Genomic DNA, 72,089 nt, shown 5'->3' with positions numbered 1-72,089 from the left:
GTATGTGTGTAAATGTGTTTGCATGTGTGTGTTTGCATGCATGTGTGGATTATGTGTACATATGTGTATGTGTGTGCAAACAAAGACATGAGTGGAAAGAAAGATAACCTCCAGGCTCCATCCTCCACACATCCCTACTCGTCACTAACAATGAGGTCCCTACTGTCGGAATTCATTTTGTTTCCCAAGGACAAGCTAATGTGGAGGACAGCACTTAATATAGCTATTCATCAGTGTGTTTAGCCCCATTTTAGGCTCACCTGACTCAGACAGTGAGGACATCAGATGTGCTCAGCCAATGTCCACTGTGATGAGAGGTTGGATCAGCGAAGCCCAAAGGAGCCCAGTTGTGCCACATGCACCATCCCAGGTATCTGTCTTTTGTTGGGCTGAAGGGTACGTATGAGAGACCCTCCCACTAAAGAGGTGGGGGTTCTCATTGTATCTCTGCAGTCTGTGGTAACTCAACATTCTTGAGGATCCTAATGGCTCAGGGCCTCCATTCAGGAACACAAGCACTGAGAAATACAGGGCAATGCCCTCAACTGTCTAGGGTAGAGGAAGTGAGATCATTGAATCTGAATCCCCCTTAAGGCTGGGGGACAAGGATAGACAGAAAATCTTGAAGGTAGAGTCACTCAATTGTGAAAGATACTCATGAAAGTTTTGGCAATCCTATGCACCTCACTCAAATCTGCCTCTCTCAGGAAGAACCCAGGAAACCAAGCTAGAATGAGATAATTCAGGTGCTTATAACCATGATGAAACAGTATTGGGCATAACAAGGAAAAACAAAAGCTGACCTTCATAGCAAATGGTACATGAATAATGAAGAGATCTACATAGTCCAGTCCAAGTTTCTCCAGTGACCTTTCTAAGGCCGGTCGAACCAATTCTGGCCGAAAGAAAGTAGCCCAAAGCTGCAGTGACCAAAAGAAACAGAAATGGATTATAATTTCACACATTTGAGGACCAAAATTAAACTTTATGGTCAGACATTGAGATGTGCATCTTAAAACACTGTGGTCCAAAGCTAAAAGAGCTGGGACTAAATATATGCTACTTAGTGTAAATCAGGTCCTTGATGGGGTACTGAGATTTCCTTGAATGACTGCAATGTAAGAAAACTGTGAGTAAAACTAATAAGGGGCAGGAAAATCAACTTCAAAGTATCAAGGATTAGAGGATTCATCCACTGAAATGAGTCAAGAAATGGCAGGACAGGGAGAACAGAATCTCTTGTCCTGTATAATAAATTCCTAGAAATAATTATTCTGAGAGACCTACATTCTAAAAATAAGTTGTTATCGATGTAAACACACACAGGGTGCATCCCTGGAGACCTCAGCTCTGTTTACATATGAAGCCTGGATTTCCATCTAGGATAATTTTAAAGAGTTCAGAAAACTCAATGCTGATCTGAGAAAAAAGTGTTATCTTGTCTGGATCACTTTTCTGATTAATATCTGACCTTACTTACTACATCCTAAGAGCTCCTACTGAAGAACTGAAGGAGTGGACCCACAGTGGCTTGGTTAATCCGTACAACAGTTAAAGGAGATAAGTATTATTATTTCCATTTTATATATGAATACTGTCTGATGCTCAGAGACACTGAAGAATTGTGTTCTACCAGTAAAATATTTCAGAGTAAGCAAGTCATTTCTGTTTCTATAATATGCCTTCATAATATTAGGAGGTAAATAAAGAATTCAACTTAGACCATATTTTCATTTCAAAATAATATATCTGAACTTATAGTGGCCTCTGGCCACTGTACACACAGAACTTTTCACCTTGGTGGTGTAGAATATTTCCTCTCTCTTGACGGTACCATCAGCAATCTTCTCCCAAATGGCCTGTCCAACCTCCTCCTCATTTTGGTATAAGTATGCTGAATCAATATGGCGGAAGCCTACATCAATAGCCACTTTGGTGGCCTCGGCAGCCTGGCTTTTGGGAGTCTATAAGACAGGAGTAAAGAGTTGTTGATCTGCCCAACTCAGAGAAAATCAATGCATTTCCCCCAATAGCATTTTCACTGGCGGTTTCTGCTGGCCGCCTCCTCCAATTTTGATGACACGGATTTCAGTGATAGACCTGTACTCTGAGGACATTGATTTAACTCCAGTATAACTTCTATTCCCAAATAAATTAGAGAAATCGGCTTCACCCTGGAGCATGGAAAAAATCACGTCTCATTCCATATCAATCAACTGTAGAAATTGAATATAACATATGTTAGACACGCCTTATACTTACTGGATAAAATGGATAATTATGCCATTGAAAGCAACTGGCTCTGTCTGACAGCTGTTGTAAATTGACTTCTCATGTTATAGTTCTACCAAGATTAAGCACATTGTTCTGTCATTTTTAGAGCAATTCTTGCAAAGCAACCCTAAAGCTACCCCTACCTCACTGTGACCAATGTGACACTTTAAATTCCCTTCAGTAAACTGAGTGGATGGCTGAATAGTGTATTTAATGAGAAGAACAATCTAGTCCCCATTATGACATTATGCCTCGTAAGTCTTCCCTTCTCATTTCCTAATGTGTGGAATTGAGATAAAAAAGTCAGTTAGGGTGGGTTCTTGGTAAAACTCCTTTAAACAGAGAAATGGCCTGAAAAATCAGGCTGCAGACACAGATAAGGAAACTTACACAAATCTCTGGCGCATTCGGATAAAAGGCAAAGGCCCAACATAAAAACACATTTGTCCTTTATGCCTAAGACATACCAACAACCACACTAATAAGAGAACAAGACTCACCGTAGATATGCCTTTGTCCCAACATAAAAACGCCTTTGTCCTTTAAGCCTAAGACATGCTCACGACTACACTAATAAGAGAACAAGACCCAACATAGAAATGCCTCTGTCCTTTGTATAACCAACAGACTTCTAGAAAGTAGTCTCTTCTCCTTTCGTGGACATGTACACTGTGGGCTACAGTGGCTTCCAGTGGACACTTTGCTTTTTTGGACATACTTTTGACTGTGAGCCGAGCCTCTAAGAATCATCACTACAGTCTCTGATTGCTCCTGGGCCAAAGTCCTTGGTCAAGCTTTTACTTCAACTCTCTATTAGTCTTGGACCAAGGTCCTGGACAAAACTTTCACTTCGGTCTCTGATTGGTCCTGGGCCTAGGTCCAAGGCAAAGCTGAGTAACACTTTCTCCAAGTCCACTCAACATATTGCTTCCTTCCCAGTTCAGAACACCCCAAACCCAGCCTCACAGATGACAACCCATTCAGGCCCCCCTCTACTACAGAAAGCTTTCTTCTTTCATTTATTAAACTTTCCTTCTAACCTTACCCTTTGTGTCCACAATTTTCTTGGTGGTAAGTCAAAAAACTTTGGGTGATACCTCACGAGAGACTACTACATTTTTGATACATTGATGAGACTGTAACATATTTTTGGTACATGGGTTGGGAATGGGATTCATGGGAAGGGTGAGCAGGAGCCAACCTCCAAACTCTTTACTTTCATTTTAGATATTTTTTTTCTCTCAAGGGCAAACAAAACACTGGGCCCCTGTCAGTGAATAGGGCAGCTGCCAGCCTTACAAGACTCAGGGGACAGGCTTCCTGGAGAGGACCTTGTCAATCTCCATCATCCTCAGGTGTTGGGAATGTTGATTCTGTTCCACTCCAGTTTTCTTTCATGGAGGACCTAGCTGTCGCATGCAGCTGAAAAGAGGTCCTAAGACAACTGAAAGTTTCTGGCCAAGACTACATCTCAGTATTATCTGAAGGCTCCTGCACTAACTCCAGTTCCCAACAGCCTGTCAGGGCTTTGGCACCAGAACTTCTAGCCTTTCCTACTGCATTTTCTTTCTCTCTTTTCATGGCTATCATGTCTTCTGTTCCTTCTTTGTATACAATGTTATAGCATTTTTACAAGCTGTGGATATATTCTTATTGGGTAAACTCAGCCAGTGTTGTAGTAATCAGGAATGTAATTCAAATAGGTACTGATTCCGTAGAAACAAGGGGAATTCAACATTTCTGTCTAAATTTTCACCTAATAAGGGCCTTTTTGTCCCTACTGATAGACATTCATGACACTCTATAGGGGGTTATTTCACCACAAGTGAATACCCTCCTCCCTCTCCATTTGGGTTGTCTTTCCTCCATCTAAAAATACACCACTGCCCAGTGAATTTTAACAGTTGCTTTATGAAACAAATTAGTTTTTTTTTCCACTGTGGGGCATATTATAGGAACAGCCTACTAAGCCTCAAACCTCTAACTTCTGCCTAGAAAAAATCTGGAGTCAGTTTTTACCTAACATTTCAGACCCTACAACACCACCTAGGGGGATAGGATTTTTTCTCCATGGGGAGCCTTGTCAGCCCTTGGCTCAAAACCTCTGGTTTCCCAATTCCTCCCCCTCCTATGTCCCTCTAACAGTGATCAAACTTCATACCCCATCTGCGAACAGAAAAATGCCACTTTCAACAATCAGAAAGAAACTTCTCTTGAGAAACAAATTCTGGCCTCAGTGCTGTCCCCATCAGAGGGAGGACAGCCATTCAATCCTCAGATTCTTTTGAACTGTTCTACATCCAGTTACACTGACATTTAAACAAAAAAGAGTATTTTATGTTTAATAGTCAATCAGTCTCATTTCTCTAGAAATGCAATGCTTTACCAGGGCCATAGCTAGAAAAGACAGAGATGAGGTTAGAACAGTCCCTTCATTAAAGGATCTTACCCAAATCTGACTACTGTACAATGTCTCCCGGACACCTAGGGTACTTCCAGGGAGGCTTATGATCTAAGAACCCTAGAAAAACACAGAACTAGTACCTTACACAGGTGAACATGACTACTACTAACAACTAACTTGTTCAGATCTATGGGTGAAGGTGACACTTGCATCCATGGGTGACTCCTATAACAGTCACTGGGACCAGGAGGATGAGAGAAAAGAGGAAAAGGGGGACACCCTTTCTATCTTTCTCTCCACCCTGGGTCACTCTAAAAGGAAGAAAGAGACTAAGGGACATCTTTTCTCCTCCCTTTTCTAGATGAGTAACAAACCATCTTCAGCATGCACTCTTCTCAAGTGCATTCTGAAGCATTGAGATTCCTTTGACCCCAAGACTCTGAACAAAAAAAATGGCCATAGTGCCCAAGGTAATTTATAGATTCAACGCCATCCCCATCAAGCTACCAATGACTTTCTTCACAGAATTGGAAAAAATTACTTTAAAGTTCATATGGAACCAAAAAAGAGCCCGCATTGCCAAGTCAATGCTAAGCCAAAAGAACAAAGCTGGAGGCATCACGCTACCTGACTTCAAACTATACTACAAGGCTACAGTAACCAAAACAGCATGGTACTGGTACCAAAACAGAGATACAGACCAATGGAACAGAACAGAGCCCTCAGAAATAATGCCGCATATCTACCACCATCTGATCTTTGACAAACCTGACAAAAACAAGAAATGGGGAAACGATTCCCTATTCAATAAATGGTGCTGGGAAAACCAGCTAGCCATATGTAGAAAGCTGAAACTGGATCCATTCCTTATACCTTATACAAAAATTAATTCAAGATGGATTAAAGACTTAAATGTTAGACCTAAAACCATAAATACTGTAGAAGAAAACCCAGGCAATACCATTCAGGACATAGAGAGATATTATGTTACTCTTAAACAAAACCCTAACTACTACTGAGAAACAGAGAGCTCTGCAGACAACAAAGAGATTCAGAGATGAAAACATGTTTCCTGTAACCAGCTGAAAAAGAAAACCAGTAAAAAGGGGAAAGAGAATGAAAAAGAGACAAGATCTCCATTCCCAATAACAGGAGAGACAATATCCCTTGAAAACCCTAATGAGAGTTCTAATGATCCCACAGAGATGTGAAAAAGAAAGCACTTTCTGATGTACATATTAAAAGACTGACAAAAAAATCAGTTTTTCCATAAATTGAACATTGAAATAAAAACACAACAAGGTTTTCTTAAGAAGCTAATCTACTCTAACAAAATGTATAGAGAATTATTAAAGGTTTATAAAAATCTCATCTCATGGTCAAATTGGTTGAGATTAAATAGAATTATCTATAAAGTTTCATTAAAAATTGAGATTGACATTAATAAAAAACTAATAAAAGGGTGAAATTCGACTTTCTTTTGAACAAGATTTTCATGTCATAATAAAGACTAATAAAAAGTTTTTACTTTCTCAAATTTTTGAATCATTTTAACAAAACAAATGACTTATGGTAATCTGAAATTCTGTATCGTAATATCAAGTGGCTTTAAACTTCTAACATATTTGACAGGCTTCCCAAAATCAAACTTGAGTTTCAAGATTGTCTTCCCTGACCCCTAATGTTTAAATACTACAGAAGGCCCCTAAAACAACCCCAAAAAAGTAAACAGGATCACTAGACATATTTAAATATGTGAGACTGCCAAAATGATATTTAATCTTCCTCAAGTTATATTTCAGTCAATAACATTAATATCTGTTCCAAAATCATATAAGATGTCTAAGATTCTAATGTCTAAATATATACTGTCAATCATAATTAAGGTTATTGTGTTAAACTATTGTAAACCACAGAAATAACCAAATTACTTTGTCAATCATATTCTTAACTACAGCTACCCTGGACATTTTGTCATTCACAGGCAATTGTTATCTTGTTTTAATCCACTTCAAAAGATGATTTATAATCAACTATAAGACTTTAACAAATACTCTCAAATACAAGTTTCTAATAACAAAAAAATGGAAGACTCACAAAAAACTAAAATGTTTATAAATATCAAACAGAACAAGAGTTAACAAAATAAACTAATAGAAAACTGAAGTAATCCTTTTTAACTTTTTACTTAAAAATTACTGATCATCATTTTGTTTTTTTCAGAGTCAAAAAAACTTTTGAAAGAACTACAACTTTTAATGATTGAATAACATACACTTCAGTGAACAAAATTTAAAACATATTTATTTATCTCTACCTGGTTCCTCTGAAATTCGGAAATTATAAACATCCAAGACTTATAACAATATAATTGCTTACATCAGTATAATAAAAATCCATTTTCTTTTACAAGACACAATTTTAAAAAATGATTATTTTACCAAGACTTTGACTGGAAGGATATATTTCCCTTTGAATAATAAAACTTAACTTCCGAAACCAATAAAAGCCTCTTAGAAAAACTGGCCTCATACCTTGTCTATGCAGTTCCCAAACAGAGTTCCTAACCTATAGTAAATAAAGAATGTCACTTTCTAACAGGCCCAAGAACCCCATATTCTTGGGACCTCAAAAAGAGAAAAATTGACCCAACTCATAAATATTTGAGAGTACAAACCCACGACTAGACTCAACTTTAAACTGAGGTATTATCTGAGGTTACTTATGGAATAGAATTCCATCAAAACCAATTTAAAAACCCTATATAAAATAATTATTGTAAGGCCAGGTGTGGTGGCTTATGCCTGTAATCCTAGCACTTTGGGAGGCCAAGGCCAGCAGATTGCCTGAGCTCAGGAGTTCGAGACCAGCCTGAGCAACATAATGAAACCGTGTCTCTACTAAAATACAAAAAACTAGCCGGGTGTGGCAGCATGCACCTGTAGTCCCAGCTACTCAAGAGGCTGAAGTAGGAGAATTGCTGGAACTCGGGAGGCGGAGGTTGTAGTGAGCCGAGATCATGCCATTGCACTCCAGCCTGGGCAACACAGTGAGACTCTGTCTCAAAAAAAAAAAAATTATTCTTACTACTCTTTATACAAATAATCAGACCAAATATGAAACTAAAATGTATTTTACAAACAACTCAGTCCTATACTATCATGATTTGTTTTTGACAAAAATAAGAACTAGAGAGAAAAATAGTGTGTCAAACTTGCCATATATTTGTCATTAAATTCTAGTCTCACTAATTACTTTTAAATGTTTACCTACGTTTTAGACTAACCCTACTTATTCTTATGAACTAACCAACAATCTCTGATGACAACAAAAAATACAAACAGTAAAAGATAAATAATATAAAATTTAGAACAATATTCTAGTTCTGAACAATTATCCCACAGATCCTACCAGGGCATAAGAATATATAGAATACCCATAATCCAGAGATTGCTTTATTTGAGAAAAGATGACCAAAAACACTAACCAAAACCAAGCTCCATACACCGAAATCTTAACAGACATAATTATAACTACCAATTATCAGCACATATCAACGACTTCAGAATTTTTAAACTGTCCTTATCCCCCTTGTTTAATTTTAATACATGTACTCTAATAGCCCAAATTATTTCTTCTCACCTAAAAACTATCAAACTCTAAATGATAATACTAATAACACCACACATAAACATATCTTTCTTCCAAAGATCATAAACCAACCCCAGGAAGAACTCTCTACTGTTCCCCACATGACACCACCATCCCACAAAAAACTAGCCAGAAAAGTCAACACCCAATCTCCCTAACAACAATTAGGGACTCCACTCTTGAGGGTAAAAATGAGAGAAAAAACTTAAACAGTTAGAGGGAGTTCTTCGTAAAATTCCTTTAAACAGAGAAACAGTGTAAAAAAAAATCACACTACACACACAGATAAGGAAACTTACACAAACCTCCAGCTCACTCAGATAAAAAAAACAAGGCCCAACGTAAAAATGCCTTTGTCCTTTATGCCTAAGACACGGCAACAACTGCAGTAATATGAGAACGAGAACCAACAGAGAAACACATTTGTCTTTTGTATAACCAACAGACTTCTAGGCAAGTCTCTTTTTCTTTTGTGGGCACATATATGGTGGGCTCCAGTGGGTTCTGGTGGGCACTTTCCTTTCCTTTTGTGGATATGTGGACTGTGAGATGAGTCTTTATGAATTATCATTCAGCATCTGACTGCTCCTGGGCCAAGGTCCTGGGCCAAGCTATTACTTCAACTCCTGATTAGTCCTGGACCAAGGTCCTAGACCAAACTTTCACTTTAGTCTCTGACTGGTCCCAGACCAAGGTCCCAGGACAAGCTGAGTTACACTTTCCTTACACAATCCTTAATTTTCTCAGTCATAAGACAAAAAACTTCAGATAATCCCTCTAAATGAAAGACTACTATATTTTTAATACATTGATGAGACTGTAACAGAATCACAGTGGCTTCTTATATGGCAAAAAGTTTGGATGGTTGAAACTCTCTGGCAAATACTTCCAGCCCCAATAACCTCACAGCAAAGCTGCCACTAAGTATTCATTTTGGCTTTTGATTCCTCCTGGGCCCTTGGCCCTTCACGTGTCTAACCAAGAGTAGAGTGGCTCTGACCAGAGCAAAAGATGAGAACAGCCTGAGCTTGCATTTTTTAAATGTAACAAATTTTAATGAGTACTTACCTAGGCCAGTTGTTAAGCAATTAAATAAGATAATGCATGTAAAACACCTAAAATACATGGAAAGCATTTGATATATTAGGTAACATTGATACTTTTAATAAAGATAATATACCCACAAAATTATCAATCTCAGAATCCCCACAATCAATAACTTGCCATGCCACTTAATGCAAAAAAGATCTCTGTGACCTTGAGAGGGGCAAGTTAGAGACAGTTAAATGGAATCCCAGATGAGTCCTTCCAAGCATCCACTGTCTACCAAGTGCAGGGCTCTTGCCTGATGACGGCCCTGCAAGTACAGCTGACCTAAGAAACTTCAGCCTCTAGGCCGGGCGCGGTGGCTCACGCCTGTAATCCCAGCACTTTGGGAGGCCGAGGTGGGCGGATCACGAGGTCAGGAGATCGAGACCATCCTGGCTAACACAGTGAAACCCCGTCTCTACTAAAAATACAAAAAATTAGCCGGGCGTGGTGGCGGGTGCCTGTAGTCCCAGCTACTCAGGAGGCTGAGGCAGGAGAATAGCGTGAACCCAGGAAGTGGAGCTTGCAGTGAGCTGAGATCACGCCACTGTACTCCAGCCTGGGCGAAAGAGCGAGACTCCATCTCAGAAAAAAAAAAAAAAAAAGAAACTTCAGCCTCCTGGGGTCCACTTACGTGATCAGGAGCATAAGTGCCAAATCCCAGCACTGGCATGAAGTGTCCATCATTCAGCCTCACTGAATGACTTTGCTTCAGATCCGTCATCATCCCCAGCTAATCTGTCTTTCCTCCTTTTCCTCACTGACAGCCCAGTAGGAGACAAGGCTCCTGCGTTCTTTATTTGCACCAAATACAGGATGGGCGGGTTGGAGATGACAGCTGCCAATGATTTCAAAATGAAGCTGGAATCAGTCCAGTGCCTTTTCTCTGATTCTTGTGTCTCTGTGGGAGTATTTTACAGAAAACTCATTCAGAAGTGCTGTGAATGCCAGAGGACTTTGATTTTCTCCTCCATGTTGTTCACGCTTGATTCCTTAGTTGAAAGATGAACCATGCCAATTTGTCCTTGATAAGAACACTAGACTTCCTTTACAAGATGCAAAGTTATCATTAGGGTGCTCACTTCAAAACACTAATTCTACTACAGAACTGAAGTTAACTTTCTCACTTATATTTGATTGTTAATCCCTTTAAAAACAGCTTATTAGAATTCTTTGAATAAAACTTGAGGCCTGGTGCCAGCCACGCATGTAATGAAATTCCTTAGGAACATCCACCCCTACTCCCAGTGTATTTCCCTTCTGTGTCAAGCCCCACTCCATTTTCTCTGACTTGTTTCCTTGAATGTTTTGCAGAAAAAGCTTGTCTGAGATCATGGATAAATTTCTATGCTCTTGCCTTTGTTCCAGCCATTGCCTCTTTCTAGAACAGCCTGCTCAACTCCCTCCTGGTCTCCAGCGGGTTTCTGATCTTTTACTTATCCTAAAAGCACCTCCTACAGTCTAACATCCTTTACGACTCCTTCTTTTTGTTGTTTTTTGTTTGTTTGTTTTGAACAAAGATAGGAGACAGCAAAGCAGCCTGGGTCTTAACAGAACAGCTTGGAATTCCAGGGCCTAAATTGCTTTTGCAAACATAAACACACACACAGCAACCATGAGAAAAATGAAAATTAAAAATGGCATCCAATTCAGATGCCAAGAGGCTCAGCCTAAATGGACTTCTGCATAATTCACTTTGGATACTTTCATCCTCTATAGGTGAGGGCAACAGGTCTGGACCAAGGTTAATACCTTAAATGGTTCAAAATAACTGACTTTGGGCCGGGTGCAGTGGCTCATGGCTGTAATCCCAGCACTTTGGGAGGCCGAGGTGGGTGGATCATGAGGTCAGGAGATCGAAACCATCCTGGCTAACACGATGAAAGTCCGTCTCCACTAAAAATACAAAAAATTAGCCGGGCATGGTGGCAGGCGCCTGTAATCACAGCTACTCGGGAGGCTGAGGCAGGAGAATCACGTGAACTCGGGAGGCGGAGCGTGCAGTGAGCCAAGATTGCACCACTGCACTCCAGCCTGGGCGACAGAGCAAGACACCTTCTCGAAAAAATAAAATAAAATAAAATAAAATAAAATAAAATAAAATAAAATAAAATAAAATAACAGACTTTGAAATAATCAGCAGGGTCACCAGTTATTGCTAAAAACACCTCTTCATCTTTTTTTTTATTTTTTTCAAATTTTAAGTAATAGATTTAATTACCACATTATGAAATATTATAAAAAGAGAAGATAACTTCTTCTATAACCTCCCTGGGTGAGGTTGACCAACCTTCTCTGTGTGCCCTTTATTCTCTTAGCTTCTATGAAACAGGTCAAAAAAATCTCATCATTGAAATCACACTCTCCACTAATAAGGAGCTTCAGCTAGATAAGATGCCTAAGTGGTATTTTCTTTGGTGTTTTTATTATGTGGTGCTTTCTCCAACATGTATTTGTGCCATTGGTATTTTAGAGGCAATCCTGAAACATGACATTGTCATTTATCTTATTTTGAACCCATAGCTCTGGCTAGGCAAGGTCCGAATTCAGCCTGATTCTGATTCCCTGTAGTTTATAATTATCACAACATTGTATCAGCCATAAATCTGGTAAGTATACTATTTATATTACACTGGTAAAACTGTAGAACCCTACAGAGATGGGGCTAAGTTCTGTGTCAAGTCACAAGAAAAGCATGTCTATTAATGGTTATAGCCTGAAGCTCATCATTCACTAGATTAAAAATTTGTCTAACATGTTTGCAATATTAACCTGTATTTTGCACTAAATGGTTTACCCAAGTAAGAGACATTTCTCTCTCACTTCCCTAATTTAGCAGTCTAGGAAATTTGTTAGTGAAAGAGAGTGGGCCAATTTTATTCTTAGTAAATCCAAAGCAGGGCTTCATGCTCCATTAAACTTGCCTTAAGCATTATCCTAAAACATTTATAGATTTGACGTCATGCTTTGTAGCAAGCACTTTTCAGAATCCATCTTCCCTAACTGGAAAGGTGTTCGTCCGTGGCTTCCTGGCACTATTTTTACTTCCTCAGGTTTTCAAAAGCTACCAAGGATATAAGATGCTCTCAGGGAGTTCATGGTTTATTGGATAAGAGGTGGGCAGATGGCAAATTGTTCCCCTGTGATCCCTGCCTCCTGGTATTTATGGCCCTGTATAATGTGTGTAACACCCTCTCATCAACTGTGACTAGTACTCGTGTCTTTATTCTAAACAATTGGCTATTGTAAAGAAGAGTGATATTATTTCCATCATTAGGAAATACAAAATTGTAATTTCCATTGTGCTAGGAAACTCTACTGTTTTCTCAGTTTTCAAACTTTGATAAAATTGGTGGCAACATAGGAGAGGCTCACATGGAGAGGAGCTGAGTGGGGCCTCTGGCCACCAGCCAGCTCGAAAATGAGGCTTTCATTCAGACAGTCCAGAAGAAACCAAACCCTGCCAGTTCCCCCCGACCTTGGAAGCAGGTTATTCCCCTCTAAGCCTTCAGGAGACCCTGCTTTAGACTTATGCCTTTACTGCAGCCCATTGAGGATCTAAGCAGAGGTACTAGATCAACTCTGCATGGCTGCACACAAGTCACTACAACCTTAGCAGCTTAAAACCTACACAAGGTGACAGAGTGCAAATGGCAATTATAATACAGCACAGCACCCAAGGAAACAGAAGGACACGTGCAATTCTGGAAAAAGGGGTGGAAGGAGTGCCAGAAAATATGTTGCAATGGCCTCCATGGAACACATTCAAGAATTATATGAAAGTGTATTTCATTCAAAAGTAAATAGTGAGTAGCTATAATGTGCAAGATACTGTTGTAGGCATTAAAAACAGACAAAAATCTAAGCTTGCATTGAACTCACTTTCAAGGAGACAGAAATGGACAAAAAACTAATAATTACATAGAATGAAAACCACGTTGTATGATAGGAAGCACTGTGAAGGGAAAAAAGCAGGGAAAGAGGTAGAGTACGGAAAGAGTGCAGGGACAATTGAAATTACAAATAGCTTAATAGCTTAAGCAGGGAATCCTCACTGAGACAGAGATATTTGAGAAAAGACCTGAAGGAGGAAAGGAAGCCAGCCTTGCTGACAGCTGAGGGAAGAGGGCTTTAGGCAGAGGGATCCTGAAGGGCATAGTCCCTGCAGCCAGGGAAGGCCACATGTGATCTGGGAACAGCAGGATTAGGAGGGAGGTCAGAAAGGAAGGGAAGGCCATGTTTAGGCAGAGCCATGTAGGCCACTGCAAGCATTTGGCTTTCACTCTAGGACAGATCAGGAGACACTGGATGAAACTGAGCTGCTGTGTAGACAGTAGAATGTAGGTTGGTAAGGGATAAAAGTGGAAAACTAGTTAGAAGGCTATTTAATAACCAATGTAAGAAATTGAGTAATTTGGAACAGGATGGTTGTAAAGCAGGTGAGGAGAGGTGATCAGATTCTGGGTAATTTTTAAGGTGAACATCAGAGGCCTTCTCACAGATTTTATATTGGTTATGAGAGAATTTTAGAAGGCAAGAATCACTCCCCAAATTTGGTTCTTTATGATGGAAAGAAAGGAATCATTGAGACTGTGAAAATTTAAGGTGGAGCTGAATTGCATGGAGATTAAAGAAATTTTTTTCTGGGGCATCCTGAGCTTGAAATGCGCATTAGACCCTCAGGAGGAGGTGCTGAACAGACAATTTGTCATTCCAGTCTGAATTATTGGGAAAAGGTCTGAACTGGAGTTCAGATTACAGCCTGCTGAAGGTTCAGATGATTGTTAGCATTTTGTAACAAAATTTTTTTTAAATTAAGGTATGTACATTGTTTCTTTAGATACTATTGCTCACCTAATGTATTACAGAATAGTGTAAACATATTTTTTTTTTGCTTTGTGACAAACATCATCAATAAGTGTTTTATTAGAAATATATTTGCATTAGTAATGCTTCTTTTTTTTGTTTTTATTATTATACTTTAGGTTTTAGGGTACATGTGCACAATGTGCAAGTTTGTTACATATGTATCCATGTGCCATGTTGATTTCCTGCACCCATTAACTCGTCATTTAGCATTAGGTATATCTCCTAATGATATGCAGTTGAAATAAAAAAATTATGTAATTCATTTTTGTGCTTTTTTTATGTTGGTGGTCTGGAACCCAACATTTAATATCTATAACGTATGCCTGTGTACTATGTCTTGACTATCTCTTGTCAGAGTTTTTGACTAAATTGTATTGTGTCTGGTCCTAGTATAGCTATCACAGCTCTTTTTTGGTTACTACTTTCATACAATACCTATTTCTGTCTTTCATGTTCACATTATTTATGTCCTCACCTAAAGTGAGTTTCTAGTTCAGAACATATAGTTGGGTCCTAGATTTTTTAAAATCCATTCTGCAAATCTTCCTTTTAATGTGAAAATTTAAGCCAATTTCATTTAATGTACAGTTATGAGACACACAACAACATTCTGATAAAGGATGAAACACAGAAACAATGGTGGCTTCCCCCAATTAAGTAGGTGTTATCCCTGGGATTCAAGGTTGACTCAACATATACAGATTAAAAATGTGATTCATCACATTAACATAACTAAAGACAAAAACCACATAGTCATCTTCATAGATGCAGAAAAGGCTTTTGATAAAATTCAACACTACTTCATGTTAAAAACTCAATAAACCAGATATTGAAGGAACATGCCTCAAAATAATAAGACCCATATATGACAAACCCACAGTCAATATCATACTGAATGGGCAAAATATAAAAGCATGCCCTTTGAAAAGTGGCACAAGACAAGGATGCCCTCCGTCACCATGCCTATTCAACGTAGTATTGGCAATCGTGGTTAAGAAATCAGGCAAGACAAAGAAATAAAGGGCATCCGAATAAGAAGAGAGAAAGTAAAACTACCCCTGTTTGCAGATGACATGATTCCATATCTAGAAAACCCCCTAGTCTCATTCCAAAAGCTCTTTAACAAACTGATAAACAACTTCAGTGAAGTCTCAGAATACAAAATCAATGTACAAAAATCACTAGCATTTCTATACACCAACAACTGTCAAGACAACAGCCAAGTCAGAAACACAATCCCATTCACAACTGCCATAAAAAGAATAAAATGCCTATGAATACATTTAATCAGGAAGGGGAAAGATCTCTACAATGAGAACTACAAAACATAGCTCAAAGAAATCAGAGATAAAACAAACAAATGCAAAAAACATTCTATGCTCATGAATAGAAAAAATTAATGTCATTAAAATGGCCATACTTCCCAAAGCAATTAATAGAGTCAATGCTGTTCCTATTAAACTACCAATGGCATTCTTCACAGAACTAGAAAAGAACTATTTTAAAATTCATATGGTACCAAAAAAGAGCCCAAATAACCAAGGTAATCAAAGGAAAAAGAACAAAGCAGGAGGCATCAGACTTCAAACTATACTACAGGGCTACAGTAACCAAAACAGCATGGTACTGGTACAAAAACAGACACATAGACCAATAGAACAGAATAAAGAGCCCAGAGGTAAGGCCACACACCTACAACCATCTGATCTTCAATGAAGCTAAGAAAAACAAGCAATTGGAAAAAGACTTCCTATTTCACAAGTGGTGCTGTGATAACTGGCTAGCCATATTCATATGATTTAAATCAGACCCCTTCCTTACACCATATTCAAAAATGAACTGAAGGTGGATTAAAGACATAAATGTAAAGCCCCAAATTATAAAAACTCTAGAAGACAAGCTAGGCAATACCATTCTGGACACAGGAATGAGCAAAGATTTCATTACAAACACACCAAAATCAATTTTTATAGTATATATGTTTTAATATATAATAATGGAAAACAAAAGTGAACAGGAGTAGCCATTCTTATATAAGTTGAAAGTGACTTTGAACTTAAAAGCAGTAGAAAAACACAATCTATCCTAAATATATATGCATTCAACTCTGAAGCATCCAGATTCATGAAACAAATACCACTAGACATATGAGAAAACATTTGCTGCTATACTTCCACACACATAGATAACACCTGACAGGTCATCAAGGCAGAAAGTTAAAAAGAAACTTCAGATATAAACTAGCCTCTAGACTAAATGGATCTAATGAGTATTTACAGTACATTATACACAACAACCACAGAGTATACATTTTTCTTATCTCTGCGTGGAACATTCTGCAAAATCAAACATATGCCTGACCACAAAGCAAGTCTCAATAAATTCAAAAAATTGATGTTATATCAAGTATCTTCTCAGTCTACAAGAGAATAAATTTAGAAATCAATACCAAGAGGAATTGCCAAAATTATACAACTACGTGGAGGCTAAAAACTTGTCTTCAATGACTTTTGGGTAAACATTAAACAAAGGCATAAGTCAAAAATACATTTTTGAAAACAATGAAAATAGAGACACAACTTACCAAAACTTCTAACATACAGCAAAAGCAGTGCTAAGAGGTAAGTTTATAGTGTTAAATGTCTACATCAAAAAGACAGAAACAGGCCAGGCACAGTGTCTCATGCCTGTAATCCCAGCACTTTGGGAGGCCAGGGTGGGTGGATCACAAGGTCAGGAGTTCAAGACCAGCCTGGACAAGATGGGTGAAACCCCATCTCTACTAAAAATACAAAAATTAGCTGGGCGTGGTGGTGGGTGCCTGTAATCCCAGCTACTTGGGAGGCTGAGAAACGAGAATCACTTGAACCCAGGAGGCAGAGTGTGCAGTGAGCTGAGATCGTGCCACTGCACTGTAGCCTGGGCAATAGAGCAAGACTCCATTTAAAAAAAAAAATAGAAACATCTCAAATTAACCACGTAATGTCACACCTCTAAGAACTAGAAAAACAAGAACAAATCAAACCCAAAGCTAGCAGAAGAAAAAAATGAGAAACATTAGAGGAGAACCAAATGAGATTGAGACTAAAACAATGATGCCAGGATCAAAGATATTAAAAATTTGTTATTTGAAAGGTTAAACAAAATTATAGACTGCTAGTTATACTAACCAAGAAAGACAGAGAAAATTCAAATGAGCAAAATCAGAAATGACAAAGGCAACATTGAAACTGTTAGAACAGAACACAAAAACTAACAAATATTACTGTGAACATCTCCGTGCACACAAAACAGAAAACCTAAAGAAAATGATTGAATTTTTGGAAATACACAAGTTCTCAAAATTGAACCAGAAATAAATAGACATTCTAAACCCACCAATAATAAGCAAGCACATTTAATCAGTAAAAGAGCAAGAACAAAAAAATCCCAGGACGAGATGAATTCACAGCCAAATTTTATGAGATGTACAAAGAAGATCTGAAACAAACCTTCCTGAAGCTATTTCATAATATCCCTCAATACAGGAAACAAGTGTCACCTTGATACCAAAATCAGGCAACAACACGACTAAAAATGAAATCTAAAGGCCGATATCCCTGATGAACATGGACGCAAAAATTCTCAACAAAATACTACCAAACTGAAACAAAGAGCACGTCAAAGAGATAATTTATCATGATCAAGTGGGTTTTGTTGCAGGAATAAAGGATGTTTCAACATTCACAAATTAATAAATTTGATTCACCATATAACCAAAATTTAAAACAAAAAGCATATGATCATCTCAAAAGAGACACAAAAGCATTTCATAAAATCCAACATTTCTTTCTCATAAAACCCTTAAACTATGTATTGAAGACATATCTCAAAATAATAAGTCATACATAACAAACCTGCAGCCAACGTCTTCCTGAATAGGAAAATGTTGAAAGCATTCACCCTACGAACTGGCAAAAGACAAGAATGTCCACTGTCACCACTCTTATTTAACATAGAACTGGAAGTCCTCACCAGAAAACCCAGGCAATAGAAAAAAAAAAAAGCCATCCAAGTTGGAAAAGAGAAATTCAAATTATCAATTTTTTTCTGATGACATGATTTTATACCTATCAAACTATAATGACTCCTTCAAAGGACTCCTAGATTTGATTGAAAAAAAAAACTTCAATAAAATTTGCAGATACAAAATCAATGTAGAAAAATCAGTAGCTAATAATGTTGTAGCTAAAACTCAATTAATAATTCAGTCCCATTTGCAATAGACAAAAACAGAATAAAATATCTAGATATAAATTAAATTAAGCAGGTGAAAGATCTCTACAAGGAGAAATACAAAATACTGATGAAAAAAATCATGGATGAAACAAACAAATAAAAAGATTACCATGCTTATGGATTGGGAAAATCAATATCATGAAAATGATCATACTGCCCAAAGCAAACTACTGATTCAATGCAGTTCCTAAAAAAGTACCAACATTATTCTTCATATAATTACAAAAAAATCTAAATTTCATAAAAAGACAATCCTAAGCAAAAGAACAAAGTCACAGGTATCACTTTACCTGACTTCAAATTATACTAACAGGCTATAGTAACTAAAATAACATGGTACTGATACAACAGTAGACACGTGGATAAATAAGAATAGAGAACCTAGAAATAAAGCTACATACATACAACAAACTGATCTTTGACAAAGTTAAAGAAAAGCAAACAATGAGAAAAGGACACTGTAATCATTAAATGGTATTGAGAAAATTGGCTAGCCAAAGCAGAATAATGAAACTAAACCCCTATCTCTTACCATTGGCAAAGTTAAGTCAACGTGGATTAAGGACCTGCAAGGAAGATCTGAAACTATGAATGTCCTAGGAGAAAACCTTGGAAAAACTCTTCTGGACATTGAGCTAGGCCAAGATATAATGATGAAGATGCCAAAAAGGAAATGTAACAAAGACAGATAAATGGGAATTAAACTAAAAAACTTATGGGCAGCAAGAGAAATAATCGACAGAAAATCTACAGAATGGGAAAAATATTTTCAAATTTAGGCTCCAACAAAGGACTTTTATTTAGATTCTAAAAGGAACTCAAACCAACTCAACAAGTAAAAAACAAACAATCCCATTAAAAACTAGGCAAAAGACATGAACAGACATTCATCAAATGAAAACATACAAGCAGCTGACAAATATACAGGAAACTGTTTTTAATAATCATCAGAAAAATGCAAATTAAAAGCACATTGAGATATCATCAGGCCGGGCGCGGTGGCTCACGCTTGTAATCCCAGCACTTTGGGAGGCCGAGGCGGGCGGATTACGAGGTCAGGAGATCGAGATCACGGTGAAACCCCGGTCTCTACTAAAAATACAAACAATTAGCCGGGCGTGGTGGCGGGCGCCTGTAGTCCCAGCTACTCGGAGAGGCTGAGGCAGGAGAATGGCGTGAACCCGGGAGGCGGAGCTTGCAGTGAGCAGAGATCGCGCCACTGCACTCCAGCCTGGGTGACAGAGCGAGACTCTGTCCCCCAAAAAAAAAAAAAAAAAAAAAAAAGAGGTATCATCTTGCACCAGTTAGAATGACTATTATTAAAATGTCAAAAAACAACAAATATCAGTGTGGATGCGGAAAGAAGGCAAAATGGGCACATACATACTAATATGCATATATATATATATACATATATACTAAAGGTACATACATATACTAAGCATATATGCTTATGGAATACTAAGCATCCACTAAGAAGAGTGAAATTATGTCCTTTTCAGCAACATGGATGGAACTAGAGGATATTATTCTAAGTTAACTAACTTAGAAGCACAACAAAATACCACGTATTCTCATTTATAAGGGGAAGCTAAACAATGGGTACACATGGACATAAACATGGAAATAATAGACATCAAGTACTTCAAAAGGGAGAAAGGTGGAGACAGGGGCAAAGATTACAAAACTTCCTATTGGGTACAATGTTCACTATTTGAGTGATGTGTACACTAGAGGCCCAAACCTCACCGGTATGTAATGTGTCTACATAACAAACCTATACATGTGCTTATTTAATCTAAAATAATTTTTAAGATTTTAATAAGAAATAAAAATATAGTCTTTCCTTACTAATATCAATGCCTATAATTCTTCACAGTTTCTGTCAGTTTATTTTCTTCCTCATAATGAACCCTGTTTTCCGGTTTCTTTGTAGCTTTGTTATTGTTTTTATCGCACATTTGAAAAACAGCCACATTTCATAATCTATATATATTCTGTGTCATGACAATGATCAGCTAATATGCTTGGCATATTCTTAGTCTCGACATCAGCTTTACATGAAAACTTAAGGTCTTCTCAGTTCTTTTGTGAACGTGCACCTGCCTAGACTCTATGTGCCCTATTTGATTTCTCCAAATACCCAATGGCTTTTGAATACCTTATCATGTCAAAAATTCACAGCTCAGCTTCTCCTAAGTGCCATAGATGGCCTATTGTATGTCTCTTCCCCCTAATCTCTTGCCAGTGGCATCTGTGCATCTATAGTCACCCTGCATCTCTACCGAGCCACTCTATAAATAAATGAGTTTATTTTAGTTCATTTCAGATTGTTTTTTGATAATTCCATGGGAGATTTGAGAGCTTTCTAATCTACCATCCTGCTGATGACACTCTGTGTGAAAATTTTTAAATGACTCTATTATATTCCATTGCTTTAATGTGTAGTAATTTACCTAATTATTTTCTTTTATTGTTTCTTTTAGGAAGAAGTGAATAGAAGAAAAGAGGGTGTTGCAAATCAAAAGCACATAGAGATATCATCTTACACCAGTCCACCAGTCAGAATGGCTATTCTTAAAATGTCAGACAACAACAGATATTGGTATAGATTCTTCAGAGATGTTAATCATTTTCCTTTTTTTTTTTTTTTTTTTGAGACAGTCTTGCTCTGTCACCCAGGCTGGAGTGCAGTGGCCCAATCTTGGCTCACTGCAACCTCTGCCTCCTGAGTTTAAGCAATTCTCTTGCCTCAGCCTCCTGAGTAACTGGGATTACAGGCATCCACTACCACGCCAGACTAATTTTTGTATTTTTTTCATAGAGACAAGATTTCACCATGTTGACCTTGATTGGTCTCAAACTCCTGACCTCAAGTAATCACACTGCCTTGGCCTTCCAAAGTGCTGAGGTTACAGGCGAGAGCCACTGCTCCCAGACTAATCATCGTGTTCTAATCTGCCCTCCAATGGGAGAAACAAGTAAAATTATGCCATGTGAGGATTAGTCACCAATTTATTTTAATTACTTTTTTCTTCATAACATTTAATAAGATCACAAATTATATAAAATAGTTATCAGTTTTTTGGGAAGTTACTTTTGCTGGTTTCTTATAAAACTGATGGAAGATACAAACACTATTAAAGAACTGTTTGCATGTTGCAAATGATGTCCAAAGTCCAAACATTGTTAATAATTAATACTGCAATAAACATCATGTCAGAATTTCTGTTTTCTTTTCCCTTTGAAACTTTGCAGGATTGCCACATCATCAGGACCGCACCTTCGTCAGGAATGAATATTCCTACTACAATTAAAGAAGACACAAAATTAATTTGCTGGTGAAAAATGTAAAAAGAGAAATTTTCTTTGGTTTTGTTTAATTTCTTTATTGAGGGTCACCATTAAAAAAAATGCTTACTGGTCATTCTTTTGAAAAGTGTCTGAGAGAAAGATGTAAGATGGTTGATTATTTCAAATGACAGAAGATAAAGATGGGGTATCATCATGGCATGAACAAAAACGAGATTCGTAGCTGGAGGTATTTTATAGTCTAACATGATCACCAATCATTCTATAAATCTGTTGGATGAGTTTATTAGATAGATAAGTAGAGAGAGAGACTGATTGATTCTGAATAGAAAATTTCACTTTAAAAATATATTTTGACTATATAATAATGTACGTAAAAATTCTCTTTGATAAGAAACAAGTGAACCGGATTCAATTTTCTTCACAGCCTGTGTAATACACCATCACTTGCTTCCTCCTACATGCCATTGATTAGCCCCAGGGAGCAGTGCAGCATTGCCTGCCCATTTTTTACATAACCCCTGAATATAAATGCCAGATTTTGCTGAAGGAAACAGGATCTTCTCAGTGAAAGAAGTGGCATGCAATGGATCCCAAATATCAGCGTGTGGAGCTAAATGATGGTCATTTCATGCCTGTATTGGGATTTGGCACCTATGCACCTCCAGAGGTAATAATCACATTTTCAGCATTGAGCATTTAAAAGAGCAAAGCTAGAATAAGTGGACGATGACCTGGGTTGTTCAGCTTTGTGTTTCTGTTACCCTGAGTGACTCACCTGGTCTGTCTTACTGGGCTAGAGCTATTCTATGTTCAAAGAGAAAAGGTAGTCAATGTTTGTTTCGCACCGAGCTCTGTCATATGGTAATTTACTGCTTATTTTTATTTTGTACACTGTTTTTATATGCTGTTTCTGTGCATTGCCCAGCTTGGCAGAATATATAAAACTCAACGGTGAAGAACACTGCCTGGCAGTTCCTTTTCTAGGAGATGACTGCAGTGAGAATGGTTTCTTCATTTATTTCTGTGGTTGAAGAAATCTTTTCTTCTTCTACTAGATGTGATCAAAAGAAACATTTGTGGTAACAGCACCTAAAGATGGGGTGTATGAAAACGGTTGGGAGAGTACTGCTGAGCTGCCGTGTGGCCTTGAGCATGACAGAGTAATACTGGTCCTGGACTTAATACAATACCTTGTACAACTCTCACCTCTAGGAAAATTGCCTGAAAGGAAAAATAACTTTATTCTAAGAAAAACCTAGAACCTCACAAGAAAAATTTTAAATTTTTGGTCCGTGTTAATATGCATCAGATTTGTATCAAAATGATAGGGGTGGTCCTCTGAAACGGAAGTGGGCAAAATGGAGACTTTTTTTCTAGACTGAGCTATTTCTACACTGGAAGAAAACTTGTATTCCAAGACTACTAAGTGTGTTAATAAGGAGTAGTCACATAAAATTTGGGTCTAAATTTGATCAACTATACGTTGTAAGAATTTACAGAGAAACACCTTGAAGACCACCGACAGGAGCAGTTTACTTTGTAATGCAAATTGGCATGAAGGGGATGTAAGGAAAAGCACAACACAGAAGCTCTAGCCTTGGTAAACCTTGAGTGCCTGCACAGCAAAGAGAGGATCAGGGTTGGTATCAGGGGAAGGCAGTGAGATCTGGCATCTAGTTCCTTTTAATTTCACTAGAAAAAGAAAGCTTCCAAAATGCTTATATTAAAATAGAAAATTGTTTCATTTACGGTTTTGTCATTTAAAAAATATACCTCTCAAATCTTTATCCAAATTTGGTAGATAAATCAATAATTTTAAATTTCACTGAAATCATATCGTTCCTAAAAGAGTTGGTCTTATTTTTTAGGGATAAAGTGTACCTTACTAATCTCTCACAAGTTGCAGTTAATTTCTTAGGTATAAATCTACGTACTTGGAGTATATGTCTTTACTCCTAGTATTTAGTTCTGTCATGCACACAGAATGGCTAATGGCTGTGTAGAAAGGAGTTAACACAATAGACTGCCACCTGTAGATGCACCTGTTTTCAAAGTTGGAGCCTGGCTGGTATCTGAGAAGCTGAATTTCTCACCCCTTCCTAACTGATAAGGGTAGCGGCTATAATTAACTGGTTGTACAAAGTGTGGGGTTTCTGTATACCTGCTTTCTTTACAAGACTGGAAGTTTGGTGTGTGCTATACAGACTGGGTCAATTTAACCAGCACCCAGTTAAAATCTTGGGAATTGAGTCTCCCAATAGCATCCCTTGTAGTCAACATTTCCCCTATGTTGCCAAAATGTGATGCTGGAGGAAGTCAGTGTGTTTCCTGAAACATCACTGAGAGATGAATCATAGGAACTTACACAGTATTCTTACCATAATTTCTTCCATGTGCCTTTTTCCATGTGTTAATTTCACTATATTAAAAATAATTAGGAGTGTGTATTCAGTGACTCATACCTGTAATTCCAGCACTTTGGTAGGCCAAGGCAGGTGGATCCCTTGAGCTCGAGAGTTTGATCCTGGGTAACATAGGAAATCCCGTCTCTACCAAAAATACAAAAACTTAACCAGGCATCATGGTGCCTGTCTGTGGTCTTAGCTATTTGGGAGGCTGAGGTCGGAGGATCACTTGAGCCCAAGGTAAAGAAGGTGGGGGTGAGGGCAGATTTTTTTTTTTTTTTTTTTTTTGTTTTGAGACAGAGTCTCGCTCTGTCGCCCGGGCTGGAGTGCAGTGGCGCAATCTCGGCTCACTGCAAGCTCCGCCTCCCGGGTTCACGCCATTCTCCTGCCTCAGCCTCTCCGAGTAGCTGGGATTACAGGCGCCCACCACCACGCCCGGCTAGTTTTTTGTATTTTTAGTAGAGACGGGGTTTCACCGTGGTCTCGATCTCCTGACCTCGTGATCCGCCCGCCTCGGCCTCCCAAAGTGCTGGGATTACAAGCGTGAGCCACCGCGCCTGGCCTTTTTTTTTTTTTTTTTTTTTTTTTTTTTTGAGACAAAGTCTGGCTCTGTCTGCCAGGCTGGAGAGCAGTGGCGCGATCTCGGCTCACTGCAAGCTCCGCCTCCCGGCGTCCACTACCACGCCCGGCTAATTTTTTATATTTTCAGTTGAGACAAGGTTTCACTGTGTTAGCCAGGATGGTTTCGATCTCCTGACCTTGTGATCCGCCCGCTTCGGCCTCCCAAAGTGCTGGGATTACCGGCGTGAGCCACCGCACCCGGCCCGGATTTTGTAGTGAGCCAAGATTGTCCCACTTTACACCAGCCTAGGTGACAGAGACTCTGTCTCAAATAATAATAACTCTTTATAAGTTGAGTCTTGTTAATTTTTCCAACAAATGACTGAATCTGAAGTTGTTGTTGGGAAACTCCATGCTAGTGATTAACCCGTAGCTGCCTGGGACTGAAGAGGTCCAGGGATACCCAATCTTTATTACTAACCAGGAAAGACTTAAGCAAATTGGGATGGGTTTATCACCCCACATACACAACCAACCCAAGACACGAGGATAATGTGATTTTTCTGAAGGTCAGTGCTGGTGCCTGAACTACTGATAGGGATGTGCTGGGAAGGGAAAAGCGTGGTCCCTTTAAATGATACAGAAGGCGGGAAGGGAAGTGCTGGCTAGAGGAGGACGTGGTCCTTGGCTACGGCTCCACCTCCACGGACCTAGGTGAGGACAGGCATTTTTGTTTTCCTGCCCAAATGTTGCATTTCCCAAGACCACCCTGGCCTGCCATGCCCCCATCCTGTTCCTATAAAAACCCCAAAGCCTAGTAGCCAGGCAGAGACAGAACCGGATGGACTTTGAGAGGAGCACATCGGCAGAGGAACACACAGGCAGCTGGACGTCGAGAGGAGCACATCAGCAGAGGAACACACAGGCGGCTAGACATCTAGAGAAATGCACCAAAAGGCACCAGCACGCCAGCGGGCCACCTACTGGCAGAAGCAGAATGACGCTGAGTTTGGCTGGGGCAGTCAGAAGACAGTCCAGGCTGCTGAGCAGCCGGACTCCAGGGGAAAACGTTCCTACTCCATCCCCTTCTGACTTCCCCCCAAGCTACCTCCACTCAGTGAAACCCTGCACTCATTCTGCAAGCCCAGGTGTGATCCGATACTTCCGGTAAACCAAAGCAAGAACTCAGGATACAGAAAGCCCTCTGTCCTTGCGTTAAGGTAGAGGGTCTAATTGAGCTGGTTAACACAAGACTGTAGATGGCAAAACTTAAAGAACAAAACTAAAAGAGCACCCTGTAACACACGCCCGCTGGGGCTTCGGGAGCTGTAAACATCCACACCTAGACACTGTCAAGAGGTCAGAGCCCCACAACCTGCCCCCATCTGTATGCTCCCCCAGAGGTCTGAGCAGCAGAGCACTGAAGAAGTGAGCCACACCCCCATCGCACACCCTGTGAGGACAAGGGAACTTTTCCTGTTTCACTACCTCTCAGGCACCTTGATCACCAAATACTACCTTTCGTTGCTCCCTCAGGTTCCGAGGAACAGAGCTGTGGAGGTCACCAAATTAGCGATAGAAGTTGGCTTCCGCCATATAGATTCTGCTTATTTATACGATAATGAGGAGCAGGTTGGACTGGCCATCCGAAGCAAGATTGCAGATGGCAGTGTGAAGAGAGAAGACATATTCTACACTTCAAAGGTACTGTGCCTGTGATAGGCATGTATGCACATGTATTTAATGGGATTGTGTGGAGATGACAATTCTGTAACTGGTTCAGTAGTTGTAGGTGAATTGTGCTTATTAGTTCCAATTTATTCACATATTCACGTATTAAAATTAAAATAAAAGGCAGAGAATGATGATGCCTTTCTCATCATTGTGGTGTTCAAATTTACTACTTGAAAGTTACTTTAGGTTTTGAGCCTCAGCTCAGATCAGTATAATTTTTTTATGAATTCATCTTTTAATTTCAACAGGTTTGGGGGTACAGGTGGATTTTGGTTACATGAATCAATTCTATATTAGTGATTCTGAGATTTAAGTGAAGCTGTCAGGCGATCACTGGACATAGTACTCACTATGTAGGCTTTTATCCCTCACCTCACTCCCAACCTAACCCACACTGAGTCTTGAAAGTTCATTATATAATCTGTATGTCTACACATCCTCATAGCTTAGTTCCCACTTATAAGTGAGAATGTACAGTGTTTGGTTTTCCATTCCTGAATTACTTTACTTAGAATAATGGCCTCAAGCTCCAAGTTCCTGCAAAATATATTATTTCATTCCTTTTTATATATACACTATTCCATGATGTATGTATGTATGTATGTATGTGTATGTATATATATATATATATATATACATACCACATTTTCATTATTCATGCATTGGTTGATGGGCACTTGGTTTCATATTTCTGCAATTGTGAATTGTACTGCTATAAACATGTGTGGGTATTTTTTTTTTATATAACGACTTCTTTTCTTTTTGGTAGATACCAGTATTGGGATTGCTGAATCAAATGGTAGATCTACTTTAAGTTCTTTAAGGAATCTCCATACTGTTTTCCATAAAGATTATACTCATTTACATTCCTACCAGCAGTGTAAAAGTGTTCTCTTTTTACTACATTCATGCCAACTTCTACTGTCTTTTCAACTTTTTAATTATAACCATTCTTGCAGAAGGTGATATCTTATTGTGATTTTAATTTGTACTTCCCTGATTATTAGTTATGTTGAGCATTTTTTCATATGTTCATTGGCTGTTTGTATACTTCTTTTGAGAAACATCTATTCATGTTATTTGCCCACTTTTCAACAGGGTTATTTGTTTTTATCTTGGTGACTTGAGTTCCTCGTAGATTCTGGATAATCAGTCCTTTGCTGGATGCATAGTTTGCAAAAAGTTTCTTCCATTCTGTAGGTTGTCTGTTTACTCGCATGATTATTTCCTTTGCTGTGCAGAATCTTTTTAGTTTAATTAGGTCCCATTTATTTTTGCTTTTTGTGCATTTGCATTTTGGGGTCTTAGAGATAAATTCTTTGCTGAGGCCAATGTACAGGCCAATGTAAAGAAGAGTTTTTCCAATGTTGTCTTCTAGAATTTTTATGATTGCAGGTCTTAGATTTAAGTCTTTGATCCATCTTGTGTTGGTTTTTGTATAAGGTGAGAGATGGCTTCCAGTTTTATTCTTATACATGTGGCTTAACAGTTGTCCCAGCACCATTTATTGAATAGGGTTATTTTCCCTAATTTATGTTATTGTTTGCTTTGTTGAACAAAGATTAGTATTTGGCCTAATTTCTGGGTTCTCTATTCTGTTTCATTGATCTAAGTGCCTATTTTTTATACCAGTACCATGCTGTTTGTATAACTATAGTCATGTAGTATAATTTGAAGTCTGGTAACGTAATGCCTCCAGATTTCTTCTTTTTGCTTAGTATTGCCTTGGCTATTGAGGCCCTTTGTGGTTCCACATGAATTTAGAATATGGCCATTTTTATACTATTGATTCTTTCTATCCATAAGCATGGGTTGTGTTTCCATTTGTTTATGTATCATTTCTTTTTAGTAGTGTTTTGTATTTTTTTGTAGAGATCTTTCATCTCTTTGGTTAAGCATATTCCTAGGCATTTTATTTGCAGCTGTTGTAAATGGAATTCTTAATTTGACTCTTAGCATGGTTGTTGTTGGTGAATAGCAGTGCTACTAATTTCTGTAAACTGATTTTGTAACCTGAGAGTTTATTGAATTTGTTTGTCAGAGGAGCTTTTTGGATGAGGCTTTGGGGTTTTGTAGGTATATGATCTTATTACTGGCAAACAGCAATACTTTGGCTTATTCTTTTCCAATTTGGATGCCCTTTATTTTTTTTTTTACCTTGCCTGATTACTCTGGCTAGGACTTCCCGTACTATGTTTAATAGAAGTGGTAAAAATTGGGCATCCTTGTCTTGTTCCAGTTTTCAGGGGAATGCTTTCAATTTTTCTCCATTCAGTATGATGTTGGCTATGGATTTGTTATATATGCATTTTATGCCTAGTTTGTTGAGGGTTTTTATCATAAATGGATGTTGGATTTTATTAATTGCTTTTTTGCATCTATTGAAATGATCATATGGTTTTGGTTTTAAATTCTCTTTGTGTGATATATCATATTTATTGGCTTGTGTATATTATGACATCCCTGCACCTATGGGATGAAACCCACTTGATCATGATATACTTTTGATGTGCTGATGGATTTGGTTAGCTAGTATTTTCTTGAGGATTTTTGCATCTGTGTTCATCAGGGAGATTGGTCTATAGTTTTTTCTTTTTTTTTTTTTTGTTATGTCCTTTCCTGGTATTGGTATTAGGTAATACTGGCTTCACAGAATAATTTAGGCAGGATTCCCTCTTTCTCTGTATTTTTGAATAGTTTCAGTAGGATTCAGTACCAATTCTTTGAACATCTGGTAGAATTCAGCTGTGAATATACCTGAACCTGGACTTTTTTGTTGGCTATTCTTTATTGCTGATTCAATCTTGCTGCTTGTTGTTGGTCTTTTCTGGGTTCTATTTCTCCCTGATTTAATCTAGGAAGGTTGTATGTTTCCAGGAATTTATCCATTTACTCTAGATTTTCTAGTTTGTGCACATAAAGGTGTCCTTAGTTATCTCAAATGATTGTTTTGTATTTCTGTGTTATCATTTATAATGTGTCCAGTTTCATTTCTAATTGAGTGCTTATTTTGATCTGCTCTCTTCCTTTCTTGGTTAATCTCACTAACAGTCTCAATTTTCATCTTTTCAAAGAACCAGCTTTTAGTTTCATTGATCTTTCGTGATTTTTTAATTTCAATTCATTTAGTCCTGCTCTGATAGTCATTATTTCTATTCTTCTGCTAGCTTTGGGTTTAGTTTCTTCCTGTTTCTCTAGTTTATAGAGGTGTGACATTAGATTGTCAATTTGTGCTATTTCAGACTTCTTGATATAGGCATTTAATGTTATGAACTTTCCTCTTAGCACTGCTTTTGCTGTATCCCAGAGGTTTTGATAACTGTGTCACTATTATCATTTATTTCAAAAAATTACTTATCATTTTTATTTTATTGTTAACCCAAAAACATTCAAGAACAGATTACTTGATTTCCATGTATTTTTGTGGTTTTGAGGGTTCCTTTCAGAGTTGATTTCTAGTTTTATTCCACTTAGTTCTGAGAAGATACTTGATATAATTTGGATTTTCTTAAATTTATTGAGACTTGTTTTGTGGCCTATCATATGGTCTATCTTGGAGAATGTTCTATGTGCTAGTGAGAAGAATGGATATTCTGCAGTTGGTGGGTAGAATGTTCCATAAACTTCTGTTAAGTCCATTTTTTAAGAGTACAATTAAATCCATTGTTTGTTGATTTTCTGTCTCAATTATTTGACTAGTGCTGTACAGTACAGTATTGGGTCCCCCACTATTATTGTGTTGCTACCTTATGTATTAGGTCTGGTAGTAATAGTTTTATAAATCTGGGAGCTCCAGTGTTAGGTGCATATAAATTCAAGATTGTAATATCTTCTTGTTGGATTGATTCCTTTGTCATTATATAATGGCCTTGTCTTTTTTTATTATTTTTGCTTTAAAGTCTATTTTGTCTGATATAAGAATAGCAACTGATGCCCACTTTTGGTTTCCATTTGCATGGAATCTCTTTTTTCACCCTTTTACCTTGAGTTTATACAAATCCTGATGTGTTAGCTGAGTTTCTTGAAGACAGAAGGTATTTGGTTTGTGGTTTATTATCTATTCTGCCATTCTGTATCTTCTAAGTGGAGCACTTAGGCCACTTATGTTCAATATTAGTATTGAGATGTGAGACACTGTTCTATTTATCATTTTAGTTGTTATATACTTTGGTTTTTTGTTGTTGTGTTATTAATAGGCTTCGTGAGTTTTGTGCTTTCAGGAGGTTCTATTGTGGTGCATAATGAGGCCTTTGTTTCTGGATTATAACTCCTTATAGAATTTCTTGTAGTGCTGGTTTGATAGTGGCAAATTCCTTCAGCATTTGTCTGAAAATCCCTTTATTTCTCCTTCATTTACAAAATGTAGTTTTGCTGGATACAAAATTCCTGGCTGATAATTGTTTTGTTTAAGGGGGCTAAAGATAGGACCTCAATCCCTTCTAGCTTGTAGGGTTTCTGCTGAAAAGCCTCCTGTTAGTCTGATAGATTTTTCTTTATAAGTTACTTGATGCTTCTTACAGCTTTTAGAATTATTTCCTTCATATTGACTTTGGATAGCCTCATGACCTTGTGCCTTGGTGATATTTTTGCAATGAATTTCCCAGGGGTTGTTTGAGCTTCTTGTATTTGGATATCTAAATCTCTAGCCAGGCCAGGAAAGTTTTCCTCAATTATTCTCTCAGTTAAATTTTCCAAACTTTTAGACTTTTCTTCTCCCTCAGGAAAACTAATTATTCTTAGGTTTGGCTATTTTACAAAACTCCCTATTTTGTGGAGATTTTGTTCACTTCTTTTGATTCTTTATCATTGTCTGATTGTGTTAATTCAGAAGCCGCCTCATTGAGCTATAAAATTCTTTTCTCTACTTGTTCTATTGTTGAAACCTTCCACTGCATTTTGTATTTCACTAAATGTGCCTTTCATTTCCAGAAACTCTGATTGTTTGTGTGTGTGTGTGTGTGTGTGTGTGTGTCTGTGTGTGTGTGAGACAGAGAGATAGCTATCTCCCTGGAAAATTTTTCATTCATATCCTGAATTTTTAAATTTCTTTAGGTTGATTTTCACTTTACTATGGTATCTCCTTGAGTAGCTTACTAATGAACCTTCTGAATTCATAAACTGTTATTTCAAAGATTTTATCTTGGTTTGGATCCATTGCTGGGGAGCCAGTGTGATGTTTTGGGAGTATTTTGGGTGACCCCTGGGTTTTGGGTGACAAAATAATGTTTTGTCATATTACCATGATTACTTTTCTGGTTTCTTACCATTTTGATAGACTATTTATTCTAATTGTTCTTGAATTTATTTGCGTTTTTTTCTCTTTTAAGGATCTGACTGTAATGTTTATACTTTATAATAGCCTAATTTGATCCTTAGTGCTATTAGATGTGAATACTATTATGAGTTCTTTGGTTATATGGAGTCTTTGTATCATGGCTTCCTCAGATGCTGGGTGTAGTATCTACATACTCAGCATGTGGGCAGGTTCACTGTCTCCTATGGGATTGGAATGGCAGTGGTCTCTTGAAAGCTCATCTCATTCTCCTGTTATGTACATTTTTTATTTATTCAATTTTCCCAGTATTTTATATTAAATTTGTTTATCGAGTATTCCCAACCAAGGATATCATCCCAGGCCAGTAGAGATTGTATCTCTGGATAGGAAACATTTGTAGCCAAAGAAGGTTGCTAAATGCAGTACCCAATGGTGGGCGGAGGTCCCAGCCTTGATGAAGATAGTAGAGAGAGCTCACAATTGGACTCAGTATCTTATCAGGGTGAAGGGTGGGAGCTACCTCAGCTCACCTGCCAGGCTAACAGGAAAGCTATCCACCTCCCAGCCTCTCTTTTATCCCAGTGTTCTGGATATTGAGATCAGACAGGCACCACTTTTCATCTGTAGGAATGCTGATGTTCCAAGTAGGGAGAAATCATGACTGCCTTTCATGCAAGTCCAAACCTGGGAAGTGCTCCTCCTGTGGCGATGCAGTCATGCTGAGATGTTCCAGGAAGGCTGGCTGTAGGTGACCAGTGCTGAACTCCTTTGGGAGAAGCCCTAGGTATGTCTGCAGTGATGGACAAGTAGGGAAAGAAGACCTCTTCTCTAAGAACTTTCATGAGCACCAAGGCTGCTTGACTCTTATGGGTAGAGGTTTAGATGTTCTCTACTGAACCCAGCATGGCAATTGTGTCTCTGCTGAAAGAAACTTTCCACCTATGGAAAGATGTGGGACTCAAGGCCTGCTCTCTGGATTGCTTTGTCCCACGGAATGTTCCCTTGATGTGATGCTCTCCCCCTTACCCTGAGAGTAGGAGTTCCTGAGAGCCAGACTACAGTGATTGATTTTTATTGCTATTCTGGGTCTAGCCACCCAGTGGTGGGATTGCCTCACTCTGGGCTAGTGCTGGTGAATATCTGCAAGGGATTCAGTTATGTGACCTGTTTTCAAGTCTCCCAGCAGTGGGTACCAGCTCCAGCTGTCATGGGGGAGGCAGGGAAGTGACATAGATTCTGTGAGATGCCTTGATTATAGATAGCCCTGATGTGCTGGCTTTCTCAAATGTTGGTTATAATAGTAGTAAACTTGTCCCATGGACACACTCAGGACTTCTGGCTAGCCAGGTAGTTGCAGGCAATAGTGGTAGCTGAGATCATGCACAAGTTTTCTCCTACCTGGGTGCAGTGTTACTCTACCTGAATATTCTGTGATGGACTGTGTTGGTTGCAAGAGATGGCACTTGCAAAAGAGCACCAGCTGTGGTAGTAGCAGTGAGATTTGAACTTGCCTTATGTTGCCCTGGGGAGGTATTCTGGTTTCTCAGGTGATGGGCAGGGCCATAAATTTCCTAAAAATTTATTGTGTGTTAAGCTACCAGGGTGGGTGGAGGGGCACAACCAAGTTTGGTCAGGGTTAGGCAGGTATGCACTCTTTCTGGAGACTAGCTTCAGCTGCTGTGAGGGTCAGGGGATGGTGCTCAGACCACTGGGGTAATGTTCCAAAGGGGATCATAACTGCCTTTGCTGCACAAAAGTGTTCACACAGGGAGTAGGGAGTAGCAAGTGGCAGTAAGCCTTACCGAGATCACCTGCAGTTGGCAAGGCAGATCTGTCCCACGGTGCTCTGCTAAGAGCACTGGACTAAGTTCCAAGCAGCCTGTGCTCAAAACTCAGACTTGCCATGGGCCATAAGCTTTTCCTGTGGCGATAGCAACTTTGGCTTTCAAGCTATGCCCCTCCCCATCCACCTGCAAAGCCAGGTGCCAGGCTTCTGCATTTGTCTGCAGCACACTTCCTGCTTTCCCCTGGGGTTCTGGCCAAAGGAGCTCATTCTCACTTGAGATAATATTAATATCATGAAATTCAGTTAGGAGCTTTTTTTGATCTGGACATGTGCCTGAACTCCCCAAGTTCAGGTTGGCTGACTTTGCTGATATCCCCTGTGAGATAAAATAAGAAATAGCTTCCCTCAGTCCATGTTGGAGATTGGTAATACCTTTGTGGCACTTGTCACTGCTGCTTCTACTTTATTTCTCACCTATCCCTAAATCAGCTTTGGGCCTGGGTAGGGTTAAGGCCTTACCCATGGCGTGAATTCTCAGATTCCCTAGTGGGGAAGGGTATTCTGGAGGCAGTTTCTCCCCTTCTCACACTCTGGGCACTTACAGTTTTTCATCTGTCTCACAGTGTTGGCTGTAGCCTGCCACTTCTTTCAAAGGGTCTGTGAATTCTTTCAGTTTTCCTATTAAGTTCCTGCACTGCTTCTTGGAAAAAAGTTTTCAGTGTGAATCTCTATACACTATTCTGTATTTCCAAGTGAGAGAGGCATGCTAACACTGCCTCCAATCCACAATCTTGGGAACAAAATACTTAGACCAGGGTGGTTTAACGTAGACTATGGATTCATAGAGACCTATAATCATATTTTAGTTTTTCTTATGTCTGGGATGACTTTCTTCAATATCTTATTCTGAATCTCAATTGTCCTTTTCACTGAAGAGTGTGGGAGGCAGGGAGATGCAATATAAGAGATGTTATGAGTATGAAACAACAGATAACAAAAGTTTCTTGAATGATGCTCAACACATGTCAGCATGTAAAAACTTTTTGCTCTTCAGTTTCTAAACAGGAATGATTATTCTTACCCATTGGGTTCAATGGATGAGAAAATTAGACTATTCAAATACTTTATAATTTCTCTCAAACACAATTCAGATAATCAGAATTACTTGATATCAATTTTTACCTATTGAAAATTTTAATCCCATTGTTCAGCAGTTGTACTAACTACATATGCAATATATAGTAGCTTTCATATGGGTAGCTAATGTCAAAATAAAACAAAGGGAATTTTTGCCAGAGGTCATCTGTTTGGAACGGTGAAAAACGTCTAAATATTAGGTGAAGCAAACTAATAAAACTAGCTCATGTTTTTATTCAACATAAATCCTTTATTTTACCATGCAGCTTTGGTGCACTTTCTTTCGACCACAGATGGTCCAACCAGCCTTGGAAAGCTCACTGAAAAAACTTCAACTGGACTATGTTGACCTCTATCTTCTTCATTTCCCAATGGCTCTCAAGGTAGGGAATTTGTGAGATCAAACTTCTCTTCTGTTCTCAGCATGACCATCCTTTATGATGGTTGAATTGAGCTTCTTCTGAGGAGGGTGTAGGTATTATTACATGGGAGAAGAGTCCTAAGTATAACACCTAAGCCATTTTATTGAAGAGTAAAACCTTCCTTCTGTAATGTATGATGACAACAGAAGACAGTACATCAACCTCAAAGCCTCTACTTCAAAAACTCAAGAAAATAACAATAGCCACCTTCAAGGCTCTGTCTTAATTGGGGTTCCTGAGTCCATCTCTTAGGATGTCTACAGAGACAGAGATCCATGCAGCTGTGGTACCCCAAAAAACTACTGCACATGTGGTGCACAGTGAGTTTCCATTATCTTTCCTCAATTTTAAGCTGAAGTAGATTTGGTGGAATTCACTCTGGGTGAGTATTAAAAAGGAAAACATAATAGGACCTGAGAATCCTTGCCTTTTTCACTAAGGCCTGTTTCACCATGGAGTTTGTAGCTTTGCTTAGTCATAAATTTCGGTTGTGTATAACTTTTAAATTTATAGAAAACAACTCAGGCTAGATTATTTAAAAAAGATTTTAGGAGCCAAGATGGCCGAATAGGAACAGCTCTGATCTACAGCTTCCAGCATGAGCGACACAGAAGACGGGTGATTTCTGCATTTCCGTTTGAGGTACCGGGTTCATCTCACTAGGGAGTGCCAAACAGTGGGTGCAGGACAGTCTGTGCAGCGCACTGTGCGTGAGCCAAAGCAGGGCGAGGCATTGCCTCACTCAGAAAGTGCAAGGGGTCAGGGAGTTCCCTTTCCTAGCCAAAGAAAGGGGTAACAGATGGCACCTGGAAAATCGGGTCAGTCCCACCCTGATACTGTGCTTTTCCAATGGGCTTGGAAAATGGCACACCAGGAGATTGTGTCCCACACATGGCTCGGAGGGCCCTATGCCCATGGAGTCTCGCTGATTGCTAGCACAGCAGTCTGAGATCAAACTGCAAGGTGGCAGCGAGGCTGGGGGAGGGGCACCCGCCATTGCCCAGAGTTGCTTAGGTAAACAAAGCAGCCAGGAAGCTCGAACTGGGTGGAGCCCACCACAGCTCAAGGAGGCCTGCCTGTCTCTGTAGGCTCCACCTCTGGGGGCAGGGCACAGACAAACAAAAAGACAGCAGGAACCTCTGCAGACTTAAATGTCCCTGTCTGACAGCTTTGAAGAGAGTAGTGGTTCTCCCAGCATGCAGCTGGAGATCTGAGAACGGACAGACTGCCTCCTCAAGTGGGTCCCTGACCCCCGAGCAGCCTAACTGGGAGGCACCCCCAGTAGGGACACACTGACACCTCACTCGGCCAGGTACTCCTCTGAGACAAAACTTCCAGAGGAACTATCAGACAGCTGAACTTGTGGTCTCACGAAAATCCGCTCTTCTGCAGCCACTGCTGCTGACACCCAGCAAAACAGGGTGTGGAGTGGACCTCTAGCAAACTCCAACAGACCTGTGGCTGAGGGTCCTGTCTGGTAGAAGGAAAACTAACAAACAGAAAGGACATCCACACCAAAAACCCATCTGTACATCACCATCATCAAAGACCAAAAATAGATAAAACCACAAAGATGGGGAAAAAACAGAGCAGAAAAATGGGAAACTCTAAAAAGCAGAGTACCTCTCCTCCTCCAAAGGAACGCAGTTCCTCACCAGCAACAGAACAAAGCTGGATGGAGAATGACTTTGACGATTTGAGAGAAGAAGGCTTCAGACAATCAAACTACTCTGAGCTACGGGAGGAAATTCCAAACAATAGCAAAGAAGTTAAAAACTTTGAAAAAAAACCTAGACAAATGGATAACTAGAATAACCAATGCAGAGAAGGGCTTAAAGGAGCTGATGGAGCTGAAAGCCAAGTTTCGAGAACTATGTGAAGATTGCAGAAGCCTCAGTAGCTAATGCAATCAACTGGAAGAAAGGGTATCAGTGATGGAAGATGAAATGAATAAAATGAAAGGAGAAGGGAAGTTTAGAGAAAAAAGAAGAAAAAGAAACAAAAAAAGCCTGAAAGAAATTTGGGACTATGTGAAAAGACAAAACCTATGTCTGATTTGTGTACCTGAAAATGATGGGGAGAATGGAACCAAGCCGGAAAACACTCTGCAAGATATTATCCAGGAGAACTGCCCCAATCTAGCAAGGCAGGCCAGCATTCAGATTCAGGAAATACAGAGAATGCCACAAAGATACTCCTCGAGAAGGGCAACTCCAAGACACATTATTGTCAGATTCACCAAAGTTGAAATGAAGGAAAAAATGTTAAGGGCAGCCAGAGAGAAAGGTCGGGTTACCCACAAAGGGAAGCCCATCAGACTAACAGCTGATCTCTCGGCAGAAACTCTACAAGCCAGAAGAGAGTGGGGGCCGATATTCAACATTCTTAAAGAAAAGAATTTTCAACCCAGAATTTCATATCCAGCCTAACTAAGCTTCATAAATGAAGGAGAAATAAAATACTTTACAGACAAGCAAATGCTGAGTGATTTTCTCACCACCAGGCCTGCCCTAAAAGAGCTCCCGAAGGAAGCACTAAACATGGACAGGAACAACCGGTACCAGCCACTGCAAAAACATGCCAAATTGTAAAGACCATCGAGGCTAGGAAGAAACTGCATCAACTAACGAGCAAAATAACCAACTAACGTCATAATGACAGGATCACATTCACACATAACAATATTAACTTTAATTGTAAATGGGCTAAATGCTCCAATTAAAAGACACAGACTGGCAAATTGGATAAGGAGTCAAGACCCATCAGTGTGCTGTATTCAGGAAACCCATCTCACTTGCAGAGACACACATAGACTCAAAATAAAGGGATGGAGGAAGATCTATAAAGCAAATGGAAAACAAAAAAAAGGCAGGGGTTGCAATCCTAGTCTCTGATAAAACAGACTTTAAACCAACAAAGATCAAAAGAGACAAAGAAGGCCATTACCTAATGGTAAAGGGATCAATTCAACAAGAAGAGCTAAGTATCTTAAATATATATGCACCCAATACAGGAGCACCCAGATTCATAAAGCAAGTCCTGAGTGACGTACAAAAGGACTTAAACTCCCACACAATAATAATGGGAGATTTTAACACCCCACTGTCAACATTAGACAGATCAACAAGACAGAAAGTTAACAAGGATACCCAGGAATTGAACTCAGCTCTGCACAAAGTGGACCTAATAGACATCTACAGAACTCTCCACCCCAAATCAACAGAATATAAATATTTTTCAGCACCACACCATACCTATTCCAAAATTGACCACATAGTAGGAAGTAAAGCTCTCCTCAGCAAACGTAAAAGAACAGAAATTATAACAAACTGTCTCTCAGACCACAGTGCAATCAAACTAGAACTCAGGATTAAGAAACACACTCAACACCGCTCAACTACATGGAAACTGAACAACCTGCTCCTGAATGACTACTGGGTACATAACGAAATGAAGGCAGAAATAAAGATGTTCTTTGAAACCAACGAGAACAAAGACACAACATACCAGAATCTCTGGGACACATTCAAAGCACTGTGTAGAGGGAAATTTATAGCACTAAATGCCCACAAGAGAAAGCAGGAAAGATCCAAAATTGACACCCTAACATCACAATTCAAAGAACTAGAAAAGCGAGAGCAAACACATTCAAAAGCTAGCAGAAGGCTAGAAATAACTAAAATCAGAGCAGAACTGAAGGAAATAGAGACACAAAAGACCCTTCAAAAAATTAATGAATCCAGGAGCTGGTTTTTTGAAAAAATCAACAAAATTAATAGACTGCTAGCAAGACTAATAAAGAAGAAAAGAGAGAAGAATCAAATAGATGCGATAAAAAATGAAAAAGGGGATATCACCACCGATCCCACAGAAATACAATCTACCATCAGAGAATACTACAAACACCTCTATGCAAATAAACTAGAAAATCTAGAAGAAATGGATAAATTCCTCGACAAATACACCCTCCCAAGACTAAACCAGGAAGAAGTTGAAACTCTGAATAGACCAATAACAGGCTCTGAAATTGTGGCAATAATCAATAGCCTACCAACCAAAAAGAGTCCAGGACCTGATGGATTCACAGCCGAATTCTACCAGAGGTACAAGGAGGAACTGGTACCATTCCTTCTGAAACTATTCCAATCGATAGAAAAAGAGGGAATTCTCCCTAACACATTTTATGAGGCCAGCATCGTCCTGATACCAAAGCCTGGCAGAGACATAACCAAAAAAGAGAATTTTAGACCAATATCCTTGATGAACATTGATGCAAAAATCCTCAATAAAATACTGGCAAACCGAATCCAGCAGAACATCAAAAAGCTTATCCACCATGATCAAGTGGGCTTCATTCCTGGGGTGCAAGGCTGGTTCAACATATGCAAATCAATAAATGTAATCCAGTATATAAACAGAACCAAAGACAAAAACCACATGATTATCTCAATAGATGCAGAAAAGGCCTTTGACAAAATTCAACAACCCTTCATGCTAAAAACTCTCAAGAAATTAGGTATTGATGGGACATAGCTCAAAATAATAAGAGCTATCTATGACAAACCCACAGCCAATATCATACTGAATGAGCAAAAACTGGAAGCATTCCCTTTGAAAACTAGCACAAGACAGGGATGCCCTCTCTCACCACTCCTATTCAACATAGTGCTGGAAGTTCTGGCTAGGGCAATGAGGCAGGAGAAGGAAATAAAGGGTATTCAATTAGGAAAAGAGGAAGTCAAATTGTCCCTGTTTGCAGATGACATGATTGTATATCTAGAAAACCCCATCGTCTCAGCCCAAAATCTCCTTAAGCTGATTAGCAACTTCAGCAAAGTCTCAGGATACAAAATCAATGTACAAAAATCACAAGCATTCTTGTATACCAATCATAGACAAACAGAGCCAAATCATGAGTGAACTCCCATTCATAATTGCTTCAAAGAGAATAAAATACCTAGGAATCCAACTTACAAGGGATGTGAAGGACCTCTTCAAGGAGAACTACAAACCACTGCTCAATGAAATAAAAGAGGATACAAACAAATGGAAGAACATTCCATGCTCATGGGTTGGAAGAATCAATATCGTGAAAATGGCCATACTGCCCAAGGTAATTTATAGATTCAATGGCATCCCCATCAAGCTACCAATGACTTTCTTCACAGAATTGGAAAAAACTACTTTAAAGTTCTTATGGAACCAAAAAAGATCCCGCATCACCAAGTCAATCCTAAGCCAAAAGAACAAAGCTGGAGGCATCACACTACCTGACTTCAAAATATACTACAAGGCTACAATAACCAAAACAGCATGGTACTGGTACCACAACAGAGACATAGATCAATGGAACAGAACAGAGCCCTCAGAAATAATGCCCATATCTACAACTATCTGATCTTTGACAAACCTGACAAAACAAGAATGGGGAAAGGATTCCCTATTTAATAAATGGTGCTGGGAAAACTGGCTAGCCATATGTAGAAAGCTGAAACTGGATCCCTTCCTTACACCTTATACAAAAATTAATTCAAGATGGATTAAAGACTTACATGTTAGACCTAAAACCATAAAAACCCTAGAAGAAAACCTAGGCAATACCATTCAGGACATAGGTGTGGGCAAGGACTTCATGTCTAAAACACCAAAAGCAATGGCAACAAAAGCCAAAATTGACAAATGGGATCTAATTAAACTAAAGAGCTTCTGCACAGCGAAAGAAACCACCATCAGGGTGAACAGGCAACCTACAGAATGGGAGAAAATTTTTGCAACCTACTCATCTGACAAAGGGCTAATATCCAGAATCTACAATGAACTCAAACAAATTTACAAGAAAAAAACAAAGAACCCCATCAAAAAGTGGACGAAGGACATGAACAGACACTTCTCAAAAGAAGACATTTATGCAGCCAAAAAACACATGAAAAAATGCTCATCATCACTGGCCATCAGAGAAATGCAAATCAAAACCACAATGAGATACCATATCTCACACCAGTTAGAGTGGCCATCATTTAACAAGTCAGGAAACAACAGGTGCTGGAGAGGATGTGGAGAAATACGAACACTTTCACACTGTTGGTGGGACTGTAAACTAGTTCAACCATTGTGGAAGTCAGTGTGGCGATTCCTCAGGGATCTAGACCTAGAAATACCATTTGACCCAGCCATCCCATTACTGTGTATATACCCAAAGGACTATAAATCATGCTGCTATAAAGACACATGCACATGTATTTTATTGTGGCACTATTCACAATAGCAAAGACTTGGAACCAACCCAAATGTCCAGCAATGATAGACTGGATTAGGAAAATGTGGCACCTATACACCATGGAATACTATGCAGCCATAAAAAATGATGAGTTCATGTCCTTTGTAGGGACATGGATGAAACTGGAAAACATCATTCTCAGTAAACTATCGCAAGGACAAAAAACCAAACACTGCATGTTCTCACTCATAGGTGGGAATTGAACAATGAGAACTCATGGACACAGGAAGGGGAACATCACACTCCGGGGACTGTTGTGTGGTGGGGGGAAGGGGGAGGGACAGCATTAGGAGATATACCTAATGCTAAATGACGAGTTAATGGGTGCAGCAAACCAACATGGCACATGGATATGTATGTAACAAACCTGCACATTGTGCACATGTACCCTAAAACCTAAAGTATAATAATAAAATAAAATAAAAAATAAAAAATAAAATAAGAGTTTATTGCATGATGCAAATGGGTAGTCACTGCCATGAATACATTTAAAGATTTGACATAGACTCTAAAAATGTGACCTTTTCTCCATAATTATCTATGAACTCCAAGAGGTTTTCTGGATTTTTGTCCCAGCCTTTTTGATTGTTCGCAATGATAGCTTTGAGGCAGCTCAATGCTCATTGTGATTAACATAAAAGAGCCTCCGTGGGTCTAACAACTTTCAAATTAATATTGAAAAGAACTTCCATTTGAACATGTTTAGTTTATGATCCTGCTCATGGACTATCAAGTCTTCAGGGGCATAAGGAACTCTTACTGTATCACCTGGATCAAGAATACAATCCCTTATTGCTGGATATCAAGGGCTGTTTGAGTCAAAGAGAGGCATTTCCCCAGAGAAAATTATAGCATCAGACAAAAGTAACAAAAGTCAACTCTGAAACCCCATTAAAACCTGTAAAATGGTTATTAATATATATAATGGAAGTAGGAGATTAAAGTAAGCCTGTCTCCTAAAGACATTCCTTAAAACTCCGTACATGAAACACTTGGCCCACATCACTTTCTAGAACATTGCAGCACCTACCTCACGGTGGATTATTATCCTAAAACGTACATGGGAGCATGCCTATGGGTGGAGAAGTTAAATTGTGACATTAAAATGACTGCTTCTGCTTCAGCCAGGTGAGACGCTACTACCAAAAGATGAAAATGGAAAAGTAATATTCGACACAGTGGATCTCTGTGCCACATGGGAGGTGAGTGCTTGGAGGACAGAGTACAGAAAGGGAAGACAAGAAGAGGTAAACCTGTTCCCCAGCTTTCATATGCAACAATGAAATATGCACCACTGGAACTGGAAATTAAGGAGCTTGACAAAGGAAGTTTTGCTGAGTGGTAGGGAAGAACACATGACTGAAATAGAATAGCGGGAAATGAAGGAGATAAACTGGGGACAAGGAAGACAGGTATTCCTCCCCCTCCATGTACATTTATCTCTCCAGCTTCCTAAAGAGGATACACAAATTCTTCTTGCTGTCACTATCCTTTTGTTATCTGTTGTAATTTTTTCTCTTGAGAATCACTGCTATTTTCATTGTCATATCTTAACAGTTGTTGCTTTAACAATTCTGTCTTGCATTTATCATAATCTGCAGCCAACTGCACAAATAATTCCTCATAATCCCTTTCTCCCCAGGTCATGGAGAAGTGTAAGGATGCAGGATTGGCCAAGTCCATCGGGGTGTCCAACTTCAACCGCAGGCAGCTGGAGATGATCCTCAACAAGCCAAGGCTCAAGTACAAGCCTGTCTGCAACCAGGTGAGCACCCTCAGCCTCCTCTCCTTTGTCTTCTCAATGTCCATCTTCCTGTCCTACTGCCTGGCTTCCATTTGTTCTGTTCCACTTTCACTTGTGAAACAGAAGATTCTAGAAAGCAAAACATCTGTCTAGAAGAAAATGGAAGACCCTTAATTGCACCTCTCCTTGGAGAAGTCTTAGTGAAAATGGTACAGACACCTTCATGCTAAATTGTGTGTAATATTTTTGGGGGAGGTAAATTTCATCAAGGAGGACTGAAATGGTTAATCAGAGCTCAGGGAGAAGGTGGACTTATCTCTAAGGTATGAAAGACCACCAGAGAGTGGATTGGTAAAGATGATTTGGAGTATAATGTGTATAATTATAGAGGCCATAAAAACATGTGATGAGCAATAAATCAGGAGAGAGTGAGAATAAGAAGATAGGTACTACGGGTTTAAATAGGGTTTCGATGTCTGAATGCTTTTTCTTGGCATCTCTGTTTTCATAGTTCTTGAGCAGGTACTAAAAATTAACTAGAAACAATGAAAGTCATCCAGGTTAGGGAGAGGAAGTCACCCGTTTATGAGAGCTGCTTGAGAGATAAGCTGAAAGGACGTGGCGTGCTACCCCCACCCCCGCCTCATGTAGAAAAGCCTGCCAATGTTGCCTCATTTAGACCCAAACTCCAAAACGGGAGTCTTATAGCTGGACCACCTAGGAAGAGAGGTTCTAAAGCACAAAAAAGAAAGCATTTCATTTTGGGACACTTATTTGCAGCTGGAAATGGGGGAATGGGCTAACTGGCTAAACTACTATCTTGTCCATCCTGCCTTCATTTCAGTCCTTCCACATTGCTATTTGGTGTTTGGACTGTGCCAGAAGAACTGTTTTATACAGGCTGCTATTCAATAAATTTGTAAATACCATACCCACCAAAGGATTTAACACTGAAAAGATTAAGGTAACTTTGGAAAATTCTAAAAGTCACTTTTCACTCCTGAGATGTAGGTGGTCAGGAGAAATGAGGAACACTGTAGAAGCCATATGCAAGATGCACAGATGGCATCGCGTTTGTTGTGGACTGTTGATGTTGACAGGATGGAAGAAGTCAAAACTGAACTTTATAAAGTAGGGTATAAGAAAATAAAGATGTCCCTGTACTTACAGGTGCTAAGAAACTAGACTTGAAGAACTTGTCTCTCTCAGAAATTGAGAAATCGTTAGCAATGGTTGAACTGAGCTAATCAACTCCTTGGCATTTGCAGCCTACCTGTGCAATCATAGGACATGAAATAAAGGAAGGACTTGAGAAACTCCATGATGTGATAATGAAAAGAAAAATATTGCAGTAATATAAAAAGATGAATATGATACCTTTTCTATATATGAAGAATAGATTTTCTCTGGTCTGATTTTGACAAATGCAAGACTGTCTACAGCCTAGTTTTCCTGTATGCCCTCCTGGGTGCTATCAAACCTTCATTTCATTGAACAATCAGATGCCCAACTCTGTGGCTTTGTGGAAGATGAGTAAATGCAGTAATGCTTGAAATGGTCTCTTCTCCCTAGCCCACAAATATTTTGGTACTATCATTTTGGGAAGTCAAGCAAGTATAATAAATTAACCAGAACACAATTGCGGAAATTTGATGCAAAGTTAGTGAAATAAAACTTAAAAGAGTGAAAAAAAGAAAGTTAACTATTTATGGAGATAACTAGTTATGGTGGATGAAATCAACACTGAGGAAAATTTAGCAGAACATTGAGCTGACCTTCTGCCTGCCCACATCTTATTCTGATGCACTGCTTTGCTTTCTGTCATCAAATCAACTGTTTAGAAGCATCTATTCTGTGTATGGTTCTGTTCTCTTACTCTTTTACTACTTAGAGTCAATGAGTACAGGTCTACAGTTGAAACACGTATTTAAAATTTATGTATTTGGCGATATAATACAAAATCATGATTTTCAATTAAAAAGGAATTAATGTGGTTTTAATATTAGTTTTACTCAATTTTTATTATGACAACTTTCGAATTTTAGAGAAATTTGAAGGGATAATACAGGACATCTACATGTTACCATCTATATCCAAAATTGTCAACACTTTGCCAACCTGGCAAATATATAGGCATATATGAGTATATCTACATCAATACATGCAGTATTTGTTGAATCTCTTCGAAATATATTCCAGTGATCACAATTCACCTCTACAGACCTTTCAAAGCATGGCATAGGAATGAAGATATTCTCCCAGTAACAGTGCAATTATTATATCTAAGGAAATAACAATAATGCCCTCATATCATTGATTATCCAGTCAATATTCATATTTCCCATTGTTTTATTGAAAGATCTTATACCTATATTTTAACCATAAATACAAGATGAAAAAATTTAAAGATACCATATAATAAGATATTAAGTACCTGAAATTATACCTAATAAAAGATGTGTGTGACCTCTAAGGAGAGAATTACAAAACAATGAAGAGTAAATAAATAAAAGATGTATCATGAAAACAAAAACAAAAAAAAACATCCAATTGTGACTTTCAGTTTGTTGTACTTTGGTCAGTTAACTTGTTGTTCCAAGTTTTTAAAATGTAAGTTTGTGTAGATTAGAAGTTATACTTCAATGCTTTATATCATAGAAGTTAAACATTTTTGGTGAGAAACTGCCTCTACATTGCTGTATCCCTGAAATTATACCGCAGTAGGCAGCATGAAATGACAGATTGTCCCACAATTAGTGATGCTAATTTTGATCACTTGGTTAAACAAGTGGTAATCAGATCTAATTTCCAGAGACATGTGTTCTCCCCTTTGTAATTACTAGTAATCTGCTGGGTGAAATAATCAAGAGGGAAAGTTATATTACACAGCAAATTTTCACATGATGATCGAGTATACATCAATGATGTTTTAAATTTTTGTATTCTATTATTATTGTATTTGTTCTTTCCTTGGGGCTTTAAAGTAATTAACTTTCGATTTTAACTACAAGTTTTACTATTCTTACTTTATGTTTTATTATAAAAAAATTTTTTTCACGAAGTCAAGAAAAGAAACAATTACTGCTCTCAGATATGCCAAAAGCTTAACTCCTTCCCTTTAATTATTCATGTCCTAGAAAAAAATTACTGTAATGATCACTGTATTAGTCCATTTTCATGCTACTGATAAAGACACATCCAAGACTGGGACTTATAGTTCCAATATGGCTGGGGAGGTCTCACAATGATGGCAGAAGGCAAGGAGGAACAAGTCACATCTTACATAGATGATGGCAGGCAAAGAAAGAGCTTGTGCAGGAAATCTCCTCCTTATAAAACCATCAGATCTCGTGAGACTTATTCACTATCTCAAGAACATCATCGGAAAGATATGCCCCCATAATTTAATTATCTCCCACCAGGTCCCCCCCAAAAACATGGGAATTATGGGAGCTACAAGATGATATTTGGGTGGGGACACATAGCCAAACCATAACATGCCACCCCTGGCCCCTCCCAAATCTCATGTCCTCACAATTCGAAACCAATCATGCATTCCCAACAGTCTTCCAAAGTCTTAACTCATTTCAGCATTAGATCAAAAGTCCACAGTCCACAAAGTCTCATCTGAGACAAGGCAAATCCCTTCCACCTATAAGCCTGTAAATTCAAAAGCAAGTTAGTTACTTCCAGGATACAATGGGGGTACAGGCATTGGGTAAATACAGCTGTTCCATGTGGGAGAAGTTGGCCAAAACAAAGGGGCTACAGGACCCATGCAAGTCTAAAATCCAGCAGGGCAAATTTTAAAGCTTCAAAATGATCTCCTTTGACTCCGTGTTTCACATCCAGGAGTTAATGGAACTCCATTTACATCCATGCTGATGTAAGAGGTGGTCCCTGTGTTCTTGGGCAGCTCCACCACTGTGGCTTTGCAGGGTACAGCCTCACTTCTGGCTGCTTTCATGGGCTAGCATTGAGTGTCTGCAGCTTTTCCAGGTGCACAGTGCAAGCTGTCAGTGATCTACCATTCTAGGGTCTGGAGGATGGTGGCCCTTTTCTCACAGCTCCACTAGGTGGTGCCCCAGCAGGGACTGTGTGGGGGCTCTGACCCCAGAGCACTGCCCTAGCAGAAGTTCACCATGAGAGTGCAGGCTTAGCGGTAAACTTCTGCCTGAACATTCAGGCATTTCTATACATCCTCTAAAATCTGAAATCTAGGTGGAGGTTCCCAAATCTCAATTTTTTTTTTTTTTTTTTTTTGAGATGGAGTCTCGCTCTGTCACCCAGGCCCAGGATGGAGTGCAGTGGCGCAATCTCAGCTCACTGCAACCTCCGCCTCCCAGGTTCAAGTAATTATCCTGCCTCAGCCTCCTGAGTAGCTGGAATTACAGGTACATGCCACCATGCCTGGCTAATTTTTGCATCTTTAGTAGAGACAGGGTTTCACCATGTTGGTCAGGCTGGTTTTAAACTCCCAACTTTGGGATCTGCCTGCCTCAGCCTCCCAAAGTGCTGGGATTACAGGTGTAAGCCACCATGCCCGGCCCCATACCTCAATTCTTAACTTCTATGCACCCATAGGCTCACTACCACATAGAAGCTGCTAAGGCTTGGGACTTGTACCCTGTGCAGCCATGGCCTGAGCTGTACCTTGGCCCCTTTTAGTCACGGCAGGAGAGATTGAGATGCAGGGCACCAAGTCCCTAGACTGCACACAGAATGGAGACCCTAGGCCCAAGCCCATGAAACCATTATTTCCTCCTAGACCTCCACCTCCCTCTGGGCCTGTGATGAGAAGGGCTGCCACAAAGGCCTCTGACATGCCTTGGAGGCATTTTCCCCATTGTATTGGTGATTAACATTTGGCTCCTTGTTACTTATGCAAATTTCTGCAGCTGGCTTGAATTTCTTCTCAGAAAATGGGTTTTTAATTTTTACTGCAAGTTTTCTGAACTTTTATGCTGTTTCCCTTTTAAAACTGAATGCTTTTAACAGCACCCAAGTCACTTCTTGAATGCTTTGCTTAGAAATTTCTTTGACCAGATATCCTAAACCATCTGAAGTCCAAAGTTCCACAAATCTCTAAGGCAGGGACAAAATGCCACCAATCTCTGCTAAAACATAACAAGAGTCACCTTTGCTCCAGTTCCCAACAAGTTCCTCATCTCCATCTGAGACCACCTCAGCCTGGATCTTATTGTTCATATTACTATCAGTATTTTTGTCAAAGACATTCAACAAGTCTCTAGGAAGTTCCAGACCTTCTTATACTTTTCTGTCTTCTCCTGAGCCCTCCAAACTGTTAGAAACTCTACATGTTACCTAGTTCCAAAGTCACTTCATTTTCAGGTTATCTATCTTTCAGCAACGCCCCACTCTACCATATTAGTCCATTTTCATGCTGCTGATAAAGACATACTCAACAGTGGGGAAAAAGGGGGAGTTTAATGGACTTACAGCTTCACATGTCTGGGGACACCTCACAATCATGGCAGAAGGCAAAGAGGAGCAAGTCATATCCTACGTGGACAGCAGCAGGCAAAGAGACAGCTTGTGCAGGGAAACCCATTTTTAAAATCATTAGATCTTGAGAGACTTATTCACTATCATGAGAACAACACAGGAAAGACCCATTCCCATGATTCAATTATCTCCCCTGGGCCCCTCCTACAGCATGTGGGAATTATGAGAGCTACAAGATGAGATTTGGGTGGGGACACACAGCCAAAACATATCAATCACCATTGGTGAAGGCAAATACTTTTGATCACTCTGTCTTTTAACCACTCAACGCTATGAAGACATGGATTGTTTTGCTATAATTTGTGACTCATTTTATTCATTATTGGTTTTTGATGCTCAAATCTATACAAATGTTACTGGGATTCCTATAAAACTACTTTCTTTTAAACCTGCCCTTATGAGTCTTTAAAGAAATTCTTACATTCTGGCACAATTTGATGTTCAAAGCTCAGAATCTTAACCTATCCCAAGTCTGGAACTTGCCATGTGCACTTCTAGTGGTCAAAGGTTGTTAGAAACTGGCCCTGGTTCATAGAGTTGCTTATGCTCACAAATAACATTTCTATATATACTTTTAGACCAGCAATATAAACTGTATTTTTATAAAATGATTGTTACTTGCCAGTAATATTCTGTCCAAATTTAATGTTATACTTTATTCAGCTTATTTTAATCTTTATATTAACATATCTGTTTTGAATTATCTGATGCTTTTCTGTCTTGATCATCTAAAGGTAGAATGTCATCCTTACCTCAACCAGAGCAAACTGCTGGATTTCTGCAAGTCAAAAGACATTGTTCTGGTTGCCTATAGTGCTCTGGGAACCCAACGACTATGGTAATAAAAGCAACAGGAAGTATACCTAAAATGCCATTTTTATGAAAACTTTTAGTTATACCATACTCAGTCTCCTAGAGTTCACTCTCAATGGGTCAGGGTAAGGGGATAATTTGCATTTCTTACGAGATCCCAGGTGATGCTGCTGCTGTTCAGGGGCCTCACTTGAGAGGCTCTGGTGCAGAATGAACACCTTAGTCTGTTTAGGGAGCCTCCTACCAAACTGAATCCAGCCTCAAGACTTCAGCATTTCTGTCTTTCCTTCCAGGATAGTGGACCCGAACTCCCCAGTTCTTTTGGAGGACCCAGTTCTTTGTGCCTTAGCAAAGAAACACAAACGAACCCCAGCCCTGATTGCCCTGCGCTACCAGCTGCAGCGTGGGGTTGTGGTCCTGGCCAAGAGCTACAACGAGCAGCGGATCAGAGAGAATGTCCAGGTGAGGAGTTGAATGGGTATCAGGGATCCTGCACAGTGTCCTTCACACGTGTGCTTCTTGTAAGGTTCTCAGGACACCCTTGGACTAAGTCCACTTCCTGGGCATTTCCTATGCACAAATGCTTTGTGTGCATGAGGGTTTTCTCCTCTACCACAGGAGGAGCAGCATGGGTGGAGAGAATCAGGATGGGACCAAAACCAGGAATTTTGGTTTCAACATAAAGTTGGAAACTTAACTCTATCCCTCTGCTAGGGACATCACCTTTTCTTCATTTTCTGAAGTGAGGAGTTGGGTTAGGTGTTCTCTAATCTTCAAAAATCATTGCAGATTTTTTTTTTCATGTCCTTGTTTACTCAGTATAAATTTCATATATTTATTCTCTTAGAATTATTTGTTGAGTGCCTGTTGAAGTCTTTGGGTATTTTATTAGGTTGCATGTCTTTTTCTATGTGTAGAAGACCATAATTATACTAAGTAAACTTATTAAAGAAAACTTCTCAACATAGAGGTTTAATACAAAACCGTTTATTTAACTGACAATTCCATGGTTTGAAATTTAGCCTAAGCTCCACCTGAACTCAGTCTAGTCCTGTTTCTGGCTGGGCTCTCTCACATGTGTGCAGGGCAATCAGGCAGCTCTACAGAATTAATCCAGAATTCATATTCTATATATTCTTTAAGAGCTTCAAATGTATTGTTGAAATACCCTCTCCAAAAATTTACCCGTATTTTGATTCCCTTTATGGTGGTTTTAATAAGCAAAAGTTTCTACTCTTAATGTAGTCAAATTCTTTATGACATTTTCTTGTAGTTGCTAATATCATGACTTTTTCTATATTGGAAACATGACAATATGTTACTATATTATGTAGTAAAATATTATATAGTAATACAAAGTAATATACTATTTTCTATTAATATCTTAAAAAAGTATTAATGTACTTTTATAAACTGGGATAGTAATTTGATTTTTAATATGTGAAATAAGGGTACAAATGTACATATACATAATCTTCACTTGATACTAAAATGTCCTACTAAGAATTATTGAAAAGTCTGTATTTGCTCACTTATCTTGATTTTTCATCCTAAGTGTCCATAAGTACTTCACTGACATTTCCCCCCTTTCAGAGTTAACTTTCCTGTACGGTCTAGATTATGTTGAATAGAAAGTCTTACTACCATAATAGTAACAGTATTTTTCTGACTTATTCTCTTATATAATAATGGCTTGGCTAGTCCTGAATGAGTGTTCTGTTACATAACGTTCAGTATTATCAACTTCAACAAAAGGGCTAATATTTTGTTCTCTGGCTGAAATTGCTATGAAACTGCAGATCAATTTGGTAAGAACTGATTGAGACTTCCAGATTATGGCCATAGACCATATGAATATTCAGTTATTTATGTGATATTTTAAGATATGCTTCAATTAGTTACATACCATTCTTTATTAAGGCATTTGTGTATGTTTTCCTAGATTTATTTGTAGAAAAATTATACTTTTAATAGTCTTTGGATAACTTTGAGAATTTTCTAATCTATGCAAATATTCTAAGAATACAATGAATGCTTCTTACCTAGATTCATCAATTGCTAAATTGATGACATTTTAATTCTCTTTTCCTCTCATTCTCTGTATCATTAGAGTATTCCATTAAAATTTAGTAATTTAGCTGCATAAATGTATTCTTTTGAGGAGTGTCTGTTCATGCCCTTCAACCACTTTTTGATGGGGTTGTTTGTTTTTTTCTTGTAAATTTGTTTGAGTTCATTGTAGATTCTGGATATTAGCCCTTTGTCAGATGAGTAGGTTGCAAAAATTTTCTCCCATTCTGTAGGTTGCCTGTTCACTCTGATGGTAGTTTCTTTTGCTGTGCAGAAGCTCTTTAGTTTAATTAGATCCCATTTGTCAATTTTGGCTTTTGTTGCCACTGCTTTTGGTGTTTTAGACATGAAGTCCTTGCCCACACCTATGTCCTGAATGGTATTGCCTAGGTTCTCTTGTAGGATTTTAATGGTTTTAGGTCCAACATTTAAGTCTTTAATCCATCTTGAATTAATTTTTGTATAAGGTGTAAGGAAGGGATCCAGTTTCAGCTTTCTACATATGGCTAGCCAGTTTTCCCAGCACCATTTATTAAATAGGGAATCCTTTCCCCATTTCTTGTTTTTGTCAGGTTTGTCAAAGATCAGATAGTTGTAGATATGCGGCATCATTTCTGAGGGCTCTGTTCTGTTCCATTGATCTATGTCTCTGTTGTAGTACCAGTGCCATGCTGTTTTGGTTACTGTAGCCTTGTAGTATAGGAATCTAGAACCAGAAATACCATTTGACCCAGCCATCCCATTACTGGGTATATACCCAAAGGACTATAAATCATGCTGCTATAAAGACACATGCACACGTATGTTTGTTGCAGCACTATTCACAATAGCAAAGAGTTGGAACCAACCCAAATGTCCAACAACAATAGACTGGATTAAGAAATGTGGCACATATACACCATGGAATACTATGAAACTGGAAACCATCATTCTCAGTAAACTATTGCAAGGACAAAAAACCAAACACCGCATGTTCTCACTCATAGGTGGGAATTGAACAATGAGAAATGGACACAGGAAGGGGAACATCACACTCCGGGGACTGTTGTGGGGTGGGGGCAGCGGGGAGGGATAGCATTAGGAGATATACCTAATGCTAAATGACAAGTTAATGGGTGCAGCAAACCAACATGGCACATGGATACATATGTAAGAAACCTGCACATTGTGCACATGTACCCTAAAACCTAAAGTATAATAAAATTAAAAAAATAAATAAATAAAATTTAGTAATTTAGTATTATGTTAGCAATGAGTGACATCTTTCTGATATTTAAATTCTTTCCAATTTGAATACTGAGACCCTCTTCAAGCAACTACTTGTGTTCTTTGAGCATGATGTTATTAGGATTTGGACAATTACTGTCTTGAATTTTATTGAAAACAATTGTTTTTCACATTATACCTGTTTGTCAAAGATGGAAATACAGATGAATATATTTGGATTTCAGTATTTCTACATCTGATGTGAAACTGTGTATCTGCAGACAAAGAGAGGATCTCAACAGATACTAGAGATGAAATAAAGTTAACCTTGTGTGTACATGACTGGTTCAGGTACTTATAAGATTCAGAAGAATCTAGAGAAACATTTTGAAACTTATAATATAGACAGTTTGATAGTGATACAATTTGGATATTTGTCTCCTTCTAATCTCATGTTAAAATGTGATCCCCAGTGATGGAAGTGGGGTCTGGTGGGAGGTGTTTGTGTCATGGGGGCAAATATAGAAATATAGAAATCCAACAATATCCATCTGTATTAGTCTGTTTTGTGCTGCTGTAAAAAAAATACTTGATGCTGGACAATTTATACAGAAAAGAGCTATATATGGCTCACAATTTGCAGGCAGTACAAAAAGCACAGCACCAGCATCTCATTCTGGAGAGGCTTCAGGAAGCTTTAATTTCCAATGTTAGGTCATTCCTTTGCTCCCATACCTGATCATAGGCTGTTAGAAGCAGTCACATTATCTCTTGAATGTTTTCCTGCTTAGAAAAATGATAAAGGGGGGGGTGGAGCCAAGATGGCCGAATAGGAACAGCTCCAGTCTACAGCTCCCAGAATGAGCAGCACAGAAGACAGGTGATTTCTGCATTTCTGTTTGAGGTACTGGGTTCATCTCACTAGGGAGTGCCAAACAGTGGGTGCAGGACAGTTGGTGGAGCGCACTGTGTGCAAGCCAAAGCAGGGCGAGGCATTGCCTCACTCGGGAAGCGCAAGGGGTCAGGGAGTTCCCTTTCCTAGTCAAAGAAAGGGGTAACAGATGGCACCGGGAAAATCGGGTCAGTCCCACCCTAATAATGCGCTTTTCCAACGGGCTTGAAAATGGCACAACAGGAGACTGTGTCCCACACCTGGCTCAGAGGGTCCTATGCCCATGGAATTTCACTGATTGCTAGCACAGCAGTCTGAGATCAAACTGCAAGGTGGCAGTGAGGCTGGGGGAGGGGCGCCCGCCATTGCCCAGGGTTGCTTACGTAAACAAAGCAGCCAGGAAGCTCGAACTGGGTGGAGCCCACCACAGCTCAAGGAGGCCTGCCTGCCTCTGTAGGCTCCACCTCTGGGGGCAGGGCACAGACAAACAAAAAGTCAGCAGGAACCTCTGCAGATTTAAATGTCCCTCTCTGACAGCTTTGAAGAGAGTAGTGGTTCTCCCAGCACACAGCTGGAGATCTGAGAACAGACAGACTGCCTCCTAAAGTGGGTACCTGACCCGCGAAGCAGCCTAACTGGGAGGCACCCCCCAGTAGGGACAGACTGACACCTCACTCGGCCAGGTACTCCTCTGAGACAAAACTTCCAGAGGAACTATCAGACAGCTGAATTTGTGGTCTCACGAAAATCCACTGTTCTGCAGCCACCACTGCTGACACTCAGCCAAACAGGGTCTGGAGTGAACCTCTAGCAAACTCCAACAGACCTGCAGCTGAGGGTCCTGTCTGGTAGAGGGAAAACTAACAAACAGAAAGGACATCCACACCAAAAACCCATCTGTACATCACCATCATCAAAGACCAAAAGTAGATAAAACCACAAAGATGGGGAAAAAACAGAGCAGAAAAACTGGAAACTCTAAAAAGCAGAGCACCTCTCCTCCTCCAAAGGAACACAGTTCCTCACCAGCAACGGAACAAAGCTGGATGGAGAATGACTTTGATGAGTTGAGAGAAGAAGGCTTCAGACAATCAAACTACTCCGAGCTACAGGAGGAAATTCAAAACAATAGCAAAGAAGTTAAAAACTTTGAAAAAAATTAGACGAATGGATAAATAGAATAACCAATGCAGAGAAGGGCTTAAAGGAGCTGATGGAGCTGAAAGCCAAGTTTCGAGAACTACGTGAAGATTGCAGAAGCCTTGGGAGCCGATGCGATCAACTGGAAGAAAGGGTATCAGTGATGGAAGATGAAATGAATGAAATGAAGCGACAAGGGAAGTTTAGAGAAAAAAGAATAAAAACAAACGAACAAAGCCTCCAAGAAATTTGGGACTATGTGAAAAGACCAAATCTACGTGTGATTGGTGTACCTGAAAATAATGGGGAGAATAGAACCAAGTTGGAAAACACTCTGCAAGATATTATCCAGGAGAACTTCCCCAATCTAGCAAGGCAGGCCAACATTCAGATTCAGGAAATACAGAGAATGCCACAAATATACTCCTGGAGAAGGGCAACTCCAAGACACATAATGGTCAGATTCACCAAAGTTGAAATGAAGGAAAAAATGTTAAGGGCAGCCAGAGAGAAAGGTCGGGTTACCCACAAAGGGAAGCCCATCAGACTAACAGTGGATCTCTTGGCAGAAACTCTACAAACCAGAAGAGAGTGGGAGCCAGAAAAGAATTTTCAACCCAGACTTTCATATCCAGCCAAACTAAGCTTCATAAGTGAAGGAGAAATAAAATACTTTACAGACAAGCAAATGCTGAGTGATTTTCTCACCACCAGGCCTGCCCCAAAAGAGCTCCTGAAGGAAGCACTAAACATGGAAAGGAACAACCGGTACCAGCCACTGCAAAAACATGCCAAATTGTAAAGACCATCGAGGCTAGGAAGAAATTGCATCAACTAATGAGCAAAATAACCAACTAACGTCATAATGACAGGATCAAATTCACACATAACAATACTAACTTTAAATGTAAATGGGCTAAATGCTCCAATTAAAAGACACAGACTGGCAAATTGGATAAGGAGTCAAGACCCATCAGTGTGCTGTATTCAGGAAACCCATCTCACTTGCAGAGACACCCATAGACTCAAAATAAAGGGATGGAGGAAGATCTATCAAGCAAATGGAAAACAAAAAAAAGGCAGGGGTTGCAATCCTAGTCTCTGATAAAATAGACTTTAAAACAACAAAGATCAAAAGAGACAAAGAAGGCCATTACATAATGGTAAAGGGATCAATTCAACAAGAAGAGCTAACTATCCTAAATATATATGCACCCAACACAGGAGCACCCAGATTCATAAAGCAAGTCCAGAGTGACCTACAAAGAGAATTAAACTCCCACACAATAATAATGGGAGATTTTAACACCCCACTGTCAACATTAGACAGATCAACGAGACAGAAAGTTTAGAAGGATACCCAGGAATTGAACTCACCTCTGCACAAAGTGGACCTAATAGACATCTACAGAACTCTACACCCCAAATCAACAGAATATACATTTTTTTCAGCACCACAGCACACCTATTCCAAAATTGACCACATAGTTGGAAGTAAAGCTCTCCTCAGCAAATGTAAAAGAACAGAAATTATAACAAACTGTCTCTCAGACCACAGTGTGATCAAACTAGAACTCAGGATTAAGAAACTCACTGAAAACCGCTCAACTACATGGAAACTGAACAACCTGCTCCTGAATGACTACCGGGTACATAACAAAATGAAGGCAGAAATAAAGATGTTCTTTGAAACCAACGAGAACAAAGACACAACATACCAGAATCTCTGGGACACATTCAAAGCAGTGTGTACAGGGAAATTTATAGCACTAAATGCCCACAAGAGAAAGGAGGAAAGATCCAAAATTGACACCCTAACATCACAATTAAAAGAACTAGAAAAGCAAGAGCAAACACATTCAAAAGCTCGCAGAAGGCTAGAAATAACTAAAATCAGAGCAGAACTGAAGGAAATAGAGACACAAAAAACCCTTCAAAAAATTAATGAATCCAGGAGTTGGTTTTTTGAAAAGATCAACAAAATTGATAGACCACTAGCAAGACTAATAAAGAAGAAAAGAGAGAAGAATCAAATAGATGCAATAAAAAATGTAAAAGGGGATATCACCACCGATCCCACAGAAATACAATCTACCATCAGAGAATACTACAAACACCTCTATGCAAATAAACTAGAAAATCTAGAAGAAATGGATAAATTCCTCAACAAATACACCCTCCCAAGACTAAACCAGGAAGAAGTTGAAACTCTGAATAGACCAACAACAGGCTCTGAAATTGTGGCAATAATCAATAGCTTACCAACCAAAAAGAGTCCAGGACCTGATGGATTCACAGCCGAATTCTACCAGACATACAAGGAGCAACTGGCACCATTCCTTCTGAAACTATTCCAATCGATAGAAAAAGAGGGAATCCTCCCTAACACATTTTATGAGGCCAGCATCGTCCTGATACCAAAGCCTGGCAGAGACATAACCAAAAAAGAGAATTTCAGACCAATATCCTTGATGAACATTGATGCAAAAATCCTCAATAAAATACTGGCAAACTGAATCCAGCAGCACATCAAAGAGCTTATACACCATGATCAAGTGGGCTTCATCCCTGGGATGCAAGGCTGGTTCAACATATGCAAATCAATAAATGTAATCCAGTATATAAACAGAACCAAAGACAAAAACCACATGATTATCTCAATACATGCAGAAAAGGCCTCCAACAACATTCAATGGCCTTTCATGCTAAAAACTCTCAAGAAACTAGGTATTGATGGGACGTATCTCAAAATAATAAGAGCTATCTATGACAAACCCACAGCCAATATCATACTGAATGGGCAAAAACTGGAAGCATTCCCTTTGAAAACTGGCACAAGACAGGGATGCCCTCTCTCACCACTCCTATTCAACATAGTGCTGGAAGTTCTGGCCAGGGCAATTAGGCAGGAGAAGGAAATAAAGGGTATTCAATTAGGAAAAGAGGAAGTCAAATTGTCCCTGTTTGCAGATGACATGATTGTATACCTAGAAAACCCCATTGTCTCAGCCCAAAATCTCCTTAAGCTGATTAGCAACTTCAGCAAAGTCTCAGGATACAAAATCAATGTACAAAAATCACAAGCATTCTTGTACACCAATCACAGACAAACAGAGAGCCAAATCATGAGTGCACTCCCATTCACAATTGCTTCAAAGAGAATAAAATACCTAGGAATCCAACTTACATGGGATGTGAAGGACCTCTTCAAGGAGAACTACAAACCACTGCTCAATGAAATCAAAGAGGATACAAACAAATGGAAGAACATTCCATGCTCATGGGTTGGAAGAATCAATATCGTGAAAATGGCCATAATGCCCAAGGTAATTTATAGATTCAATGGCATCCCCATCAAGCTACCAATGACTTTCTTCACAGAATTGGAAAAAACTACTTTAAAGTTCATATGGAACCAAAAAGAGCCCACATCGCCAAGTCAATCCTAAGCCAAAAGAACAAAGCTGGAGGCATCATGCTACCTGACTTCAAACTATACTACAAGGCTACAGTAACCAAAACAGCATGGTACTGGTACCACAACAGAGACATAGATCAATGGAACAGAACAGAGCCCTCAGAAATAATGCCACATATCTACAATTATCTGATCTTTGACAAACCTGACAAAAACAAGAAATGGGGAAAGGATTCCCTATTTAATAAATGGTGCTGGGAAAACTGGCTAGCCATATGTAGAAAGCTGAAACTGGATCCCTTCCTTACACCTTATACAAAAATTAATTCAAGATGGATTAAAGACTTACATGTTAGACCTAAAACCATAAAAACCCTAGAAGAAAGCCTAGGCAATACCATCAGGACATAGGCGTGGGCAAGGACTTCATGTCTAAAACACCAAAAGCAATGGCAACAAAAGCCAAAATTGACAAATGGGATCTTATTAAACTAAAGAGCTTCTGCACAGCAAAAGAAACTACCATCAGAGTGAATAGGCAGCCTACAGAATGGGAGAAAATTTTTGCAACCTACTCATCTGACAAAGGGCTAATATCCAGAATCTACAATGAACTCAAACAAATTTACAAGAAAAAAACAAACAACCCCATCAAAAAGTGGGCGAAGGACATGAACAGACACTTCTCAAAAGAAGACATTTATGCAGCCAAAAAACACATGAAAAAATGCTCATCATCACTGGCCATCAGAGAAATGCAAATCAAAACCACAATGAGAAACCATCTCACACCAGTTAGAATGGCCATCATTAAAAAGTCAGGAAACAAGAGGTGCTGGAGAGGATGTGGAGAAATAGGAACACTTTTACACTGTTGGTGGGACTGTAAACTAGTTCAACCATTGTGGAAGTCAGTGTGGCGATTCCTCAGGGATCTAGAACTAGAAATACCATTTGACCCAGCCATCCCATTACTGGGTATATACCCAAAGGACTATAAATCATGCTGCGATAAACACACATGCACACGTATGTTTGTTGCAGCACTATTCACAATAGCAAAGACTTGGAACCAACCCAAATGTCCAACAACGATAGACTGGATTAAGAAAATGTGGCACATATACACCATGGAATACTATGCAGCCATAAAAAATGATGAGTTCATGTCCTTTGTAGGGACATGGATGAAACTGGAAACCATCATTCTCAGTAAACTACTGCAAGGACAAAAAACCAAACACTGCATGTTCTCACTCATAGGTGGGAATTGAACAATGAGAACACATGGACACAGGAAGGGGAACATCACACTCCGGGGACTGTTGTGTGGTGGGGGGAGGGGGGAGGGACAGCATTAGGAGATATACCTAATGCTAAATGACGAGTTAATGGGTGCAGCACACTGACATGGCACATGGATACATATGTAACAATCCTGCATATTGTGCACATGTACCCTAAAACTTAAAGTATAATAATAATAATAATAAAAATAGGACTAAGAATACTTATGTGACTATATGTTAGGAATTGCTAAGATTATGTATGTGAAAGAGGCTTGTAAACTACAAAGGTAGTATACATTGAAGTGTTAATATTTGTATATAATAAAGTGAAATAGAAAATGGACATACAAAAAAAAACAAGAAAGAAATTTCTTCCACCAGATACCCTTAATCATCACTAAGTTCAGACTTCTACAACGTCCTGGAATGGACATAATGCAGCCAAGTTCTTTCCTAAGGTATAACAAGGGTGATCTTTGTTCCAGTTCTTAGTAAGTTTCTCATTTTGATCTTAGACTTCATTAGCCTAGACTTCGTTGGCCATATTTTTAATCAGCATTTTGGTCAGAATCATTTAACCAATGCCTAACAAGTTCCAGACTGTCCCTTATCTTCCCATTTTCTTCTGAACCCTCCCGACACTTCCCAACTGTGCTAATTACCCAGTTCTAAAGCCACTACCACATTTTCAGACATTTTTAGCAATGTCCCACTCCTAGTAACAATTTTCCGTATTAGTCCATTGTGCGCTGCTATAAAGAAGTACCCAAGGCCAGATAAAATATGCCAAAAGTTGTTTTGACTTACCATTTTGCAGACTGTACAAAAATCATGGCACCAGCATTTCGCTTTGGTGAGGCCTCAGGAAGCATTTACTCATGGTAGAAGGTGACAGAGGAGGAAGTATATAGAATAACAAGAGATGAAGAGGGAAAAAAGGAAAATGTCAGGCTCCTTTTTAAACCAGATTTCATGTGAACTAATGCAGTGAACACTCATTACCATGGGGAGGGCACCCAGCCATTCATGAGGGATGCCCTCATGGCACAAACACCTCCCACCAGGACCCACTTCCATCATTGGGGAATTACATTTTAACATGAGATTAGGAGGGGACAAATATCCAAATTGTATCACCATCAAACTGTCTAAATTATATATTTCAGAATTTCTCTAGATTCTTCTGAATCTAAGTACATGAACCAATCATGGGCACACAAGGTCAACTTCATTGCATCTTTAGTTTCTGTTGAGATTTTGTCTTCAGTTTTGTGCAGTTTCAATATATAATATCTAGGAATATATTTATATTTTATCTGATATTCTTTAATCACTTGAGAGTTTAGAGATGGTCTTTCATGACTTTTGGAAACTTATCAAGTATTTTACATATTGCCTCTACACCCTATTGTGTGATATACTTGGCTATTCCAAGTTGACCATTATTCAATCTAAGAATAAAAATTTTCTACTTCTTTGGTAGGTTTTTGAATTCCAGTTGACATCAGAGGATATGAAAGTTCTAGATGGCCTAAACAGAAATTATCGATATATTGTCATGGATTTGTAAGTAACTTTGGAAAATGGATTGCCCAGTCTATTTTTAGAGGAGGAACATCAGATGGGTGTTGAAAGTGACCTCAAAACCAGGGAGAGAGAGGCCAGTGCAAGTGAGAGGTGAGACAGGAACTCTCTGGAACTCTCATTCTGGATTCACTGCAGAGCTCTGTTCTCTGACAGGGTGAGTAGACCCAGGGTCAGCATGGGTCAACCTGTGCCTCTGCTCTCCTGACTCCATGGAAATTTCCAGAGCAGCCAATATTATTGCCGAATCTGCAACTTTCATGTAGGCCTGGCATTTCTGCTACGGCCTAGTGGACAGTAGATATTGCCCATATGGCTTCATCAATGTTTTCCCAAATCTGTACTTATAGCTTTTTCTTCCAAATCCACTCAGTTCCTTATCAGATAAAAAACATTTCCAACAACATTGATGTCCATGCCAGAAATTCTCATCTCTTCCATATGGAATTGCTCACTAGATCATGTCAATTCAATATCTTTAATTGTTTCAAATTTCTTTCTTCCTTCTCCTTAGACATTTGCTCATGACCCAAACACTGCATTTTGCCTCCAGGAAGTTTGCCCTTAGTGGGCAATAGAATTCTTGGCTTTAATTTTTGCAATATGGAAATCTCAATGCAGAGTATAAAGAAGTTTTAGAGAAGATAGATTAAAAATCAAGGGAAGAGCCAGGCTCAGTGGCTCATGCCTGTAATCCCAACACTCTGGGATGCCAAGGCAGGTGGATCACTTGAGGTCAGAAGTTTCAGACCAGCCTGGCCAAAATGGCGAGACCCTGTCTCTACAAAAAATACAAAAATTAGCCATGCATGGTGGCACACACCTGCAAATCCAGCTACTAAGGAGGCTGAGGCAGGAGAATCCCTTGAACCCGGGAAGCGGAGGTTGCAGTGAGCCAAAATTGTGCCACTGCATTCCAGCCTGGGCAACAGAGCGAGACTCAGTCATTTAAAAAAAAAAAAAATCAAGGGAAGAGTTGGAAAGTCCCATCGTTGGGGATAATATATAGCTGACAAAAGATCTTACTCTTTCTATATGCTCCAAGGTTCTAGGATTCACAGAAAGGCACTCATGTGATGAGGGCAAAACGAGTTATGTCACTGCCTGCAGTGGAGATGTTAACAAGTAGTAGACATGAGATGATGTATTAAAAAGGATAAGCACAGCAGCACATCATAAGAACTCAAACATTTTTAGATATCATTGTTTATATCTTTATTAGTTTAGAGGAAAATAGTAAAATAGAAAATCATGAAAAGGAAAGGAAAAGTGGCAAACATCAGTAATTCTCACCAATCAGTTATTCAATATTAATGAATCATTTATTCATCCTATTTTGTGTGATTTTCACCTAAAGATTGCCCTTAGCATATTGCAGGTTTTGGATATGGAACCCCATATCATATATGACAATTTACATGTCTGAATTAAAGAAAATATTTTCCATATGGTAAGCAGCTAGTCAGTAATGAATACATTTTTTAAAAGGAAATGTGATTGCTAGCAATAACATTTAACCCTCAAAACTTTTTGTTAGTGATGAACATATAGCTGGCTTATTTCTATTCAAAACAATGCAGGATGAGTTCCTGCTTTCATTGAGAATTTGAAGTAGAAAAGGTCAGAATATCTCTTTGCTCTGTTGACAGATATGGAGGACTATGTTTGAACAATTGACCCTGTGTAGTTTGTGTGATAAATTCCAGGCAATGGAAATAAGTTGAAAATTTTCTTATTTTGAAAAAAAAAAACACCCATTATAAACTCATGTTCATGAAAGACATATTCTACAAATAGTCCGAAAATAAACTTCTTAACATTCACACTAATGGCAGCTTCATATAAATCACTTTGCTACCAGCTTTTTAATAGAGTCATTTCATCCATATTTATGTACTATCCTTTCTCTTTTCAGTCTTATGGACCACCCTGATTATCCATTTTCAGATGAATATTAGCATAGAGGGTGTTGCACGACATCTAGCAGAAGGCCCTGCGTGTGGATGATGATGCAGAGGATGTCTCTATGCTGGTGACTGGACACGCAGCCTCTGGTTAAATCACTCCCCTCCTGCTTGGCAACTTCAGCTAGCTAGATACATCCATGGTCCAGAAAGCCAACATAATAAATTTTTATCTTGAAGTAATTGAATGTTTTTCCTTAAAGATTCTTTTCCTCCTCCTTTCTCTGTTACTTGTGTGTTTCTTTTCCTTCTAATTCTTTAGGGCCAAAAATTGATTTGCCTATAAGTTTGGGGCAGAGAGTAGATGATAACAAATATTTTATAGACATTTTTGAGGTGACAGTAGGTAGAGTTTTCAGCCTCTAGAGGAGGAGCAAGTGACATATTTGTTAGTCTGTCTTTAGCTCTTTCAGAAAGAAGAAAACACACAGCATAGAACCTGAACGTGAGCCATATTGACAGGATGACCAACAATCCAAGGCCTCCCTCCAGCATCACAGGAATGGGAGCTCCAGCAACCTAGGGGTGCAGCATCCCTGTGGGGTAATGGTTAGGGAGGTGGGAGGGCACCCATCCAGGAGAAATAATTAGAAGTCAGATATGGGAGAGGTGAGGAGAAGGGAGTTGATCACATTCTGCTTGGGAAATACAAACACATGCTCTTTTGTTAATTACGTCTTGGGCATAAAAGGAAACTTCCCACATTGTTTTAAGGCTGAGAGCCAGGCCTTGACCTCGTCTGTGTGCTCAGTATCAGCAGTGACCTTGCTGGGCTGTGGTGGAGCAGGACATCAAAGACACCAGTGACTGGCCACATTCTCCTGAATATCAGCTCCATTTAGAACAAATATTAGGTTCTAAAAATATACTCTTAATTTGTTCTACTCAGTCTTTTGAAATATTTCATACATTCACAAAGGCACACTTACTAATATAAAATATCTGAAAGCCATTACGTGTTATCAAATTAATTTCAAAATTGCAACTACATCTAATTATCCAAAAATTCAAAACTCTTCTGAAAACAGAGTATGTAAAATAGCATGATGCTTTCAAACTGTGTAAGAATTATTCCTGAAAGTTACTAAAAACACCTAATTGTTCGTATAGTTTGTAGGGGTACAAATTTAATCAGCTAGTCAAGAAAATAAAATTTCATTCCAGACAATTTTTTGAAAAGTTGGGACAATGTTACGGGCTACTGGCCAAAGCGCTTTGAGACTGACAGGTGTTTATGACCTGTGCACATTTTCCAGTGCTTTTACCCTCCACTGATTTAACCCCATTAGAGGGGTTTTCTTAAGCCATGTCTTTCAGCTGAGAAATACCCTGCCAAGTTTTGTAGTTTACAATATTTCCTAAAATGATTTATTTCTTAGAATTGGAAGAAGCCATGAACTTTGGAAGACCCTTGGGTGATCTTCGGACTGGTTTTCTGTCTTCACTCATTTCCTTGATGATGTCAAATATTCTCATGGCTTTAAATACAACCTCTAGGCCAAGAAACCACAAATCAATATCGGCAGGTCACCTTTTCTCCAAAACTCCAGAATGAAACATCGTATTGTCTGCATCTCTACATTAGTGCCTAATGGACTTTCACACTTAGCATGACTCAAACAATTATTTCACATCACAAAGTTGATTGACATAATCAAAAATTAATGTTTTTTTAAATTATTAGTCAAGTATGTAATGCTATAGAATTTCAGATTTTTTTAGTATGCATGACATTATTTTCCCCAAGATGTGAATAATTAGAACAGTCATTTATAAATAGTAAATCTAAAAAAATAAAAAATAAATAAATAGTAAATCTGCTACAGGCTTATTCTACTTGTTTACCCTTCATTTTCACAGAAATCTTATTTTAAAAAGAAAATTAGGCCAGGTGCTCTGGCTCACACCTGTAATCCCAGCACTTTGGGAGGCCAAGGTGGGCAGATCACGAGGTCAGGGAATCGAGACCATCCTGGCTAACACGGTGAAACCCTGTCTCTACTAAAAATATAAAAAATTAGCCAGGCGTGGTGGCGGCAGGCACCTGTAGTCCCAGCTACTCAGGAGGCTGGAGCAGGAGAATGGCATGACCCCGGGAGATGGAGCTTACAGTGAGCAGAGATCCTACCACTGTACTCCAGCCTGGGTGAAACAGCAAGACTGTCTCAAAAAACAAAAACAAAAACAAAAAGAAAGTTACTCGGAATTTTTTAAAGCTTAAATTGAGAACACACAGAGGTTATAGAATTTTGTTAAATCCAATTCCTCATTTCATTATATTTTTTCTATAAGAAATGCTAAAGTGAGGCTGGAACAGTGGTTCACGCCTGTAATCCCAGCAACTTGGGAGGCCAAGGTGGGCAGATTACTTGAGGTTAGGGGTTTGAAACCACCCTAGCCAACATGGTGAAATCTCATCTCCACTAAAAATGTGAAAATTAGCCAGGTATTCTGTCATGCACCTGTAATCTCAGCTACTCAGGAGGCTGAGGGAAGAGAATTGCTTGAACCCGGGAGCCGGAGGTTGCAGTGAGTCAAGATCAAGATCACACCATTGCACTCCAGCCTGGGCAACAGAGTGAGACTCTGTCTCAAAAAAAAAAAAAAAAAAAAAAAAACAGGAAAAAGAAAAAGGAAGAAATGCTAAAGTCAGTACTTCAGGTTGAAATAAAAGACAGTAACTCAATCCCATAAAGATGTATAAAGACTGCTTGTCTCTATATATAGGACAAAATGTGAAAAAAATGTATTTTTGAAGTTCACATTTTTACTCCATTTATCTCAAGATTTGAAACACAAATGTATGCAAATAACACTAAATTAATATTTACATAGTGTGTAATCTCACTGAAAAAAGTAATGTGAGGTGAAGAGAAAGAAACCCTGTGGAAATATACATTTTTTTCAACACCACACCACACCTATTCCAAAACTGACCACATAGTCAGAAGTAAAGCACTCCTCAGCAAATGTAAAAGAACAGAAATTATAACAAACTGTCTCTCAGTGCAATCAAACTAGAATTCAGGATTAAGAAACACACTCAAAACCGTTCAACTACATGGAAACTGAACAACGTGCTCCTGAATCACTATTGGGTACATAATGAAATGAAGGCAGAAATAAAGATGTTCTTTGAAACCAATGAGAACAAAGGCACAACATACCAGAATCTCTGGGACACATTCAAAGCAGTGTGTAGAGGGAAATTTATAGCACTAAATGCCCACAAGAGAAAGGAGGAAAGATCCAAAATTGACACCCTAACATCACAATTCAAAGAACTAGAAAAGCAAGAACAAACACATTCAAAAGCTAGCAGAAGGCAAGAAATAAGTAAAATCAGAGCAGAACTGAAGGAAACAGAGACACAAAAAACCCTTCAAAAAATTAATGAATCCAGGAGCTGGTTTTCTGAAAATATCAACAAAATTGATAGACTACTAGCAAGACTAATAAAGAAGAAAACAGAGAAGAATCAAATAGATGCAATAAAAAATGATAAAGGGGATATCACCACCGATCCCACAGAAATACAAACTACCATCAGAAAATACTACAAATGCCTCTATGCAAATAAACTGGAAAATCTAGAAGAAATGGATAAATTCCTCGACACAAACACCCTTCCAAGACTAAACCAGGAAGAAGTTGAAACTCTGAATAGACCAATAACAGGCTCTGGAATTGTGGCAATAATCAATAGCTTACCAACAAAAAGAGTCCAGGACCAGATGGATTCACAGCCAAATTCTACCAGAGGTACAAGGAGGAACTGGTACCATTCCTTCTGAAACTATTCCAATGAATAGAAAAAGAGGGAATCCTCCCTAACTCATTTTATGAGGCCAGCATCATCCTGATACCAAAGCCTGGCAGAGAAACAACCAAAAAAGAGAATTTTAGACCAATATCCTTGATGAATATTGATGCAAAAATCCTCAATAAAATACTGGCCAACCAAATCCAGCAGCACATCAAAAAGCTTATCCACCATGATCAAGTGGGCTTCATCCCTGGGATGCAAGGCTGGTTCAACATATGCAAATCAATAAATGTAATCCAGCATATAAACAGAACCAAAGACAAAAACCACATGATTATCTCAATACATGCAGAAAAGGCCTTTGACAAAATTCAACAACGCTTCATGCTAAAAACTCTAAATAAATTAGGTATTGATGGGACGTATCTCAAAATAATAAGAGCTATTTATAACAAACCCACAGCCAATATCATACTGAATGGGCAAAAAACTGGAAGCATTCCCTTTGAAAACTGGTACAAGACAGGGATGCCCTCTCTCACCACTCCTATTCAACATAGTGTTGGAAGTTCTGGCTAGGGCAATCAAGCAGGAGAAGGAAATAAAGGGTATTCAATTAGGAAAAGAGGAAGTCAAATTGTGCCTGTTTGCAGATGACATGATTGTATATCTAGAAAACCCCACTGTCTCAGCCCAAAGTCTCCTTCAGCTGATAAGCAACTTCAGCAAAGTCTCAGGATACAAAATCAATGTACAAAAATCACAAGCATTCTTATACACCAATAACAGACAAACAGAGAGCCAAATCATGAGTGCACTCCCATTCACAATTGCTTCAAAGAGAATAAAATACCTAGGAATCCAACTTACAAGGGACGTGAAGGACCTCTTCAAGGACAACTACAAACCACTGCTCAATGAAATAAAAGAGGATACAAACAAATGGAAGAATATTCCATGCTCATGCATAGGAAGAATCAATATTGTGAAAATGGCCATACTGCCCAAGGTTATTTATAGATTCAATGCCCCATCAAGCTACCAATGACTTTCTTCACAGATTTGGAAAAAACTACTTTAAAGTTCGTATGGAACCAAAAAACAGCCCACATTGCCAAGTCAATGCTAAGCCAAAAGAACAAAGCTGGAGGCATCACGCTACTTGACTTCAAAATATACTACAAGGCTACAGTAACCAAAACAGCATGGTACTGGTACCAAAAGAGAGATATAGATCAATGGAACAGAACAGAGGCCTCATAAATAATGCTGCATATCTACAACCATCTGATCTTTGACAAACCTGACAAAAACAAGAAATGGGGAAAGGATTCCCTATTTAATAAATGGTGCTGGGAAAACTGGCTAGCCATATGTAGAAAGCTGAAACTGGATCCCTTCCTTACACCTTATACAAAAATTAATTCAAGATGGATTAAAAACTTACATGTTAGACCTAAGTCCATAAAAACTCTAGAAGAAAACCTAGGCAATACCATTCAGGACATAGGCATGGGCAAGGACTTCATGGCTAAAACACCAAAAGAAATGGCAACAAAAGCCAAAATTGACAAATGGGATCTAATTAAACTAAAGAGCTTCTGCACAGCAAAAGAAACTACCATCAGAGTGAACAGACAACCTACAAAATGGGAGAAAATTTTTGCAACCTACTCATCTGACAAAGGGCTAATATCCAGAATCTACAATGAACTCAAACAAATTTACAAGAAAAAAACAAACAACCCCATCAAAAAGTGGGCAAAGGACATGAACAGACACTTCTCAAAAGAAGACATTTATGCAGCCAAAAAACACATGAAAAAATGCTCATCATCATTGGCCATCAGAGAAATGCATATCAAAACCACAATGAGATACCATCTCACACCAGTTAGAATGGCCATCATTAAAAAGTCAGGAAACAACAGGTGCTGGAGAGGATGTGGAGAAATAGGAACACTTTTACACTGTTGTTGGGACTGTAAACTAGTTTAACCATTGTGGAAGTCAGTGTGGTGATTCCTCAGGGATCTAGTACTAGAAATACCATTTGACCCAGCCATCCCATTACTGGGTATATACCCAAAGGACTATAAATCATGCTGCTATAAAGATACATGCACACATATGTTTATTGCGGCACCATTCACAATAGCAAAGACTTGGAACCAACCCAAATGTCCAACAATGATAGACTGGATTAAGAAAATGTGGCACATATACACCATGGAATACTATGCAGCCATAAAAAATGATGAGTTCATGTCCTTTGTCTGGACATGGATGAAACTGGAAATCATCATTCTCAGTAAACTATTGCAAGGACAAAAAACCAAACACCGCATGTTCTCACTCATAGGTGGGAACTGAACAATGAGAACACATGGACACAGGATGGAGAACATCACACTCTGGGGACTGTTGTGGGGTGGGGGGAAGGGGGAGGGATAGCATTAGGAGATATACCTAATGCTAAATGACGAGTTAATGGGTGCAGCACACCAACATGGCACATGTATACATATGTAACAAACCTGCACATTGTGCACATGTACCCTAAAACTTAAAGTATCATAATAATAAAATAAAATAGAATAAAAACCCTAAAATGTTATGTTCCTAAAAGAGTTTTGATAAAAATTATGGAGAAAAAATTGGAAATCATCAATAACCCTAATTCTAAAAACCATGACCAATGTAATATGTTACTGAAGTTTCTTTTGGTCTTTTTCGTATGTGCATATGTATAAGTCCATTCTTGCAATGCTAAAAAGAAATACCTGAGACTGGGTAATTTATAAAGAGAGGAGGTTTAATTGGCTCATGATCCTGTGAGCTGTACAGGAAGCAAGGTGCTGGCATCTGCTCAGCTTCTGGGAAAGTCTTAGGAAACTTATAATCATGGCGGAAGGCTAAGGAGGAGCTGGCATTTTGCATGGCTGGGGCAGGAGGAAGAGGAAGAGAGGGGAGGTACTACACACTTTTTAAACAACCAGATCTCACGAGAATTCACTTTTGCAAGGGCAGTACCAAGGGGGATGATGCTAAACCATTCATGAGAAATCCACCGCCATGATCCAATCACTTCCCACCAGACGCCGCCTACAACATTGGGGATTACAACTCAGCATGAGATTTCGTGGGGACACAGATCCAAACCATATCAGCATATAATTATTTCTAAGTTTTTAATGTGGAAAATTCCAAACATACAAAAAAGTAATGGAAAGGGTATAATGAGCCTCATGTATCCATCATCCAATAATTAACTTGTGGCCAATTTGTTTCCTTTGTAGTCCCTTTCGTTATATCCACCCCCCTGAATCATTTTGAATCAAACCCTAGACATTGTATACTTTCATTTGTAAACAGTTTAGTGTAAATCTCTAAGAGATAAGGATGCTCCTTCTAAATGTACCACAATACCTTCATCATACCCACCTCTAAATCAGCAATAATACCTAAATCACAGAATATCCAGATTATGCTCATATTTTCCAATTTATCCTTTAAGTTCTCTTGTTTCCCTCAACTGTTGGAATTAGGATCCAAACATGACCCATACCTTTCCGCCAGTTAATATGTAGCTGAAATCTCTTAAAAAAAAAAAAATCAACTTTACTAAGGTATAATTTACATATAATAAAATGTAAAAAGGCAAAAAAAAAAAGAAACCTGGTGGAAAGGTTTATGAAATACTGGTAGATTGGTATTGATTCAAAGTAAATTGTTATAACTTTATAAAGTTGTATGTCACCCTCACAGCAACCACAAAGAGAATAACTATAGAATATACTTCAGAGGAAATGATATGAGAATCCCCATGTCACTTGTAAAAGTCATACAAACACACCAAAAAAATAGTAACTGTGGATATGAAGGACAAAAAAGCTATGGACAGAAAGGAAAAACTGAAAATGGCAAAAGTCACATTTTCCCTGTCACTAATTCAATCATGCATCACATCACACCTCTTCTGAAAGAGGCTTTATTAGGCAATTTCATCTTTCTTTGTGCAAAGATGAGGGAGTATAATTACACAAACCTGGATGGCATAGCTTACTGTGCATTAAAGCTATATGATATAGAATATGGGGCCGGACACGGTGTTTCACGCCTATAATCCCAGCACTTTGGGAGGCTGAGGCAGGCGGACCACTTGAGGTCAAGAGTTTGAGACCAGTCTGGCCAACATGGTGAAACCCTGTCTCTACTAAAGATACAAAAATTAGCCGGGCATGGTGGTACACACCTGTAATCCCAGCTACTTGAGAGGCTGAGGTAGGAGAACCACTTGAACCAGGGAGGTTGCAGTGAGCCGAGATGGCACCACTGCACTCCAGCCTGGGCGACAGAGCGAAACTCCGACTCAAAAAAGAAATTTATAGAATAAAAACATGGGTTCCAGGCTACAAACCTGTACAGCATGGTCCTGCACTGAATACCATGGGCAAGTGTAGCACAATGGATAGTATTTACATATCCAAATATATTTTAACATGGAAATGGTACAATAAAAATAAGCTATTAAGTTATGAAACTGCTGTTGTATATGTGGTTTGTCATTGACCAAAATATTATTATGTGTGCTGAGAAGGGAGGTGGTCTGAGAGGGTAGTGAGCCTGAGGAGGAAGTGTTCTGAGAGGGGTGTGATTCTGAGGGGGGAGGTGGTCTGAAGCAGGGCCCTGGGTCTGAGGCAGGTCCAGGTGAAAGGGCGTGGGTCTGAGAGAGGAGGTCGGCTGAGAGGGGTGTGGGTCTGAGCAGGGAGGGCCACCGAGGGGCCTTGGGTCTGACGGGGGAGAGCAGAAGAGGCAGGCACTGGTCTGAGGGGGGAGGTGGACTGAGGGGCATGTGGGTCTGTGAGAGGCATGTGCTTAAATGGATTAAATTTCTATTTCAAAAGCAAATCGATTGGCAGAATAGATTTTACAAATATAGGATCAAAATTTAGTCAAAAACTGTGACAAAAGATAAACAAGACATTAAATATAGGCATACCCTAGAAATATTGCAGTTTCAGTTCCAGACTACCCCAATTAAGCAAATAACCCAATGAGTGACAAAAGTTGTTTGAATTCCTAGTGCCCATAGAATGTTTACACTGTATTGTAATTAGGTGTACAATAGCATTCGGTCTAAAGAAAATATACATACCTTAATTCTAAAATATTTTATTATCAAAAGAGCCATCAGCAA

The 72,089-nt window shown here is 39.0% G+C and overlaps 2 protein-coding genes and 1 pseudogene across 5 annotated transcripts in view; 2 read left to right on the top strand and 1 right to left on the bottom strand.

The window, feature by feature from the left end:
• Positions 1-12,412, bottom strand: part of LOC100593325 (aldo-keto reductase family 1 member C15-like) — a 19,472-nt gene extending 7,060 nt beyond the window's left edge. For 2 of the 3 annotated variants that reach the window (XM_003282324.1, XM_012504020.1), the window contains exons 1-3: positions 10,053-10,145; positions 1,797-1,964; positions 804-920 (exon numbers count right to left, since the gene is read on the bottom strand). In XM_003282324.1, coding sequence (XP_003282372.1) covers positions 804-920; positions 1,797-1,964; positions 10,053-10,145 — 378 coding nt within the window. Of the gene's footprint in view, positions 1-803; positions 921-1,796; positions 1,965-10,052; positions 10,146-12,398 lie in introns of those variants that run through there. The other variant, XM_003282323.1, reaches the window with a different exon arrangement.
• A 10,051-nt stretch (positions 12,413-22,463) lies between these two features.
• LOC100605385 (aldo-keto reductase family 1 member C4) lies at positions 22,464-63,117 on the top strand. 2 transcript variants are annotated; one of them, XM_030819358.1, is made up of 9 exons: positions 22,464-22,547; positions 26,383-26,550; positions 35,045-35,161; positions 42,602-42,679; positions 43,120-43,242; positions 49,482-49,585; positions 49,854-50,022; positions 61,059-61,141; positions 63,075-63,117. In XM_030819358.1, the coding sequence occupies exons 1-9, from the start codon at positions 22,464-22,466 to the stop codon at positions 63,115-63,117; spliced, it is 969 nt and encodes a 322-aa protein (XP_030675218.1). The 2 variants fall into 2 exon arrangements, with proteins under 2 accessions (XP_030675218.1, XP_030675219.1); XM_030819359.1 differs by lacking the exons at positions 42,602-42,679; positions 43,120-43,242; positions 49,482-49,585; ... (1 more) ...; positions 61,059-61,141; positions 63,075-63,117 and adding an exon at positions 35,244-35,294.
• On the top strand, positions 43,547-44,576 carry LOC105738196 (annotated as a pseudogene).
• Positions 63,118-72,089: the final 8,972 nt, after the last annotated feature.

This window comes from Nomascus leucogenys, chromosome 9 (assembly GCF_006542625.1).
Source record: "Nomascus leucogenys isolate Asia chromosome 9, Asia_NLE_v1, whole genome shotgun sequence".
Classification (NCBI taxonomy): Eukaryota; Metazoa; Chordata; class Mammalia; order Primates; family Hylobatidae; genus Nomascus; species Nomascus leucogenys.
This window is presented reverse-complemented; position numbering and strand designations above follow the sequence as displayed.

What these genes read in the sequence shown, in the direction of transcription:
- LOC100605385 (XM_030819358.1), top strand. Translation starts at nt 22,464, where the DNA reads ATGGATCCCAAATATCAGCGTGTGGAGCTAAATGATGGTCATTTCATG. An exon ending in GCACCTATGCACCTCCAGAG is followed by an intron (nt 22,548 to 26,382) that starts GTAATAATCACA and finishes TTGCTCCCTCAG; the next exon opens with GTTCCGAGGAACAGAGCTGT. An exon ending in ACATATTCTACACTTCAAAG is followed by an intron (nt 26,551 to 35,044) that starts GTACTGTGCCTG and finishes TTTACCATGCAG; the next exon opens with CTTTGGTGCACTTTCTTTCG.